Source organism: Eumetopias jubatus, unplaced genomic scaffold, assembly GCF_037043125.1.
Source record: "Eumetopias jubatus isolate StellerSeaLion01/CBP00866 unplaced genomic scaffold, mEumJub1_p1.0 scaffold_6, whole genome shotgun sequence".
NCBI lineage: Eukaryota > Metazoa > Chordata > Mammalia > Carnivora > Otariidae > Eumetopias > Eumetopias jubatus.
This window is the reverse complement of record NW_028274812.1, coordinates 72,096,972-72,169,060: the sequence shown is the minus strand read 5'-3', so window position 1 is coordinate 72,169,060 and position 72,089 is coordinate 72,096,972.

Genomic DNA, 72,089 nt, shown 5'->3' with positions numbered 1-72,089 from the left:
ATCTACCCAGGGTTCAGATAACTTCTTTGCTTCTTCCACACTAAATACTTGGAGATAAGTTCCAAACAGTATCCAGGACACATGGTCTGCTCCAGAATGAATCCTCTTCACTGTATTCCTCACTGCCTGAGTTGGAAGGTCTGTGTTTGCATTCCTGATCACGGACAATCCTTACTATTTTTTTTTTTTGTTAACCCCAGCAGTGATTTTGTAATGTTGTAGCTCTGTCTCTAATTTGCATACCCTGTTTCTGAGTCTCTTTGGCAGTTGCATTCTCTTTGCAGAATCAGGTGTTTTTTGTTTTTGTTTTTGTTTTTTATTGCACTGTGATGACAGAGGAGAAAATTTCAAGCCTGTTTGGTGAGTAAAGTCTCCTCCATCTTCAAGTCAAACTAAAAACAGATTCCTGCTTGCACAAGGCTTTATACTTCCTGTGTAATACCATTAAACATCCCCAAGTGCAGTAGCTTAGAACTTTGCTTCATGCCCAATATCTCCTACATTATATATAAAACATATACAGGGTATAAAAGAGAATTTTTATTTAAAAAAAAAGAAAATCAGTTTATGTTATTAGATAATATATATTCAGCACTTATCCTTCTCTGAAATTAATAGTAATTTTATTAATGGCATATTAACATAAAATTTTTAGTACCATTTGAAATAACATTAAATTGATTACAAGGGTGATAAAGAATGTGATAACAAAGGGCTCAATTAATTTTTAATAGAGATTGTAATATAAAAGTAGAAAATTAAGTTTAGGTTAAGATGTCAATGAAGAAAGAAAATGGAAGTCTGTAATTATGTGGAAGTTTAAACATGTGGAAAGTTATCAAAAAATGGGACCATTAGGAAAGGGAACTTCAACAAGCTTATATATCAAAGGGCATTCTTCCACAGAGAAGTGTGCTGAATTCTGCCAATAAGGCAAGTCAATGACAGGCTATGCCCTGAGCCTTACTGTACTGGAGTGTAAATAATATATTAGGTCACTTATCAAGACCAAAGGTGTTGGTGCTAAAGATCATCAAAACTTTTATAACAACAACAACAACAAAAATGTCAACATTGAATGCAAAGGTGGTTCTTTGATACTATAGTCAAAACTGTGTCCCATATCTCTGACCTGTCACAGGTGACCTGTCCAGTTAATTCACCTTGGTTGTGATAAACCAACTCTATAAAAGCATGAAGGTGCCTGTGAGTGAGTATATTTGTCTGGGGGAAAACTTTTGAATAATAAAACTGCTAAATGGGCTGGTAGAGAGGGAAATGTGGAATTACTAATCAATAGGCATAAAGTTTCAGTTAAACAAGATGAATACATTCTAGAGATCTGCTCTACAGCATTGTACCTATAGTCAATAGTAATGTGTTGTACACTTAGAATTTTATTAAGAGGGTAGATCCTATGCTAAGTATTAGTACAGTAAAATAGAATTATAAAAATAATAATAATATGTTGAAAACATAATTTTTTGCCTTTGAAGGAAATTCTTAAACTTTCTTCCCTGAGATCTTAAATTGCAAAGATAATCAGTTGTTATATTAGCCAATTTCCCAAATTATCCTAATTTCCAAACTTCCCCAATGTCCTCCAATGTTGTCTCTAATGGGATAGCAAATTTGTCACACTGCACTCATATGAGTCGAGAAAACATAACTTCTTTTTCTCTGTACAACTGCCTTAATTTTCCTTATATATGTCTACACACTAAATAATATAAAGAAACCTTAAACTCTGTTCAGTGCAATAATTTCAACAGTTCCTTTAGCTACATCCTTCATCACTTTAAATAATATGGTTAGTCTCTCAGATTCTACTCCCTCCCTCTGCTCCACAAAAGTGGAAGGTGGGTAAAAGAGATATCAGTAAATAAATATTAGAGTGACCAGTTGATGAAGGGGTCTACATGGCATGCTACAAAAGTTGGGCATTATTCTATGGGCAGCAGGCATTCATTTGAGAAGTTTTGGGCAGGAGATTAGTTGATAAGTTTGGACTTGAAACTGCTAGTTAGCCAATATAATGCCTATTCCCACTTTCTTTTCTCCTTGTCCACCTCCCACAGTGGAGGTTGGGAAAAAATGAGACATTCACTTTTAACCCACATTATAGCTAAGAGGGCCATGTGACCCAATTCTAACCAATGAATTGTGAAGGAAAATCTGTCAGGGATCTTCTATGAAAGTTTAGTCTTCCTAGAAAAAGGAGCAGGAGTTCACAAGGCTTTGAAATATGAAGGCTTTGAAGTAAGATGTGCTACATAGAGTTGTAGCTGCCAACTTACAACCATGTGGCATCAGGCATGAAGACAAAAATCAACAACAAATAATAGCAAAGCAGAAGGAAAGAACCAGGGTCCTTGATGGTATCATAGAACCACTGAATCAGCCCTGGACTCATGCCTCCAGACAAACTCTGATTTGTGAGAAAACTTATCTTGTACTATTTAAATCACCGCCACTTTTGTTTTCTCTTGTTTGCAGCAGAGCAAAGCATTCAAAATTGATATAGTGTTATACAGAGTGGGGATTTGAAAGGGGCAAAACTAAAATCAAAGAGGTTACTTAGGGGGCACCTGGGTGGCTCAGTCATTAAGCGTCTGCCTTCGGCTCAAGTCATGATCCCAGGGTCCTGGGATCGAGCCCCGCATAGGTCTCCCTGCTCCGCGGGAAGCCTGCTTCTCCCTTTCCCACTCCCCCTGCTTGTGTTCCTGTTCTCGCTATCTCTCTCTCTGTCAAATAGATAAATTTAAAAAATCTTAAAAAAAAAAAGAGGTTACTTAGGGAGCTATTGCAATAACACAAGCAAAAGAGGAGAATGGGACCTGAAAAGTGATGGCAGATACCTAGATATGCAGAAAGTAAAATTTCTTTAACTTTGCTGAAGGAAGCATGGAGGAGAGGTGATTTAGGTTTTGGCTTAGGTGACTGGACACAAGTCATGGCTCTAGAAGCAGCAAATTTGAATGTGAAGATGAATTTCAGTTTGAGAAATGTCAAATCTGAGGCTCCTATGCAATATCATGTGGAGATATCCAGCAGGCAGATGAATTTATAAGTAAAAACATTTCTATCTAGCCATATAGATTTGGAATTCGTTAAGGTCACAAATAAAATCACCTAGGGAGCACCAAGATTTAAGAAGGGCAAAGGAGAATGGGGGGCAAGCAAAGACTAAGTAGAAGCACCAGTTCTAAGCAGCTAGAGTGTCTGAACCAGTTTTTCCTGGCTGAGTCTTTAAAGTCTATTAAAAGATAAAATCATCAGGGAAAATCTGAAAACAAAAAATCTGAAACAGAAAAACAAAGCCGAATTTTTCCTTTCTTGAGTAAAGGAGAGCTCTACTGGTCAGGTAGAGTCTTACTGAGGAAAGCAAATCGATAATCTTACATACATTTTGGTGGGGATGAGTTTGTTTGGGTTTATGTTGATTGCAGAGGTAAGAGTGGGTTGACATCAGCCTTTGAAGAATGTTCCGTGGAACATCCAACTGTCTGACTTCCTAAGTGTCAGTCTGTCACTGACTGGTTGGCTTTCAGAGGCATATTCAATGAAGTGAGATGTCACTGGTCAACTAGAGATGTTTAAAACCAGTCATAGAACTATCATTGATTAATTTAAAAGTTTAAAACCTGTTCTGGTGGTTGTTGCCATGGCTAGAGACGAATAAGACTTTTCCTAGGAGGATGTGGACTTTTGCTACTCTCAAAGTTAAATGCTGCAAAGATCAAGTCAAATAGAGACTGACATGTGCCCATTAGGTTTAGGATTTTCACCTCAGGAGCAATTTCAATGGAGTGGATAAGGAACTAAACTACTACACTTCTTTCACTAACCTAGTCATGCTCACAATTTTCTCCAAGAGCAGGAAGCAGAAAGCAAAAAGTTGGATCAAGAAAAAATACAGGAGGGCACGTTCTGCATGGAGCACTGGGTGTTATGAACAAACAATGAATCATGGAACACTGCACCAAAAACTAATGATGTAATATATGGTGATTAACATAACAATAAAAAAAAGAAAAAAAAAAAGAAAAAATACAAAGAGGAATGGTAAAGTAAAGCTAGCATTTACTGAAGGCCTGCCAAATGCTAGCTGTTGGGCTAGGTACCTGACAAATATTATCTCATTTAATTCTCACAACTATGCCTAAAGGCAGCTATTAGGGGGAATAGTAGCATTCTCATTTTATGGAAGATAAAACTCATGCTCGGGACATTAAGTGACATTTAGTGTCCAAGGTTATGCCACCAGTGATTGCACGGAAATAGCCGGAGACCAGGCTTGTGTGAATTCAAAATCTCAGCTTATACCATTGTACCATGCTGTTGCTAAAAGGGAGATGGGTGAGCTATGAGAAGCACCTGCTCCAACTCATGCAATCTGCCTCTTCTCCTCTTAAGCTATTCCCCCAACCCCCTGCAAGGCAGTGATCAGGAATACAGATGCAGCTAGAGACTCTTAAGAATACAGACCCTAAGAAACAGAGCCCAGTAAAGCAATGGCACTGCTCACACAGGAACAATGACGGAATAGCAGGTATTTCTATTCACTCATCATTAATTTAAAAATTCTTCATTTTCTGATCATATAACATAGGTGGCTAATAAAACTGCAGAACTTGGCCAAATGTCAAGCAAGTTGTTTTCTTGACTGATAGCTACTCATGCATTTGTTTCCTTATAATTATAAAATGATACTTTCTATTAAGAGAAATACATAGATCAGAAAGTAATGTTAACAATCTTGAGATTGAAATGAGTCATTCAGTAAACAAAATGCATATTGGTAATTTGGTAATAGTTTTTTATTATTATTTATACTTCTTAGCCCATCCTGGGATGGTACCTTTTTCTTCCTGCGTGCTTATTTACAAATCAGAGAAATATAATATATAATGTTCTCGAGCTCCCAGAACTTTCAGGGGAAATTTCTGTCCCCTTTGGGGACACATGGGTTGATACTGCCTCTAAAAAGACTGACAGGCCAGTTCTAAATACAACTTATTTAGACTACTGTCCATGTAACCAATCACAGAAGAAAACCACCATGGACTGAGCTGGCTATCCCCTAAAGCCCCTCCGCGGGGATTTCTCATGTCTCCTTAGGAAGCACTGTTTGGTTATTTGCTTATTGAACCATTTACCTTCTGGCTGTGTCTTGGGATGATGGTAAGGCATTCAGCTACATGGTGGAACAGTCTATCTTCTCATCAATAATTACAGCTTCAAATACAAAAGACAACTTAAATTTTATAACGGCATGTGGGAAATACTTCTTTTGTGTTCCTTATCATGAAGTTCAAATGTCCACAAAATAGTGTGGAATATACATGCTGTTTTGTTATACAAAGAAATTAGCTATAACAATTTTTAATCATCATGGCATTTTACTTTGATTATGCATTCATAGCATGTTAGAAAGAGGCCAGAGGAAACAAAAATGTGAACATCTATAATAAATTCAGTAGGAATTATTCACTGAAATGTTCCATCTTCATAATTAAAAACTACCACTCAATTCCACCAAGTTCTATTTATGAATTAGCTGAGAATTTTCCAATTTAAATTAATACAGCCATCTTTCAATGTATGTCCTATGGGGATATAATCCTTCTATGGCTCAGTAGCTCCAGATGGACCCCTATAAGGCCCCCAAAATGATTAATTCTACCACTCGTGTGGAGAATAAAGTTTTTTTTTTAAATCATTAAAAGCAAATCCCTGTATCCAAAGGCAACACACGTCTTTGCAAGAGAACAAACAGCTTGTTCTGCACCTAAATGATAACCAAAGGAAGAAATCTCTTGCCATATAAGGTAGACAATGTGACACTGGCTGCTGGTAGCAGATGAGTCCATGGGATTCATGCAGCAGACAGTCACTTTGGGACAGCTGAGGGAAGGTTCTCCAGGATCATCACCAGGAAAAGATATACAGAGGGATGAGAGAGGCAGCACTCCTTAACCCAGAGAGAGGCCTTAATGGTGAAAAATCATTCCTAAGAAACAATGGGTATCAGTCAGGTTGATTCTTGTTTAGCAAGGCCAATCCCCAAATGGAAGAGAGCTCTCCCCTCAATGTGGTTCCAAATTAATTCCAGCAGGAGACGTGAAGGGATGAAATCTAGCCAGGACATCTGGTTCTCCCTCATGAAATGCAAAGTTTCAGCAAGGCTTTCTGCTCCTCCAAATAGAGATAGCAACAGATCAAAACCCCCCAGCCTCCTATTGGTCCCTCCACCAGTGAAAGCAAATGGAGTGTCTGAGATCCACAATTACTTGAAGATAATTCAGATAGCTACAATGCAACCTGTCCATACAAAATTTTCCCTGGGTTGACCTTTTTGAAAACCAGAGTTGTGGGGAGAAAAGAAGTCACTATTTTATATGTCACAGAGGGGATGGTAAGAAAAAACCATATAACTATTATCAGGCAGCAACTGAATAGAGACCCAGCTGAAGATTCCATTTGACAGTCTTTAAAGTTCAGTTGGGAAAGCAATTTTCCCTTAGACAAGAGAGCCTAAAAGCTTTTTTAAAAAAATTTATTGTTATTCCCAAATATTTCGCCTAACAAATGCAGCCATGTAGCCAGACAAGCAAAAAATGAAGCAAAACTAAAAAACCTGAGCTCCTCAAAAGACAAATAGGGTTAGAAGTACACTGAGCTAGGAGCTAAAAAGTCAAACTAAACTCCTTTAATTGATTTTTAGTCCTAACCCCCTCATCTCCAAACCGTGTAACATTTTAAGAGCTGAATAACTTAAAATTCACTGGTACCTGGTTCCAAATAAAGCTGTTCTCATCATATGTCTTTGGCTCTTAACTTTGCTTTTCTCTAGAAAAAACATATCTTTTCATATTTGTCTTTAAATGGATGCTATATAGAGAGTGGAATAGGAATGGATGTACTTCAAATCTGTGCCAAGACTGAGACAAAAAAGGAAATTAGGTTTTATTGTATTTGTACTACCCACTCATCTGTTTCATTCCTCACATGTCTGACATAAAATGGCATCATTTAATGTTCCCTTGAAAATTGTTTTCAGATTCTCCTGTGAAACTACTATCAATGTTAAAAGAAGGACCACAAAGCAACAGTTAATAAATTACCCAGCAGAGGTTTTCCCCAGTCTTTAGTGTCAAACACAATGGTCCCTTGGCCAGTCATTAACCCCCAGGAATGGTTTCGCAGTCTTCTTTGACTTCTGCTTTAGTTAAACCTTTATCTACTCCTTAAATGTCCCTGATGAACATTAGAGTAAATTGATATTGTTTCTGTAGGCATTTGCCATCTATGTACCAAGAAGAGTTAATTAGCCTCCCTTTTCTTGAAGCTGTATTGTCACAGCTAAAGATACCAAGACATTCCTAGTAGCCCTTGAACAAGGAATTCTATGTAGTTTCTCCATTAAAGTACAGCACAGAGGAGTGGATAATGCATAGGAGTGATGCCTGCACCACCCACCATGCTCTCCTCAGCCCTCACCAAGCTGTCAAGAATCTGACAACAATCTGACACCGTGTGACACCCTCCGGCCCCAGCCGACTTCACCCTACACCAGATTCAGGCTCTCCTTTTCTGTCCCAGTTCTTCCCTCCTCTTTTAAGCCCTCTCCTTCCATGTGTTCCTTCTGGTCCTCTTCTCCTCTCTTCAACGTTCTCCTTCCATTTGTCCCTTGAAGTGAGGGACTGTCACTCAGTTGGTGTTGAGGCTCACCACAGACCCATGATGTGAGTAGGAAAATGACTCTGAGCAATGCTGAGATTTCCTTAGATTTTGCTGGGACTTTGGGTTTTGCTTAGATTGTCTTACCACTTAACCACTCACTTGCCATTTAAATTCAAAGATGTTGTCTGCTTCAGGTAAGTATAAAATATCCTGAGTGACTACAAATGTAAATGGCAGAGTTAGTAACTCGTGGCTTCAAGGTATAACCCTTAATGACAAAACATGGATTTCCAACCCATAGATCTGAAACACAGGTGGATATGTGTGGATATCTAAATAGAAGCTTTAGGATCTCTTCTTTAAAATGAGAACTCATCTTACTGAAATTGAGATACTCTGTTTTTACTAACTTTGAAAATCCCCATTAGCCGAAGGAACCAAATCATTGGCGTTTATCATAGTCCTTGGTGTTTTAACAGTAAGGTATTGATGGCCACGACTGCCTCTGCATGGGGAGCTTCATCATCACATAAAGGTGAGGAAGTGAGAATTTCACCCTATTTATAAACAGGACTGTCATAATTTTTTATACCTTCTTCAGTACACTGCATATGAAAACTAGATTTATAAAAATAAAGAAAACTTTTAGATTATATCTCTCTGCAGTACTGCAAAGCGTGTCAGTCACATGAGGTGCTCTGGCCACACCACTGCCTAAAGTATCTGATGAGGATGATCTGTGATGGTCATTGGATTATTTACTTTTTGATGCTGCTGCTGCTGCTGCTGTTAGGATTTTATTCTGGTAAATCCTGGTTTTATAGTAAATCTTGGTTCATTCATCCTTTTTCTTTTTGCATATTCCAGGGTTGTTCTTGACCTGCCTTCATTGTCATTTTGGCCATGTCCACAGAGTTTGAGAACTGGTTTTCCTTGGTATGTAATTCTGTCAATGTGGATGGAAGTGTTGCCAGAACAGAGACATGACCATCGGCTTTGGCAACATGAAAATAATTTGTGACTTCGATAAGAGTAGTTGTAATGGAGTCAAAGGAACAGAAGTTCAATGAGAGTAGATAAAGCAGAAAAGAGGAAGTAGAAAAAGAAATACTATGAGAAATCACGCTGTGAATAAGGAGCAAATAAAAGAGACCATAGTTGGAAGGGGATATATAACAGGACTTTTTAAAGACAGGATATCCTGAAGTACATTTGTATATACAGATATTTGTGTATATTAAAATCCATAGAAATATCTATTTTATTGTTTTTTATAAGAAAAAGAAGGAAAAGGAGAAAAGAAGGAGGAGCGGGGTCAAAAACAAATGGGCCAAGGGCCCTTAAATGAGAATTAAAACCTCTACCTCTAAAGAAACAGAAAAAGAAAAACTTTAGAAATTCTTAAAATATTAAGTTGTTCCCACTTCCACCAAAATGAAATAAAACAAGTATTTGGAGTCTCATCTCAGCAAAAGGACCCCTTCCCCTTACACCAACAAGCCGATCTCTCTAGCTTAAAATCTTACTGTCAGATTTAAAACTAGCCATTCCTGAGAAACATTCATTCAAAAATAGTATTGAATTCCTACAGTTCTGAGCCCTCAAATAATTATTGTAGGACTAATAAGGGTCCCGAAGAACATTTGAATTAAATAGGGGAAGTAAGACTGAGACACATAAAATTAAATACCAACAGAGACAAAAATACAAGGTATGTCACGAGATGGTTTTGAGAAGTTGGTGTAATAAGCATTTGGAGGGCCTTTGCTCTGTTTACGGGAGGATCAGAAAAGGCTCCTAGCAGCTGGGAGCGACATTTGATCTGCGTACTGAGGGAGGGTAGAATTTGACTAGGTGGTAACAATTTAAATACAGGCATATTGAGTAAAGAGACTAACCGGAACAAGCACATTACAGGGAAACAGATGCACAGTATGGTAGAGAATGATAAATAAGCCAACCAGCCAAAACAGGAAGGACATTTGGCACGTAGTGGCAGGTTGAATCCAATAAAGAAACAGTAAAATGATTTCCTGAACATAACCATGGGGCAATTTATTTCATGTAATATTTTACAAAATTATATTCTAGTATAATAAAAGGAGATTTTAGTTCTAACAGTTCTAAGTGGTTGAATTTGACACAAATCTTGCACACTTAGTATATTTGAAAGTTACCTCACTAAATGGCTTATGTTTGTGTTCTTAAGAAGGTGGCTGTCTGACAAAGCTTTCGTTTCCCCTTCTCTGAAATGGTTCCTACAGTTGTAGGTTCCTATTCTTTGATTATTAATAATTTAAAAAATATTTCATTTGTTTCATAGCTCACCATTAGTAAGGTCACACAAATTTATTAGGAATGCTGGCAAATTTGGGAAAACTTTTAAGGTTTTTGCTTTTTTGCCACTGGCAGTTGTGATGGTAGTGGTCTGTGTGTATGTGTCCGTTGTTCTTCATATATAGGCTCTAATACCGGGAAGAGTCTCTCATATACTAGCTTCTGGTTCTTCTATACATTTCAAATCTTATTTCCCCTCAACTCTCAATGTACATCAAGAGTTGGGTGCAACAGGACATCACAACATGACTTCTAGCCCTGCTCTTTTGTAATTCAGCACGAGGAGTAGTGAGCATATTCCTGGAAGCTCTTTCTCTAGCAGGACAGCTAACAATAGCTAATCTAGAGTTTAAAATGAGTGCAAGTCATATAAATACATCCCACGAACACCAAACTAAATCAAATTCCCCTCAGCTGGATCCCAAAATGCCTGTAGCCACTCCAATATCACTCAGTGTGAAAGGAAGTATGACAGGGGTAAGTATAAGTGGGAGGAGACAACATTGTTAACTAATTAAGGTTAAAATGACAGCTATTAGAAATTATACAAAATTGTATGACCATGTGAACACATACCGAGGCCACTTCCATGCCTTAAAGGGGGCCCTGCAGAGAAGGGGCACTAAAGTTTAAGCTTAATAGCATCATATTAACTCCATCTCTGAGTATCTGATTTAAGCAGTAAAATGGGAAAAAAAGTTAAAGGCCTCTAGCTTTCTATTTTCCTCATTCAGAGAGTGATTTCCGTTTGATCAATAGATTATCTGATATTTAAAGAATACAAATTACTAGAACACATGATCCTTGACAAGGTGATCAGGACATACACACATATGAAACAACTAGAATAACTCCTGAAGAATTACTGCTTATTGTGGTCATATTAAAACATAGAAGTGATAAAAGGGTGGGGTGTCCTAAAGTTAGCTGGTGGTGGTGGGAAGGAAAGGGAGATCATCCATAAGGAGGTATTATCTGAGCCGACCCTGTGAGACATAAATGCAATCAACCACAATGGGACAGGTCTGAGGACAGCTCTGTTTTACATCTCAGCCCCTGCAGCTCTGAAAGAAGGGGGTGGGGAATCTATCAACATGTCTAAATACATTAAGAATATCTGCCATTTTATTCCAGGAGTTACTGTACCCAACTCCTTTTCGAAAGGACAATGTGTCCATTTAATAGTATTCTACTGACAGGGCAGCAGAGATTTGCAATCAACATCCATTTCTATTATATAAGTTTTTAGCATAATAGATTTCTTTGTAACGACATTAGAAAAGCAATGCTGGCATGGGCTGTAGGCCAGACCATGGAAAAAGGCCCCATTATGTTGAATTGGATGTTATAATGGTATTTGATAAATTGGTGATTCTATCTGTGGGGCTTGGCACTCTTGGAAACTAGCACTTTTCCATAACTTTTTTTATCCCTCCACTTTGGAACATTCTTGTCCCTTTTATCACTTGGCTGGTGTCAAGCAGATGTCAAAATTATTGTTTACAATACTGATATCTTCAGAGCAGTCTTTATAGATTTTTTTTCTAAGAGGATTTTGAAATAATACCAGTGCACAGTTAAAATCAAACAACCATCTCCCAAACTCCCAATAATCAAGTTTTAATATGATCTTCATTTCATTCCCTACATAACATCCTCTATGACTTATTTAAAGAATGTAACAAAAGAAACATAAGAGAAAAATGTGAAAGGATTCATGTTTACCATTTGAATATTTCTCCTTGAAAACAGAGTTGCCATCATCTCAGGTATATCTCTTTAATCAGATCTTGGCAAATATTTGTTGCCTGTGTCAAGGACCAATATAGTTTATAGAACCCACTCCTTTCTTTTCCCTTTCTCTTTTAGGATTACAAACTAAAGCTGAAATAAATTTAAAGTAATCCTAAAAAGTTAAAAATATATGTTAAGGCCAGAACTGCTTGGGATCCAATGTTGAAAGAAAAGCATGCCAGAGAAGGAAAGTTAAAAAAACAAAAAACCAAAAAACAGTCTTTAGTTAAATGGGCAAAAAAGCCAACCATTTACATGTTAATAACCTTCCAGGAAGAACTATTGAATTTATATGATAGAACTGTTGTCATGAAATGTATGGTTTGCTCACATATTGGAGAGAGGCAAAAAATAAGAACTCTTTAATTAACAGGCAAATTTCAGCCAAGCAGACATTTACCATAATCCCTCTTTATCCTTGAGGGTATGTTCTAAGACCCCCAATGGATTTCTGAAACTGTGGATAGTACCAAACCCTATATATACTATGTTTTTTGCTATACACACATACCTATGATAAAGTTTAATTTATAAATTGGGCACAGTAAGAGATTCACAATAACTAATAATGAAATAGAACAATTGTAGCAATATCTTATTGTACCCTACTCACCCTTCTTGTGATGATATGAGATGATAAAATGCCCGAGGTGAATGTGAGGTGACTAATGTAGGCATTGTGACCTAGCATTAGGTTACTATTGACCTTCAGACTATATGTCAGAAGGAGGATCATCTGCTTCTGGACCACAGTTAACCTCAGGTAACTGAAATATAGAAAGCAAAACCACAGATAAGGGAGGACTACTGTATTTTTATGTTCATTTTCATTTAACTAAAGTAAATTAGTGATAGAAGATGATGAATGCCAGAAAATTTCTGAAATATTTCATTTTGTTTTTTAAGAACTAATATTTATTTAGCCTGAAACAAAATGTAATCAAACGCCTATAGACTATAACTTGAACCTAGTTTTTCTTTTTCTTATTCTTATACTTATTCCCCAAACACACAGAGGTCTCCAGGAAAGAAGATTTCTAGAATTCCTCCCTACCATGGACCTGATGATCACAGATAATCCCAGTCAAAACTTTTAAGTAGGTTGTACTTGGAGTCCACATAAAATTTATCATCCAAATGAGAATAGTTTTGAAATTAAAAGGGAGTGTTATTATTAATAATTAGACCAGGGTAACAGGTTAACTGAGATCAGTAGTCTCTGATGGTACAGACCGAGCATAGCCTCTTAACTTAAACTCCCTGATTTGAAATTATTCCCCTCCCCCACTATTCCCTAAACCTCTCCTGAAGGGCAGGTCCAACTAAAGGCTTTGGCCTTGCACCTTTCCAGTTAATTGGACACCAAAGCTAGAGGCAATTGATCAATCCTAGGCGAGATTGAGCCAATCAGACTGTTCCTTTCCTGAATTTGAACAGAGACACCAGAGGATGATGTACACTTATTAGAAAGGTTATATTTTTCGTTAGTGCTAGATCAGCCCCACAAACCAGCCAAAATTACAAGACAGCAGCAGTACAGAAAAAGTCAGACTGGAGAGGAAAGTAAAATTATGAGAGAAAGAGAGATGAGGCAACATGAGCCCTGGAGAAACCTAATTTTGCATTCAATCCTCTATATATGGCTCGGTTGAACTTAAAATGTGTTCCTCAGTTATAAAACTAAATATACTCTTAACATATGACCCAGCAATCATGTTCCTTGGTACTACCTAAATGAACTGAAAACTTATGTCCACACAATAACCTGCACATGAATGTTTATAGCAGCTTTGTTCATTAATTACCAACATTTGGAAGCAACCAAGGTGTCCTTTAGTAAGTAAATAGATAAATACACTATGGTATATCTAGACAACAGAATATTACTCAGTGCCAAAAATAAATGAGCTATTAAGCCATAAAAAGACATAGAGGAAATTTAAATGCATATTACTAAGTGAAAGAAGCCAATCTGAAGAGGCCTCATATTCCATGATTCCAACCATATGGCATTCTGCAAAAGGCAAAACTATGGCGATAGTAAAAAGATCAGTGGTTGCCAAGGGTTAGGAGGAAGGTGGAATAAACAGGCAGAACAAGAGGATTTTTAGGTGAAACTAAAAAAACTATTTCAGCGAAACTATTCTGCATGATATTATAATGGTGGATACATGTCACTCTACATTTATCCAAACCCACAGAATGTACAACACCAAGAGTAAACCCTAATATAAACTACAGACTTTGGGTGATTATGATGTGTCAATGTAGGTTCACCAGTCATAACAAATGTACCACTCTGGTGGAGGATGTTGATAATGAGGGAGGCTATCCATGTGTGGGGGTGAAGGGTATATGGAAGCTCTATGGACTTTTTGCTCAATTTTGCTGTGAACTTAAAACTACACTAAAAAGTAAAGTTTGTTAATTTTTTAAAAGGTAAGAAGAAAAACACAGGAAAAGTTCTAGAATATACACATTTCTGCTAAGAAAGTTTATCTCTAAATGGTGGATTGTGGGTATCTTAATTCCTTTCTTCTTTTTACTTGACAACCCACCCCACCCCCCACCACAAAATTAAGTTTTGCCTTTTTTTAATTTTGCCCCTCAAATATTGTATTTTTAAAAATTTCATCCTTTAAATAACTTCTGTTTATACTGACTATCTTGATTGGGGTTTACTTTATGCCTCAACACCACTTCTGACTGGAACATAGAAAAAGCACAATGATGCTTTATCTTCTTCCTATAATCAAAGCCAGCTTCTTTCATCCTGAGGAATAAATGACTCAAATGGACTCTACATATTTACATCATATTATAGGCAAAATCATTAAAATAAAGAAACTCTAATGTTACCCACATAGGTTAAGTCACTTTTTTTTCTCTTTTCTTTTCTTTTCTTTTCTCTTTTCTTTTCTTTTCTTTTCTCTTTTCTTTTCTTTTCTCTTCTTTTCTTTAATTGAGGTAAAACACTGGTAAACCAGAGAAATATTTTGAAAATGGATTTTACCATTGTTGGACAAAACACTCAGTTGCATCCTTGAGATCAGATGACATAACTAGATGGCCCAAAGAGAAGACCCTTTAGTGGTTAAGAGCGTGGGCTCCGTTTCAGATTGTCTGGGTTAAAAATCTTAGCTCTATGGTTCTTTTGAAAGTGATCCTGAGAGGTTACTTTGATTTTAAGCTTTGATTTTTTTCAATTATAAGAATGAAATAATAATGTAGTACCATCTTTACAGGATATTATATTAAATAATGTATGCAATGCAATTATTGAATTGCACTCAATAAGCAATTACCATTAGAATGTAAATTAATGTATTATTGTCAAACTACTGAAAAGTCACAAGAGTTGTGTCCTAGAACTATGTTCTTTTCTATGACTTTCTATCATTTTTCCAGAGAAGGGATAAAGGCAAAGATGGCATACTAATGGTCACTAAGTATCTTTTGAACACAATTTAGAATACATTTAATCCAATAACTGGCTGAATAAGTATTCAGGTTTTTTCAAAATACTTAGATGATATCTAGAAACACAAGAATGGGGGCACCTGGGTGGCTCAATCAGTTAAGCATCCAACTCTTGATTTTGGCTCAGGTCATGATCTCAGGGTCCTGGGATCGAGCCCTACTGCATGGGGCTCTGTGCTCAGTGGGGAATCGGCTGGAGATTCTTTCTCTCCCTCTCTATCTGCTCCTCCCCCCCAAAATAAATAAATAAATACATAATAAAATCTAAAAAAATAGAAGCACAAGAATAAAATTTAAATAAAGATAACTGTAAAATCCTAAGCTCTTGTTCAACAAAATTCAACATAAACTCAGGCTAGAAGAAAATTTCCTTAATTTAAATGAAAATTAGGAGTTTTAGTTACTTACAGTTCCATATGAACCATAGCGTAAGCCTAGTTACTCTTAACTACTTTTAAGTTTTAGATATAGAGGACAATTAGAGCAGAAGAATGTGGCCAAATTGATGAGGTAATCTGACAAAGATTTTTTTATTAAAAAAAAATGAGGGAATGGAAAATGTTTGGCTTCAAAAAGGAACTACTTGTGAAGGCATTCAATTCAATTCACCATTTTGAAATATTTTAAAGGAAGGGGATGTGAATATTTTCTGTTAATTCAGAAGGCAAAAGTAGAACCAATATATGGAATTCAAAGAAAGCAAGTATCATATCAATATAAAATTCAATTTAAGAAAGAAGTAGTATTGTCTGCCTATGGGTCAGTCAGTGTGGGAGTGGTGGACCAGCCATAAATGAGCAGTATACTCATTGCAGAGTAGAGGGCTTTGTAGAAAAGAATCCTGACATGAGATAGAAATTTGGACAAGATGATATCTAGCTGTCCTTACACTTCCAAAACTCCGGGTTCTAAGTGTCAGTTCTTTATTCACTACTGAACTTGTCTGTTGACAATGGGTTTTCCAATATATGATACTAAAAGAAATATTTTAGAAGCAGAAGAGACCATCTAAAATTATCTGAAATTTCAGAAAGGCATTTTTAAAATTAGGTGCAGACAAAAATATCTACAATTTTCTCCTATATGAAAAGAACGGAAAAATCTATCATTTTAGGGTTTTTTTTTTAAAGATTGCTTTTAACATTACAGATTCTTGAGAGTGTTAATCAAATCGAAGAAATATCTGCTCAGAAGCTGGTCTACTACATTAGCAAGTATAATTCTATACACCCAGCTTCTCCATCTAAAATGGACAACCCTCCTGCAATGCCTTCTTCTGAGTGACAATCATTTTGTTTAGACCTTTTGCACAACTCCTCCTCATTTGTTTATTATTGGATTTAACAAGCTCCTCGGTCTTCTTCAACAGAACAACACAGCACCATGAAGCCTAAGTGTCTCTCACACTCTCGCTGTAAGCACTGCAAAGGCTGTCCATTGTAATCCAATCCCCAGTTCAAGTCATTTTCAAGACTTGGGAGACTCCACATAATTAGGCTCCTGCAAACCATTGTTGCTCACATGGCTCCTCCTGGGGCTCCCAGGGCTCCAGCCACACTGGCTCCATCCTTTGTCTTCCATATCCTTTGCCATTCCCAATTCCTGGACTCCACTTGCCCACTTTCTTTAGTTTGCAGCTTCAAAGCCACTTTGGAGTTGCCTTTTCTAAAAGAAGCATCAAAAACGAGCCTTACCTTTACCTCTGACTTATTTTCTTAGCCCCTTGTTTGTTTGTTATCTTCGTAAATCTTATCCCAATTGACAGGTTTTTCACCTATTAGTCTGCATGTGGTTTATCTACTCCCCCCTCCTGCAATCTAAGCTCTAAATGGAAAAGAACCTTGCCTTTCTTGCTTACTAGTGTATCCCTGCACTGAGACAGCACCTGGCACATGGTAAGAGCTCAATAATTACTAGTTCAATAGCTGAAAGAAATATCCAGTCAAGTACTACATATACCAAGCCAATGCATTTCCACTAGCTAACTCAGGTTCCCCCCCTCTTTCAGCCAGATTATTGCAACTTCCTCCTAATTTCACTATTTTGCCTGTTCTTTCCTCTGACTTCAATCCATTCTCTACACTACAGCCAGGGAAATTTTTTAAAATGCAAATTGGATCATTCATATCTTCTGTTTAATACTCTTTAAGGGTCTACCTTTGCTAATAAGACGACAATGCTAATAGTACTTAAAATACAAAACATTTACTGAGCAATTACTGGGTGCCATGCACTTGTATTATTCATTTAGTCTTCATAAAAACCTTTTAAGGTATGTATTAGTAGTCCTATTTTATAGATGAGGAAACTGAGGCACAGGAAAGCTTAAAACCATAACATCGCTCACAAACACCTCTAGCCCACACCCATATCTTCAATCTCATTCTATACAAGTCTCAAACTAGACCGGTCTACTCCCTTATCTTCAAAAGGCCGTACCCTCTGCACGGGCCTTTCCCCCACCTAACTATGCTGCTACCCTGTGATCCTCCTGTGTAGATCTAAATGCTGTCCATCTTCTGGAATCCTGCTGCAGTCACCGCTCTATGATTTTGTCCCATTCACCTTAATCCAAAACCTTCCACTAAAATCCTATTAATCTCATTGTTGATAATAGCCTCTTGATAAATGCACAGTCTCTTATTAGTTATTTGTCTGGCTCCTTGAATTAACTGCCTTTTTATGTGCATTGACTCATCTCTCGGCAATAATATAAGCACTTCAAGAGCAGGGATCACATTTTATTCTTCATTCTTCTCTTGCATAGTCCCTAGCATACTGCCTTGTAGGTGTGTCTTATAGGTGCCTAATAGGTGTCCATTGTTTGATTTGTCAATTAGTTTTCTTCCCACTTTCTGTGATCATTGTCAGGAGAGAGTTAGGAAATATCTGGCATTGAGCTCCTAAATATTTAACTATCCAAAATGAATCATGGTATTTCCATCTCATACCTAGAAGTAGTATTCTACTAATTATAGAGTACAGCTGAGAAAATCTTTCTCACAATTTTTTTTTTTTTACTTGGAATTATCTCCATACAAGTTCTGTCATCAGGGAAGGTAGAGAAACACTGAGCACAGCTCCCAAAAGCTATGTTTTCCTCGTGTTTGACACATCATCACACACACATCTGCTCTGCCTCTGATAGCATAGCTTTGCAGAGTCTGTTTCTATGGTAATTTTAAGCTTATATAACACCAGCTCTTCATCGTCTTTATGAACATTTCTTAAGTTTGTGAAAATTACATACATTTCAACTTCAAAATGACTCAATTCATTGTGTAGACATTAAGGTGATAATTATGGAATAAAACTATGTAACAATATGAAAATACATTATAACATTAAGAGAGGAAAAGAATATAAATTCGGATCTGTGCTGAGATTATAACCATGGAACATATGAGGAAGGTGCTCTTGGTGGCCTTCCCAACAGCCATCATCATTCCCAACAAGACCATGGTTCCTTCTTCTCAAGACCCTATGTTCTGGGAAGTCTGGGCCCAGGCTATTCCCTGTCCAGAGGATAGGTCACAATTAGATGAAGCCAAAGATTCTTAGCCTGAGGAAGCTTTTGAGGTGCCAATGCCTAGCTCCCTCCCTAACTTCTTCCTCCCCTTTTTGCACCCTTCCCTTCCAATTTTGACAGTTCTGGAGTGGGGCCTGAGTTTTTCATTTCTAACAATCCCCCCAGGTGATTGTAATGAAGCCAGTCTAGACCACATTTTGAGAATTCTTTGCTCTTGAGAATAAGCTCTTCTCTGGAAATTTGTTTTATATGTGATGCTCTGAACTGCGATAATTTTGGTACCAGCCTACAGATGGTACCAACACGCAAGAGGGTGGAGCCAAGAGCCTCTCAGAGGAAGGTGGAGGTAACCTGAAGTGACTCCTCCAGCCCACCTACACAGGCACTTAATATGTGAGTTAAATAAATCTCCTTATTTTTAAGTCATCAGAGATGATGCATTTGTTGTTTGCTACTGAAAACATTCTACCTGATGTCTTTCTAAGGTAAAAATAGGTGTTTCAAATGATGAAAATATAACAATTTTTCTTTCACAATATGCTTCTTATGCAATAAATATCACAAAAAAATAATTTGTTCGATTAGGAAACATTTTATATCCTCTAATATAAAATGAAAGAGAAAGATGAGACTATTTTACATCCTTACTCCATTACATAACAATTCTACCACTTTTTCTTGTGGTATGTTTTTATTTTCCAAAATATTTTCTATTGAAAACCTCATTCAGAGACAGGATACCAAATCTGAAGCCTTGCTTCTCAATTTTCAGAAAAGGGCCATAGCAATGCCTCCAGATGAAAAAGTTCTTCAGAAAGATATATTGGCCTGATATCAAGAAGTGCACAGCAACCTGCTACATTAACAGACAGAAGACTGAGGACTTTCTCTATTAGGACCATTGCCTTGAACCTCCACCTGTCTTTGTTTTAACTCTGTTGAATGAGTTCCTTGCATGCTCCCTATCCATTTGTTAATGCAAACATCTAAATTTAAGGATATGGGAATGAATACCTAAAACCTACTTCTACCACCACCTTTCTTATCATGGCATAGAGCACTGCTGTAAAACATTGTCTGTTGGTAACTAAACACCGATTCCTACTATTCCTGGTGTGCCTTCCACTCTAGAGGCTGGAAAAGCTAGATGTTCACCTTGCCAATCTCCACCACAACTATGAGTGGTCATGTGACACAGTTCTGGCTAATGTACATAAGCAAAAGTCTTCTATAGAGCCTCTAGAAAAGTTTTACCTTCCTGATAAAAAGGATTCACAGTGTCTCAAAGAGAATAACTCATTATGAAAGGTAGAGAAGTGGGGAGATGAAATTTCAATAATATTTTAAGCTATATAGGAGAAAAAGTGCTGTTAGAAATAGTTTGACTGAATACTCAGTAAAACAGTATTAATGGAATCAATTACAACTTGAAAGTAAAATATGGTAAGAAAGTGTGCCATTATCTAATTACTGCCAGAAAGACTGGTGATATGTCAATTATTCAAAAGCCAATTTTTTCATTTTTAAATGGACTCACCCAAAATTTAACTGGTTTACATCTTATAGCCGTTTAGGAGCAGGTAAAATCACTGGGACTTTTGGGATACATTTTGCAATCTGTTTTCTTTGGAAAGTTCACCAAGAAATTACATGTTTAAATCTACATATTTCATAGATGTTTACCGAATTAGTTTTTATGGTTGAGTTAACTTTTTTCCCACATCCACTTCAAAAAATGTCTAAGCCAAAATTACTGCGTGTAGGTCCTTAGGAATAGAACTTTGTTGCTTGCATCATTAATTTTTCACTGTGCTTGACAAAGCAAAACTACTATCTTATACATGTGAATTACCTGGGCTCCCTTTTAGAAGTGGGATCCTCATTAGGATCTCCAAATTTGAAAAGAGAATGTCAATCCTACTTTCTAGCCCACCTGACTGTAAAGGACTAAGATTCTAAATTTAACCAGTAATATGGACTGTCTGCACTCCAGGAACTTCTAAAGGAATCATAACCTCATATCTACTGTTTCCCAGTAGCTATCAAAGAATTCCATTGAGAGACCCACCCAAACTTAATAACTTAGTACCCAAAGACACACACATGCACACTCCAGCATGAAATTCAAAGCAGACACTAGGTTGTGGATCCCGGTTATCAGACTAAGCTAAAGGGCAGAGCAGTATTTGCAGATCAGCACCCAACAGATCAAGAACCCAGGGCACCTAACCAGACCAAACAATTTGCAGCTTAGGCAAAAGAGAAAACCTTGGCAAGAGCACTAGCATCAGTGTGACAACTGAAGCCAAGAGTCTAGGCAGGAGATAGGAGCTAACATATTTTCCCCAGTCAATGGTTGCTGGTCTATTTTAATAGCAAAAACCAGTCCCCATGGGTGGAAGTCAGAGTAATCCCCTAAATAGGATGAAGCTAAAAGCCTGGAAAAAAGATAACAATAAATTCTAGTGAATGGACAACTAAGAAGAACAAAAGCAAGATGGTTTAATGAGCACAAACAAAACAAATGGAGTTTTTTGCTTTTGAAGGGTATTTATATTAAATTCTTATGTTTCCTCAGAAGTTTTCCCTCATATTTTTGTGCCAATAAATGTAACCAGTCATGTAGAGTCTGAGCATCCCCTTTCCTGGAGAAATACTCACAAGGTTATGATTGTCAACTGCTCTTTTGACATTTTTCCTGCTATTCCCCATCCCATGTGATTCATGTCATTCTGCCTCCAAGAAGTACAGGGGCTGAGGACTGGGGCCGATCAGGTTGCATCTGTGACCCAGAGTCTGTGTCTACAGTTCCAGCCTTTGACAAAGGTCAGGAGAATTGGGGTTTTTTCAGAGTGATAATCTTACCCCTACAGGTTCTGAACAAAATAAGAAATAAACAGAGTATCAAATGGGCACCAAAATACTATATTTTTTTCTGGTAAAATTATATTGAAGAGCATGACTTTGACCTACAGCCTAAATCAGCCTTCTCTTTCACATAAAAATGAATCTAATCGCTCTAAGGTTGAGTGGCTGAGTAAAGGCAGCCCACCCTGCACAGACACAGAGCCAGGTGTGGCTTCCCTTACAGAAATGGGAGTGAGTCTCTCCCTAAGGAAGAAGCAGTCAAAGAGGATGTAAAGGGGGACAGAAACTACTCCCTGATATTTCCTACAGGGTGAAAATTCCCATTTTATAGGCTAAAAGGAACATGGGGAACAGGAGAAAATGGCCCCTCCCTTACATTTTCTGTTTGTTCTCTGGAGCCACCTGGCTTACCAGCCCAGCTGTGGCCAGCCAGGGGTGTGGCAGATCCCTGCAGGAGGAGAAGAGTAGTTTCTCAGGGCAGGCTTGCCTACTCCTTCCCTCCTAGACTTGCTCTTTTGTTTATTCTTTTTTTTTAAATTTTTATTGTTTTGTTGATCACCATACATTACATTATTAGTTTTTGATGTAGTGTTCCATGATTCATTGTTTGCATATAACACCCAGTGCTCCATGCAGAACGTGCCCTCTTTAATACCCATCACCAGGCTAACCCACCCTCCCACTCCCTCCCCTCTAGAACCCTCAGTTTGTTTTTCTTCTTGGAAAGATGGTGGCATTTCCAGTTTCTGTCCCCAGAGAGCTCTAAAACATGTTAAGACCTTTAAACTAACTCCACGACTACGTTTTACCTGAAGCTAGAAGTTTACCCTCCATTCTATTTCCCACCTCAAATTATGCCCGGTCATCCTGTCCAATAGCATAATGAAGCTTGAAAAAAACCTACATAACATGGAAAAAAATCAACATATATTTTAATATGCCTCAAAGTCAAACAATATCAACCCTTCTATTATTAAATTTCTAGACGAAAATTAAAGTCCAAAATTACAGACCCTTGTGAGTTAAAGACCAAAGAAATAGAAGTCCCAAAGTCTTCCATCCAAAATGTCTTATTCAGCTCACTTTCAGCCAAGAGTTTCTCTTGGTAGACTTGCATTAGTAGAATTGGAGTTCCTTCGACCGTGGAACCTAGGCTTTCTCTTAGAATGCATGGAGCTCCTGCAACACCATCTAGAGGTAGTTACCATGAAGCAGAGAGCAGATGGGATGTGGGGGAGGGAGGTCATCAGAGGAGACATTAGAGGAGTGTTTCCAGACTGAGAGATGACACATCTCTGCCAGTTATCCCAAGTCCAGGACCTGTGACCCCAGCTGGGTCAGGAGAAATCTCACCTCAGGGGTTGCTGATGGCCCCTGTGGGTATGAGCCATGGTGGGTTGGAGAGGTGGTGGAATTCCACCAGTCTCTTCTCCTATAAAATGGCACTTGAGATATTCTGGTCTTCTTGCAAAATTTAGAAAATTGTTCTGGGGTGACATCCCCAGCCATCACGGCTTACTCGAGGCTGTCTTATTCACCATCTCATACATTTAAAAACTTACATTTCCATTTCCCTTTGAAGCCTTACCTTCCTGGTAGACAAATGCTGCACTGAGCCTGAGATTGTTTAGAAACAGGTTCTAGAGGCCCTGATTTCCTGCCTTCAAAAATCAGAGCATCCTGCATTGTAAGGGCCTTGCCTTCTCCCACAGTCTTGTCTCCTGCTTCTGTCTCTGCATTTTCTCATCTGTGGCAGGGTCTCAAGACATTTTCCCTGAGTCACAGGGGCTGCCGCCAGTGCCTCTTGCTCCTTCATGTCTGAAGCCTTCAAAACCTGCTTCTTGGAGCAGTTGCTCCCTCATCAGCACACCTGTCTCAGCAGGATAATCGCCCCTGGCAGTCTCCCGCACTGAAGCTCCTCCTGATGCTTTTGGAGACTATGCCTTTGAGGATAACTATGAACCAGTAGGTTTCCTGGCATGGATTGTACAAAAATCTTAAAATCCTCAGCTCTTGAATTTTCCATGATTCCAGGACATCAATTCCATTGCCTCTTTCTTGGTAGTTGTGGAAACTACATCTAGTGCTCAGGTTTCCTCTAATGTGCCCCTACTCCTTTGAGGTCAGCTTAGCTGATTTTTAACATTCTAACCTTCTTAAATTGGTCCCTTTCCTTTTCTGCTTGTATGTCTACATTACTTGCTGGATTTCAGCACCTTCTTATCTTTTATTTTCCCTTTGTTTGGGGATCTAAACATTTATTTTTCTTACACACATTTGAGGTTCTTTCTGTTAGTCCCCCTGCCCCTATCCTGCCCATAGTGGGAGAAATAAGGACATGGGATTTGGGCCCCCCTCAAATGAAAATGTAACAGAATGTTAAATTTGGCTTTTCCTGGTGCTGAGGAATTTTGGTGGAGACCTCAAAGGTCCATAAATACAATGTCCGTCAAGGACTCCTGGAAGAGATGCTCTACACTACCTATGCCGAGCAAGCTAAGAGAGTGGGAGCCGAGGTCTGCCAGCATTAATGCTCACCCACCTGCAGCCTAATGGGGGTGATATTGGAGATGCCAGGGAAGAAGGACTGTCCTGGAGGGTTGTCAGTGGACTGCACAGAACCTCACACCCCCACAGAGCATGCAAGAAAGATCTTTCCCAGGGCACCTGGGTGGCTCAGTCAGTTAAGCTTCTGCCTTCAGCTCAGGTCATGGTCCCAGGGTCCCTGGGATGGAGCCCCACATGAAGCTTCAACACAGTGGGGAGCCTGCTTCTCCCTCTGCCTCTTGTTCTGCCTGCTGTTCTGCCTATTTGCGTTCACGCTCTCTCTCTCTGTCAAATAAATAAATAAAATCTTTTTTAAAAAGAGAGAGAGAGAGATCTTTCTCCATTATTTCAGGCCAAGTGAAAGTGGGTTTTGAGATAACTACAGGGAGAACTTGTCCCATGTTTCCCTGGCACTTAAGAGGGTGGAAACAGACTCTTTCCTGTAGGAAACAGAGGTTGTAGCTAGAACCACCTCCTAGCACTAAGGAGAAAGGAACCTCCTATGGGAGTGATGCTCACTTCTTCTGATGATAGGGAAAGGACGCCTGAGATTTCTCATGTCCAAAGGAACCTTTTAAAAAGTTCCTCCCTCAGCCTAAAGGGGTGAGGGACCCAACAGAGATCATTTGTTTGGGATGGTCCATAAGAAATCCAGTGGTTGAGCTAGATATGATATATAAAATAGGCATTGACTACAGCAATGTCACTATAATTAAGAGGTCCCTACGAAGTAGATCACACACACACACACACACACACACACACACATTTGAGGGACCTAGGGCAAGAATACAATTAGAGGCCTACCTATGATCACCTAAATACTTAAAAGTATAAATGAAGCTAATAAATTATTGAATAAAATATGTTTCATCTTCCTACTTTAAAAATATAATTTCAGAATGATCTAGAAGACCAGGTTCAGATGAACAATTTTCAGACTCTTCAGAGTTCCATGGTAGAACAGGGCAGCAGGGGCATGTAGGGGGAGAGAGTTGCCAGCCCCCAGTCTCCAGTCCTGACTCCCTTTCCAGTGCAAGTGCTTGCATATGAACCCCCAAACCCAAACCACCAAGCTCTGCCCACTTACCACCACCAATAAAAAGTCACTGTTGCCCATCCCTTGGGTGTAGGAGTGCACACAGTGGGTGTGGCCTGTTCTTGGAAAATTGTCCTGGCTAAGAGGCATGAGCAGGGACTGGAAAGCAGGGTCAGAGCCACTTGTAAAGGTATTCCAGGGTCCTAGTATAGAGAAGGGGTCTGGAAGGGTAGGCGTCTAGTCTCGTAGAGCTTTTGGAGTCTTCACTCCATGGGGAGGTGCATACTACAGAATGGAGGCCAGGGCAGGGGCCCCTGGCTGAGTTTAAAGGTGATGCCATGCACCCACTCTGGACACACACACACATACACACACACACACACACACACACACCACTGGAAAAAGAGCTAGCAAAGTGCCTCAACCACGTCCAGAAGGAACAAGGCATTAGAACCTTATAACCTCACCTAGAATGTATAAACCATGCCTCTTGTAAATTCCCTCTCCTCCTTTGGCTTGAGCCCAAAGTGTTCAGAAACTTCATCTTACACCTGAGGAAGGGAAGCATGGTGTGGGGAGAGAAGTCAATCACATGGCCTCCCCCTTACGGTCTACCAGCCCGAATCAGGCCCAACCGAGGGGAGGGAAGAAAAGATACCAATCAAATGAAGTTTGAAGTTTTGACTATTACACTCAACTGGACCTCTTAATTTCTAAAATGAGCCTGTTCTTTGCTTCAGATTCCCCAAAACTCTAGGACTTGCCTTGGATTTTTTTTTAATCTAGGCACATGAAAGAATAGAATTTGAGACCAAGTTTTAAAAGGAACAATTAAAAAAAATTTTTTTCTTTCCTCTAGCATCTCAGTGTCCTGCTCCCAGCTCATTCAGTTCGCCAGTTACACATGCAGAGCTCAAAGAGATAATAATGTGGTAGGAGTAAAGAACTTTAGTAAGAGTAGATAACTTGGTTCTAATTATCCAAGGATGAGGTAGGGCTATGGCACAGGGGCACAGCAGCTCAGTATTAAACATGCCATATAATAAATGATCCAGAGTCCTTGCTCAGAGGTGAATCACTGCCTTATACATGATTATATAAATATAACTTCATAGGTTAGTGCACTCTTCCTGCTGTTACTATAACCCAGAGGGTCCTTCTTAAGATGTCCTCAGGCAACACCCTGTTTAGGACAAGATGCAGGGAGCTGAAAACAGACCTCATGAGAAGCCCCAGATATGCCTCAGTAGTATTGTATGTTTTTTTCTGTCAAAAAATCCACACTCTGCTGAGATCTTTGGAATTGTGTTTTTAATCTTATATTTTTAGCATAGCACACAGGTTCCAAATTGATTTTGCAATATGGCTTACTAAGTGGAAGAAATTTTTATGTGCAGCGTTTTGCATATAATCAATGAAGCAATCTTTGATGTATGCTTTAAAATATTTGTATGGGGTGCCTGGGTGGCTTAGTCGTTAAGCATCTGCTTTTGGCTCAAGTCATGATCAACCTCACGCTCCCTGCTTGGCGGGAAGCCTTCTTCTCCCTCTCCCATTCCCCGTTTGTGTTCCCTCTCTCTCTGTGTCTCTCTCTGTCAAATAAATAAATAAAATTTTTAAAAAATAAATAAAATAAAGTATTTGTATAATTTTGACAGTCAATGTATCTAAAAATGAATGTAATTTAAATTACTGTTACTCAGCATTTGCTAGTAAACATCGTGCAAATTCATTTAAATCCCTTCTGTTTGAATTATCACCCCTCATTGTATCAAGTAGAAGTGGCCAAAAGAGCCTACTAACACCAGTGGGATTCTTTAGTGTTCGTAAACCTTTTTCCTATAACAACTGGCTGGATGGCACAGGATGGTGCCCTTCTGCTAAAGCTATCTGGAGAGCACAATTTATACTGTTCTGCTATTGCATGTTACTGTATAAAATGAGAAGCCTACACTTCCAGTATTACTTTACCTAAAGACATTCTTTTTCTCTTGTGGGAGTTACTCCTATACCTACGCCCCAGGTTGGCTTATTTGTTTTTTAGCATAGTGTGCCATATACTCTGTTTCTTTTCTGTACCACTGAATCATATTCCTAAGTTTTTGCCTTGCTCATGAGGAACTGATTTCAGGAACTGACATATACTAGAGATAGGATGATATAGACTATATTTTAGTTAAGACTGAGTCACATTTATTAATACTTTCAACATGTGTGGTATCTACATCTAAACTGATTAATTCCAAACAAGGGAAGTAGAATTCTTAATATTAAATGAACTATAAAACCATATAATAACAACTACACATCTATTTGGACATAAATGGTTAGATTGGTGATTCAACTTGGGTTAATAATTGGTGTAGGCATATTGGCCTTTGTACTTATTCATATATATTGTTATTTGTGGTATCACTGGACTACCCTGATTTAGAATGAGACAAGTGCATTTGAGGGGAGTGCCATGAGGACCAGCGCTATGGAGTGTTGCATGTTCTCATTCTCATTTTGTTCCTCTAAGAATATTAAGTCTAAAATATGTCTTAAGCTACTCTAGGTCCTTTAAGCTTTAAGTTCTAAACAAAGTTAATTCCTGGAAAGGATTCTAAGCCCAAGCATTGGTTTCTTATTCCTTTTCAGCTTTTGTATTCATAATAAATTCATTGAGTTTATTCTCTACCATAACCCAAGGGTATAGTACATCTTTATAATATGGACAACCATTCACTACCACCCCACCTCACTCCTCTTTATCTGTTTATTGGCAAAATCTGCCAGTCTTCTGTGGTTGGACTGAATTCCTAGCCTTGGTTTCTAAAATCCCAACACCATGATGAAGATGTATATAATCAATAATCCAGAGCTAACTTGTGGTAGGTGTGAGCTACCGATCCCTGTGAACAAGCTACAACATTATAAGAGATTAGTCTCTCCAGTTTCATTTTTGCCCCTAGATTCAGTTCAAAATAGCATACAAAACAGAACTGAAAGCAACGCATGCAAAGCATAGCTGCCTTCACAGTTACATTCCAGTGTTCTGCCTCTGTTGGAAAACATAGTTAAAAGAGCAAAATCATTTCATTATCCAGTTAGGGGATTGATCTTTAGAAGAGGTAAGCTGTGCCCAAAGCATCAAAGGCGCCATCTGAAGACCAAGATAAGGGACCATGAGGCAGAAGCTCAACTCAGAGACAGAGGAAGCCATGGAAAGTATGAGTAGAACAGGCAAGAGACCCATGAACCAGGACGTGAGAACAAAGAAGAAAGTCTGAGCTGTCAGCTATCAAAACAAGTCACCAGCTTACAGAAGTGAGTGCTAATGTAAGGAAAGGCAAACTGGGTTTCTGGGAATAAAGCAAGCAAACATCTGGACTATAGGAATTCGGAGAGGGTAAGGCAACAGCCATAATAGCCGATAGAAGGAATAAGCTGGATCCAGAGCCAGGAGAGAGCCTCCTCCTCATCTTTTACTCTTTCTTACAGAGTGTTGAGCAGAAAAGAACTGAAATGTGGATGCAGCAACTGCAGTATGGGGAGGAAAGTGTTCTGTGGCATTAGGTGTGTCCACATTACAGCTAGGTAAGGGAGGAGAGCTGGAATGACAGCAGGCAATGTAAGGCTTCATTTATCACAAGTCATACAACAGGAGACTCTCATCCAGTATAACAGGACTGAACCAACAAATTCGTTGGTTAGCTGAAAAAGATGGATGGTTAAACCGAAAGATCATTTGAAAATGATACATGACGAGGGTGCCTGTGTGGCTCAGTCAGTTGAGCGACCAACTCTTGATTTTGGCTCAGGTCATGATCAGATCGAGCCCTTTATCCGGCTCCTCACTGCACTGGGCGTGGAGCCTGCTTGGTATTCTCTCTCTCTGTCTTTCTCCCCCACTCTATCCCTCTGCCAGCCCTCTCCAGCTTGTGCATGCACATGTGCACTTTCTCACTGTCTCAAAACAAAAAGAAAAAAGATACATGACACGTAATCATACATAATTCACTTTGACTAAAAACACATTAATCTGCCAAGATCTTGGTTTAGAACCAAACTTTTCATTAGCATATGGATTCGCCAATTGGAATTCTGCACTGCCTTTTCATAACTGATGATACATTATCTATTGCTGTCCAGTGTTAAGTATTTTAAGTAAACCAAGAATTTAAGGGCACTTCCAGATTTTTATGGCTCCCCCTTCCCTGACTTTTACAACATTTTGTCCACACATACTTTTATAGCAACATTTTGTTTCAGTTTGGAAGGCTTACTTTTTTTTTTTTTTTACTAACATATAATGTATTATTTGTTACAGGGGTGAAGGTCTGTGATTCATCAGTCTTACACAATTCACAGCGCTCACCATAGCACATACCTCCCCCACCCTGTCCATCACCCAGCCACCCCATCACTCCCACTCCCCTCCACTACAGCAACCCTCAGTTTGTTTCCTGAGATTAAGAGTCTCTAATGGTTTGTCTCCCTCTCTGGTTTCATCTTGTTTCATTTTTCCCTCCCTTCCCCTATGATCTTCTGTCTTGTTTCTCAAATTCCTCATATCACTGAGATCATATGATAATTGTTTTTCTCTCACTGACTCATTTTGCTTAGCATAATACCTTCTAGTTCCATCCACATCATTGCAAATGGCAAGATTTCAGGGTTTTTTTGATGGCTGCGTAATATTCCATTACACACACACACACACACACACACACACACACACACACACACACACCCCACATCTTCTTTATCCATTCATTTGTTGATGGACATCTAGGCTCTTTCCATAGTTTGGCTAATGTGGACATTGCTACTATAAACATTGGGATGCAAGTGCCCCTTCGGATCACTACATTTGTATCTTTGGGGTAAATACCCAGTAGTGCAATTGCTGGGTTGTAGGGTAGTTCTATTTTCAACTTTTTGAGGAACCTCCATACTGTTTTCCAGAGGGGTTGCACCAGCTTCCATTCCCACCAAAGTGTAGGAGGGCTCCCTTCTCTCCACATCCCCGCCAACATCTTGTTAATTTTAGCCATTCTGACTGCTGTGAGGTGGTATCTCATTGAGGTTTTGATTTGGATTTCCCTGATGCTGTGCAATGTTGAGCACTTTTTCATGTGTCTGTTGGACATCTGGATGTCTTCTTTGCAGAAATGTCTGTTCATGTCTTCTGCCCATTTCTTGAATGCATTATTTGTTCTTTGGGTGTTGAGGTTGATAAGTTCTTTATAGATTTTGGATACTAGCCCTTTATCTGATATGTCATTTGCAAATATTTTCTCCCATTCTGTCGGTTGTCTTTTGGTTTTGTTGACTGTTTCCTTTGCTGTGCAAAAGTTTTTATCTTGATGAAGTCCCAATAGTTCATTTTTGCCCTTGCTTCCCTTGCCTTTGGCGATGTTTCTAAGAAGTTGCTGCAGCTGAGGTCGAAGAGGTTGCTGCCTGTGTTCTCCTTTAGGATTTTGATGGATTCCCGTCTTACATTGAAGTCTTTCATCCATTTTGAGTATATTTTTGTGTGTGTTGTAAGGAAATGGTCCAGTTTTATTCTTCTGCATGTGGCTGTCCAATTTTCCCAACAGCATTTGTTGAAGAGACTGTCTTTTATCCATTGGACATTCTTTCTTGCTTTGTTGAAGATTAGTTGACCATAGAGTTGAGGGTCCCTTTCTGGACTCTCTATTCTGTTCCATTGATCTTTGTGTCTGTTTTTGTGCCAGTACCATCTGTCTTGATGATGACAGCTTTGTAATAGAGCTTGAAGTCTGGAATCGTGAGGCCACCAGCTTTGCTTTTCTTTTTCAACATTCCTCTGGCTATTCAGGGTCTTTTCTGGTTCCATGCAAATTTTAGGATTATTTGTTCCATTTCTTTGAAATAAAGCTGATGGTATTTTGATAGGGATTGCATTAAATGTGTAAATTGCTCTAGGTAATATAGACATTTTCACAATATTTGTTCTTCCAGTCCATGAGCATGGAACGTTTTTCCATTTCTTTGTGTCTTCCTCAATTTCTTTCATGAGTATTCTATAGTTTTCTGAGTACAGATTCTTTGCCTCTTTGGTTAGATTTATTCCTAGATATCTTATGGTTTTGGGTGCAACTGTACATGGGATCAACTCCTTAATTTCTCTTTCTTCTGTCTTGTTGTTGGTGTATAGAAATGCAACTGATTTCTGTGCATTGATTTTATATCCTGCCACTTTACTGAATTCCTGTATGAGTTCTAGCAGTTTTGGGGTGGAGACTTTTGGGTTTTCCACAAAAGGTATCATATCATCTGCAAGGAGTGAGTTTTGACTTCTTCTTTGCTGATTCCAATGCCTTTGATTTCTTTTTGTTGTCTGATTCCTGAGGCTAGGACTTCTAGTACTATGTTGAAGAGCAGTGGTGATAGTGGACATCCCTGATGTGTTCCTGACCTTATGGGAAAAGTTCTCAGTTTTTCCCCATTGAGAATGATATTCGCTGTGTGTTTTTCATAGATGGCTTTCATGATATTGAGGTATGTACCCTCTATCCATAAACTGTGAAGAGTTTTAATCATGAAAGGATGCTGTACTTTGTCAAATGCTTTTTCTGCATCTATTGAGAGGATCATATGGCTCTTGTTCTTTCTTTTAATAATATATTGAATCACATTGATTTGCAGATGTTGAACTAAACTTGCAGCCCAGGAATAAATCCCACTTTGTCATGGTGAATAATCCTTTTAATGTACTGTTAGATCCTATTGGCCTGTATTTTGGTGAGAATTTTTGCATCCATGTTCATCAGGGATATTGGCCTGTAGTTCTCTTTTCTGATGGGGTCTTTGTCTGGTTTTGGGATCAATGTAATGCTGGCCTCATAAAGTGAGTTTGGAAGTTTTCCTTCCATTTCTGTTTTTTGGAACAGTTTCAGAAAAATAGGTATTAATTCTTTAAATGTTTGGTAGAATTCCCCCGAGAAGCCATCTGGCCCTGGGCTTTTGTTTGTTGGGAGATTTTTGATGACTGCTTCAATTTCCTTAGTGGTTATGGGTCTGTTCAGGTTTTCTACTTCTTCCTGGTTCAATTTTGGTAGTTGATACTTCTCTAGGAATGCATCCATTTCTTCCAGATTGTCTAATTTGCTGGCATATAGTTGCTCATAAATATGTTCTTGTAATTGTTTGTATTTCTTTGGTGTTGGTTGTGATCTCTCCTCTTTCATTCATGATTTTATTTATTTGGGTCATTCTCTTTTCTTTTTGATAAGTCTGGCCAGGGGTTTATCAATCTTATTAATTCTTTCAAAGAATCAGCTCCTAGTTTTGTTGATCTGTTCTACTGTTCTTTTGGTTTCTATTTCATTGATTTCTGCTCTGATGTTTATTATTTCTCTTCTCCTGCTGGGTTTAGGCTTTATTTGCTGTTCTTTCTCCATCTCCTTTAGGTGTAGGGTTAGGTTGTATTTGAGACCTTTCTTGTTTCTTGAGAAAGGCTTGTATTGCTATATACTTTCCTCTTAGGACCACCTTTGCTGTATCCCAAAGATTTTGAATAGTTGTGTTTTCATTTTTATTTGTTTCAATGATCTTTTTTAAATTCTTTTTAATTTCCTGGTTGACTCATTCATTCTTTTTTTAATAATTTTTTTACTGTTATGTTAATCACCATATATTACATCATTAGTTTTTGATGTAGTGTTCCATGAGTCATTGTTTGTGCATAACACCCAGTGCTCCATGCAGAATGTGCCCTCTTTAATACCCATCACCAGTCTAACCCATCCCCCCACCCCCCTCCCCTCTAGAACCCTCAGGTTGTTTTTCAGTTGACTCATTCATTCTTTAGTAGGATGCTCTTTAGCTTCCATGTGTTTGAGTTCTTTCCAACTTCCTCTTGTGATTGAGTTCTAATTTCAAAGCATTGTGGTCCAAAAATATGCAGGGAATGATCCCAGTATTTTGGTACTGGTTGAGACCTGATTTGTGACCTAGGATATGATCTATTCTGGGGAACGTTCCGCGGGCCCTAGAGAAGAAGGTGTATTCTGTTGCTTTGGGATGGAATGTTCTGAATAGATCTGTGAAGTGCATCTGGTCCAGGGTGTCATTTAAAGTCTTTATTTCCTTGTTGATCTTTTGCTTAGATGATCTGTCCATTTCAGTGAGGGGGGTGTTAAAGTCCCCCACTATTATTGTATTGTTGTCAATGTGTTTCTTTGCTTTTGTTATTAATTGGCTTATATAATTGGCTGTTCCCATGTTAGGGGCATAGATATTTACAATTGTTAGACCTTCTTGTTGGATAGACCCTTTAAGTATGATGTGGTGTCCTTCCTCATCTCTTATTATAGCCTTTGGTTTAAAACCTAATTTGTCTGATATAAGGATTGCCACCCCAGCTTTCTTTTGGTGTCCATTAGCATGGTAAATGGTTTTCCACCCCCTCACTTTCAATCTGGAGGTGTCTTTGGGTCTAAAATGAGTCTCTTGCAGGCAGCATATTGACGGGTCTTGGTTTTTTTATCCAATCTGATACCCTGTGTCTTTTCATTGAGGCATTGAGCCCATTTACATTCAGGGTAACTATTGAAAGATATGAATTTAGTGCCATTGTATTGTCTGTATGGTGACTGTTACTCTATATTGTCTCTGTTCCTTTCTGGTCTATGTTACTTTTAGGCTCTCTCTTTGCTTAGAGGACCCCTTTCAATATTTCTTGTAGGGCTGGTTTGGTGTTTGCCAATTCTTTTAGTTTTTGTTTGTCCTGGAAGCTTTTTATTTCTCCTTCTATTTTCTTTTTTTTTTAAGATTTTATTTATTTATTCATGAGAGACAGAGAGAGAGAGAGAGAGAGAGAGGCAGAGGGAGAAGCAGGCTCCCAAAGAGCAGGGAGCCTGATGCGGGACTCGATCCCAGGACTCTGGGATCATGACCTGAGCTGAAGGCAGACGCTTAATCATCTGAGCCACCCAGGCGCCCTCTCCTTCTATTTTCAATGGCAGCCTAGCTGGATATGGTATTCTTGGCTGCATATTTTTCTCATTTAGTGCCATGAATATACCATGCCAGTACTTTTTGGCAGCAGCTTACTTTTTATGTAGTTTTTTATACAAAGTATTTAATTTCTTTTCTGCATTGTTGTCATCAAATATGTAATATCTAAATAAATTATGAAAGTGTAATAAATAGTATAGCATAAACAGGTGTGTGATCAAGCACAACCTACTTTTGGTAAGCATACAACTCAATAGAGAGCACAATTAATCTGGCAAATTAGTTTAATGACAATTAATTAAAAGACTGTAATCTTGGGGTGCGTGGGTGGCTCAGTCATTAAGCGTCTGCCTTTGGCTCAGGTCATGATCCCAAGGTCCTGGGATCAAGTCCCGCACTGGGTTCCCTGCTTGGCGGGAAGCCTGCTTCTCCCTCTCCCTCTCCCCCTACTTGTGTTCCCTCTCTTGCTGTCTCTCTTTCTGTCAAATAAATAAATAAAATCTTTAAAAAAATAAATGAAAAATAGGGGCGCCTGGGTGGCTCAGTCGTTAAGCATCTGCCTTCGGCTCAGGTCATGATCCCAGGGTTCTAAACTGTGGGTTTTTTTATCTGTTACATTTGACAACAATAGCTTCTTGAAAATATAGAAAGAGGATTAGGTTATTCGTGGGGAAATACTTCTGGTATTTACTAGATTGTATGACCTTGATACTGACAAATGCCAAGAACTAATTTAGAGTGATAAAAAGATCAGTCACAGACATCACAAACAAGTTTTACTTATCTAAAGGATAGAGAAGAAAGTTGGTAAGGAGATGCATTTGAGATATCAGCAATATTTTCCTAATCAGATGGACGTATCAACTCATAGAAAGCCATTCCTCACCATCTGAGTGTACAGTGAGTGAGGCTCAATTGTCCTCCTCCAAACTGAGCTTAAATGCAAGGCTTTTTTAAAATGTTTTATTTATTTATGAGAGTCAGAGAGAGAGAGGCAGAGGAAGAGGGAGAAGCAGGCTCCCCGCCTAGCAGGGAGCCCGATGCGGGACTCGATCCCAGGACCCTGGGATCATGACCTGAACCGAAGGCAGACCCTTAACCATCTGAGCCACCCAGGTGCCCCATATGCAAGCCTTTTTTACACATTCATATATACATGGCTGGAACAGTTCTCTTAATGGACCAGTTTGTATGTGTGCAGGGGACTGCCTTTTGTGAGGCTGGTGAAACTCATCACAACAGAATATCAAAGAGGAAGGTATAGAATAATCTATGGAGACACAGACACACCCCTGCTCTTTCTGAGTTGGTACAGCCTAGACTAGCACTTTGTTGAACATGGAACAAACATCAGTTAGACCATCTCTGAAGGTCATGCTGATGGTTCTCACACCAGTCAGAGGTCTATAGAAGTTAGTAGAAAAAAAAGTTTCAGTCAAAACATTTGGAAAACACTTGGCTAACCTAAGTTTAGTAGGTTTCTTTTCAGTGAAGAGAATACTTAATATTCTGTAATATTTAATATTCATCATTAGTCAGGAGGAGTCTATATCTAGCAAGGTTTCCTGAACTAATTTCAACTCAAGCTTTTCTTTTTCCTGTTTATGAATTTCCCAAGATCTGGATCCCATAGAGCATCACTTGGGATATGCCCCTGCAACTGGTATCCTGTGTTTCATGTCTGTGTCTGTGTCGGCTCCTATCTCTGAGGGCAGAACTTCTTTAGCTTATTCTTGGGTTTCACAGTTGATGTTCAAGTGGGACTTTTAGACCTTTGTCGAAAGACCTGTACCATTTTGAGAACTGAAGGGAATTAAAAACAGATTCAAATATTATCTCCATCTTTGTTTATAAGGTAGTCAGAAACTTATACATATTGAGCAGTTAGATAAATACATGATAGTCATAGTGCTTATAATAACAAAACCTGTGAATTATTAGGTGATTTCATATGCTGTGGTTGCTGTGTTTCATATGCTGTGGTAGCTCCCTTATATATGTGATCTCATATGAGTCTCCAAACACTAGTAGATATTTATTTATTATTATTTTTTTTTTTTAGAGAGAGAGAGAACATGATGCATGCAGGATGGGGAGGAGAGAGGGAGAGGGAGAGAGAGAGAATTCCAAGCAGCCTCCATACCCAGTGCAGAGCCTGATGTGAGGCTCAATCTCACCACCCTGAGATCATGACCTGAGCTGAAATCAAGAGTCAGATGCTTAACTGACTGAGTCACCCAGGCGCCCCTAGTAGATATTATTATTCCCATTTTCATATGGAGAAACTGAGGCTTACAGATGTTAAATCCCTTGCCCAAAGCACACAACTAGTAAGTCGCAGAGATGGAATTGAAATCCAGATCTCTTGACTCTCACACATGTTCTCTCTCTTATTACCTCACCCATACACTTCCCTGTTTATAAATGTTAGTGCCATAGTAGCTAAGGAAGAGAGATGGGGCATCCAAGAGAAGCTCATGAGTGATTGAGACTGAGACTAACAGTGAATGATGTGCAAATTTTAGGTGAATAAAGGAAGGAGAAAAGCCATTCCAAGAAAAGGGAACTGTATAAGCAATGTAGATTGGGAACTGAACACAGTTAAGAGACACATCATTAATCTAAAATGATTTTCTTCATAACCAAAAAATTATTAGTTCAAAATACATTACAATGCATGGGAGGCTACATGGGGTGGTCAGGAATAAGACTGCGGAGTTTAAAATAGTCAGCGATGCTCATGAAGCTGCCCTGAGGGAGGTAGGACCCATCCAGAGAATGATCAGTGGCCTCCAGACATGTTGACTTCTGGTTGGTTAGCCTGGCCTGAGGCCTCTGGGAAAGGCTCTACATTCAGGAAAACATGGTGAGAAAGCTAGAGCGGCCCTGCTCTTTCTAAGAAGCTGAGAACAATGGTGGGGAGAGTGGCTGGCTGATTCCCCTTCAAGGTGGGAGAAAGTGTTTTAACTCTGGATTCTTCTTGTCTTCTCAACTTCTCCCCCTTTCCTGGAGAGCCACCACAAAACAAAGAAAGCAGCAAACAAGAAATGATGACTGAATTGCACATAGATTAACAAGAGACTGGTCTCAGGGTAAACATGCTAGGCTAGTCACATCATTATTTTAGAGTAGCTAATAATTTCTGGTAACTTTAGCCCTGCCCTACCCCACTGGTATCACTTCTCTCACATGAACGCATGGCTAATCTTCCTGCTTTATTTCTCCTTCTGGTAACAGAGCTTCTGACCACGGAATAATCACTGGAAGGAGTCCTCTGTGTTCAAAGCAATATTACTAGGCTGAATATTTGTCCAGCATCTATTTATCTATTGCCATTACACTATTTGTTTACACCAATTTGGCAACCAAAAGATGGGTGGTTAGTCCTGAATCGGTTACTACAATAGTTTCTGAACTATTTAAATCATTCAGCTTCTTTATTAAGGATATGTTTGTTCTGCCAAATCTTCCAAATAAGCCTCCACTTGGGGCAGTATTAGATGTCAAAAAATAAGCCATCCTTTCTATAACCTATATGTTAGCCAGTTTTAACAAATGGCCTTAAAATTTTTATTTAAAATAAAGTGTTATCCACTTAAAATGATACTCTACAGTTATCAGAGAATAAGAACTGAGTTATACATATCCTAAAATCTACATTTTAGTATCAAGTGATTCACTCTGAAGACTAGTTGTCATTTTAGCCTTGAATTCATAATCCTTATTTAACTGAAACACAAAGCACCCAAAATAAAATTGTAGTGTTATAAATGCATGAAAAACAAAAATAAAACAAATGGTATTTCTGACTGCAAATATTTGGGCATTTAAACAAGGTAAGAATATGTATCTCACAAGTGAAAACCCTTCCACATTGAATGAAAATAAGATATCAAAGCATATATAAATATGATTCCCACTGGGTAAAAAATGAGCCCAGTAAAAAATTGAAGACTTCTGGGGGCGCCTGGGTGGCTCAGTCATTAAGCGTCTGCCTTCGGCTCAGGTCATGATCTCAGGGTCCTGGGATGGAGCCCCACATCGGGCTCTCTGCTCAGTGGGAAGCCTGCTTCTCCCTCTCCCACTCCCCCTGCTTGTATTCCTTCTCTTGCTGTGTCTCTCTCTGTCAAATAAATAAATAAAAATCTTAAAAAAAAAATTGAAGACTTCTGGCATTTCATTTCTTTGATGGACGTTATGCTAAGATCTGACACTTCTACTGAGATACATATTTTTTGCTAATAACACATCTGTGCATCTTAACAATAGATGTGCACTATTTGGTCTAAAATTTGTTGAGTGTAATTCAAAAACTTAGGGGCAAAATTTCAACAAGAAACATTGAATCACGTAGAATATCCCCACAATTCCTCTCTTAAACTTGTAGCAATTAAACGTCTGATAATCCCCTAAATCTGTTATTACTGCTCTTAAATGACTCCAGTTCTAAAGCTATAGGTGAGCCTGATTCCACGGTTTCTCTATTTTAATAATCATTTTAGTTGTGACATGCATAGACCATTAAAATAGTGAAAAATGACTGAAGTTTATGTAAGGATTCTATATTAGTTTGCTAGGGATGCCATAATAAAATACCATAGACTCAGGTGGCTTAACAACAGAAATTTATTTTCTTAAAGGTCTGGAGGCTAGAAGTCCAAGACTGAGGTCTGGCAGGGTTGGTTTCTCATGAAGTCTTTCTCCTTGGCTTGCAGATGGCTGCCTTCTTGCTGTTGTGTCCTCACATAACATTTCCCTTGTGCATAAACACTCCTCGTGTCTTATCCTCTTCTTAAGAGGACATCACTCCTATTGGATCACTGGGCACCATCCTTATGATCTCATTTAACCTTAACTAGCTCTTTAAAGGTCCTATATCCTAATGTAGTCCCATTAGGGTTAGAGCTTCAACTTACAAATTTTGGGGGACACAATTTCGTCCAGAACAGACCTACCCATTTCCAATGATCACTTGTTGGGTATATTAATAATATTCAACATCAACAAGTGTTTACCATCAATTTCATGATCATCATCAAGTATTTTGCAAACATCTAGTAGTACCTGCTTTGCTAAGCAAGTTGCTAACCAAGAAAACATTACATTTTTATATGCTTCACAGTTTATGAGGGCTTTCAAGTACACTTTCTCACTCAATCCTCACAACTACCCACTCTAATACTATCAAGTAAAGATTATTATCCTCATCTTAAAGGTGCAGAACAGACAGGGAGAGATTGACTTGCCCAAGATAGAGATGATAATAAATGATGAGTCCAGGACTAGATATTTGTCTCCTGTTGTTTCTTTTAACCCCAAATTGTGATATCAATTAGATTTAGAATGGCCCGGGACACCTGGGTGGCTCAGTCAGTTAAGTGTCTGCCTTTGGCTCAGGTCATGATTCAGGGTCCTGGGATCGAGTCACGCTTCGGGCTCCTTGCTCAGTGGAGAGCCTGCTTCTCCCTCTGCCTGTAGCTCCCCCTGCTTGTGCTCTCTCTCTCTCTGACAAGTAAATAAATATAATCTTTTTAAAAAATAATAAATAAATTTAGAATGGCCCTGCCTTGGAAAAACTGCGGTCATGAAGAGTAAGGTGAACAATGTTGGGTTAGTTGTGAATTAGAGAATAAAAAAGTTTGAATTGGACTCCATGGCCATAAGCATTTTCCCATGGCTAACCATCTTCAGAACCTGCCAAGATTATAGTCCTAGGGAGAGAATATGGTAAGGAGTCTAGAACAGTAATGGGCATATGGTAGGCACTCTATTAATGTATATTAAATGAATAAATATTGAATAAATTCAGGACAGCCTAGTAACTGGCCCACAGAGAGTCTTCAATGTTGTTGAATGAATAAATGAATGATTAAATGGTAGAGTTAACTTATTTCTAAGGATATGTGATACTTAATGGAAATGGAAAGCATTTCAGAATGTATCTTGCCACACACAACCTTTCCGGCTCAGCTCAAGAAGCTCTTCAAGATTCCCTAGTCCCTCTCCATGTGTCCAAATCCCCTCCTGCCTATCCCTAAGGTATCACTTCTCATGGTCTTCTTAATCTAAGTCATGTGCATAAATCTCAGTCTCTCCTATTAGACTGTGAACTCCCAAAAGACCGGGTCTTTGTCTTATGCTTATCTCCCACAATGCTTTGCACATAATAGGTATATATTAAATATTACGGAACTGAACCAAAGTTTGCTTATAACCCACACTCAAAAGTGGGAGCCCCCTCTGGGGTCTTTGGAAGATTAGTGCTTTCTCTCACATTTGTACGCTCTGATCTCATCCTCACTAGTAGATATGTATTGATTTTTTTTTTATTTCAGAAAAGAAATCTGGAATGGTGAAGCAATTTTCTCATGCTTCTATGGTTTGAAGCTAAAAGGCATTTAGACTTTACTCTCTTAAAACCGTCTGTTTTTTCCATTCAAAGTTTCACCAAACTTTTCTTTTTCTCTTTCAAATGTTCAATGATATCAGAAACACGGGGAGGTCTTAGAGAATGTTGAGAAAATTAGGTGATTTAGAGCTTCAGTTACATCTGCAATAGCAAATGTAAACAAGAATTTGCAAAAGATTCCTCAAACTAGAAAGTTTTCCTATCCAAACGCCTTGCAAAACAGGAGCCAGCTTTAGCAGGTATAAAAACACTCTGAAAAGCTTTTTTGGGCAGGTGCTGATTGAAATGGAAATTTTATACAACAAAATTGATTATACTTGAAAAATGTAAAACTATAAGGAGAAAAATGAAATACAAATAAGACTAGGTTTCAAAGATTTCTATTGAATGTTTCTCTTTACACTGTTTTTTTTCCCTCAAGTTGTAGAAAATTCCCTGGCTGCAACTGCAGAGAACAAGGACCTCAGAGAATAGGTATCTATCTAATGCAAAGGAAGGGACATGAAGTGAGCCAGAATCATGGTCACCACCTAAGCGAACAAATCAATTCCCACCATCAAGGAAGTCAAAATCCACTTTGGACTTTCCAGGCACCAAAACTTAGTAGATGCTAAGGTTAAGTATTCCATGACCCAGTGCTCACGCCCCATCTTGTTTGTGAATTTGCCTCCCCCTTTTCTCTATTTGGTGGGCAGTAAAGAGAGTTGAAGCAGACCAGACAAGACACAGAATAAAACATTTATTCAAAATTTTACACTCAAAACCTAAGATTTAGGGGCGCCTGGGTGGCTCAGGCGTTAAGCATCTGCCTTCAGCTCAGGTCATGATCCCAGGGTCCTGGGATCAAGCCCCGCATCGGGCTCCCTGCTCAGCGGGAAGCCTGCTTCTCCCTCTCCCACTCCCCCTGCTTGTGCTCCCTCTCTCACTGTGTCTCTCTGTCAAATAAATAAATAAAAAATCTTAAAAAAAAAAACAAACCTAGGATTTGTTGTGATTTTTCACTGGGATTTGATTATAACATATTTCAAAGAGATAGTGCCTTCTAAAATATAAATAGAATTTCACTCAAGTAGAATACAAGGAAATTCAAGTGACTTTAATTTTATTATAGTGTAATTTTTTAGAGAGACTTGTGATATTAAAATGCCACTTGATACAGAAGTTTTAAGGATTGGGGAGATGTAGTTGCACAGAGCTGTGAACAGAATCATTTTCAGAGCAGTGACATTCGTAACAATCCCAACTGGGGAGAATAAATGGTACATGGTCGTAGTCATCACTTTGTCCAAAGAAGGAAAACCTGTTATGTTTGGCTCATATACAGGCAGTGATGTTAAGCATCTCTTCTTTCCTATCTTTTAAAGCAATAGTTCTCAATAAGACAAACAGCAGGCGATCAGTGGAAGATGCCAGGAGGAGGAGATTTGATTTAGCTGGGAAGGTTTTTAAACTACAACAACCCCTCCCCATCTGTGCCAGAATCAGATACAAAAGAAGAGGGAAAGTATCTGTAATTTGAAAAAGCTTCCTAAATGATTTCCATTAGCCTCCAACTCTTATTAAAACAAACAAACAACAAGGGGCACCTGGGTGGCTCAGTTGGTTAAGCATCTGACTTTTGATTTTGGCTCAGGTCATGAGCTCAGGTCAGGTTGAGCCCCCCTGTTGAGCCCTGAGTCCAGGCTCTGTGCTCAGCAGGGAGTCTGCTTCCTCCTTCACCCTCTCCCTGTCCCTCTGCCCCTCTCCTCACTCACCCTCTCTCTCTCAAATAAATAAATAAATAAATAAACCTTTAAAAAACAAAGACCTCACTGTGTTTTAAGTAATTGAGGATGACTACTTTTATGACAAGGCAAAGGAGGAAAACAAAACCTATTTTACAGTGTAATTTAAAAAAAAAGCAAAAAAAAATTCTGTAGTCATACGATAGAAGATTCTAGAACCAGAAAAAAAGCATAGAGATCACAATACCCAACTTCCTCATTTTATAGTTGAAGAAACTGAACATCAGAGAGGTTTGATTACTTAATGTTAGAGACAATATGGTTTTGCAACTAAAAGAGCTTTTTCTATGACAAATCTACACACAATAGAAAGTTGAATCAATGAATGTGTATTTACAGCACCCTTTAGCAAACAATTATTGAGCACTTACTCTGTGGTAGATATTCTAGTTGCATATATTATTTCTAACCCTCACATCTGCCTTATAAGACAAGTACCCTTTCTCTATTTTACATATTGGATAGGGAAGGACAAAGGCAGAGAGAAGGTAATCTTCCCAAGATCGCATAAATAATATTGGTAGACCTGGGATTTGAACTCAGGATATCTAACATCAGAGCCTGCACACCTAACCATGACGTGGTGCTCCTCTGTGGAGCTGCCTACCATGTACCTAGCACTCTGCCATCTTCTGTAGATTCAATTCCTCCTTTCATGGAGCTACCACAAATAATAAAAAAATAAATTGATGATTAAATATATACTTTCAAGTATTGATAAGTACCACAAAGAACAAAGCATTATAAGAAGGAACACCTTAATTTATGAGGTCAGGGAAGAGAAATGGTATCTAAACTGAGGCTGAGAAGGGACCATTCATATGAAAGAGTAAAGCACAGGAAATACCATATGCCAGGGCCCTGAGAGAGGAGTTCCTCAAGGAACTGAAAGAAGGCCATTATGTTTAGAATGTGGGTAATGTTCTAAAATGTATTAAAAAGATGGGAGAGATAAATGAAGAAAGCCAGATCACATAGAGCCTGGTAGCCATTACAAGAGCTAAGGAGTTTGAATTTATTTCTCAGTGGGCAGTGCAGATGTCCTCCTTGTGGGTGTGGGGGAAGTTGAAAGGTAAAGGGGGAGAATGCATCCTGCTCCCCTGATGTGTAGGGCACCTGAATATACCACCTCATTTCTCTCCTGTTTGCTCTCATCTGTTGGAGTGCTTTGTCATCCCCCCACTCCCTTTCTTTATGTATGGTTTTCCTTCTCATGAAACTACTGTTATCATTCATAATGACTCCAACATTCATAAGATTCTCCACCTGGGATTCTGGTTTGCTTAATGACACTATCTGCAATATGTTTTCCTCCACTCCACCCCAGGCACCCACACTGATTATATCCTAGGCTCTCCCATTTTATCAGCAGAAATTGCCCCACCTTCAAAAAATCTCAATTTCAAGCATTTAATTCTTTAATCACTGCTTTCAGTCCCTCTAGCTCACTTGTTCAATACCCTCCCTGACAAATTCTTGAACCTTTTCAATACCTCCATTCCATGGACCCCATCATTTTCAGCTCATCTTCTCTATGCCTCTCTCTCTAAATATAAGTACCAGTAGAAAATAAAAACCCTAGGTGATGCCAATATTTGACATGGTTAACCAAACAGCTGAACATTGGTGAAGAAAATCACATAGGTGAGTTGACTGACTTCATATAACGTTCATGACCACAAACCCTAATAGACCATCAAAATGCCAGCAGTCTGACTGCATTTCCCCATTGTTTTGCCACTCTCTGAGATGGTTATTTACACCATTTTCTCACCCCTTAATTATTTCCCATTCCCTCATTTGGTCCCCTCACTCCCTGTTTCATTAAGCAAACAAGAGGCATCAAGCAGAAACTCACTCACCTCCTATCTCCAAATCATAAACCTTCCTGCATCAACACCCACTTTCTACACTTTCCTGCTTCTTAAAATGGGGAATATGTCTTTCCTGCTATTTTGAGCTCAAATCTTACTTTTGTGAATCCTGTTTCTCTGGTCTCAAGATCTTCACCCTGGCCTTATCTCCTCTCTCTCTGCCATATTAATTCTCTGTCTCTACTGGGCTGTGTCCATCAACCTCCAAACACACTCTAGAGTTTGTTCTTTTTTTTTTTTTTTGAACTTTTCCCTTTTTTTTAAATTTTTTATTGTTATGTTAATCACCATATATTACATCATTTGTTTTGGTGTACTGTTCCATGATTCATTGTTTGTTCATAACACCCAGTGCTCCATGCAGAATGTGCCCTCTTTAATACCCATCACCAGGCTAACCCATCCCCCTACCCTCCTCCCCTCTAGAACCCTCAGTTTGTTTTTCAGAGTCCATCATCTCTCCTGGTTCGTCTCCCCCTCTGACATACTCCCCTTCATTCTTCCTCTCCTGCTATCTTCTTCTTTTTCTTTTTTCTTAAAATATGTTGCGTTATTTGTTTCAGAAGTACAGATCTGTGATTCAACGCCTGGATGGCTCAGCTGGTTAAGCGACTGCCTTCGGCTCAGGTCATGATCCTGGAGTCTAGAGTTTGTTCTTAAAAGAAAGGAAACAAACCTCTATCCATTGGCCCCACATTGCACTTCCTCTCTATTTCTCTACTCTTCATACTAGAATCTCTCAGAAGTTTCCACATCCTCAGTTTCTGTTCACTCCTCCATCCCCAACCTTTTATCTTCTGACCCTATGAACCCACGGGCTTTCTGTCAGTCATCAACACCACCATGCTGCCAAGTCTACTAGCCAATTCCCTATTCATCCTCTCAGTAGCAGCTAACCTAATTAAGCACACCTGACCTGACATACTCTCTCCCTTGTTTTTGTGACACTCTACTGCTCTCGTTTTCCTCTTACCTCACTGAAAGTTCCTTGTCAGTCCTCTGCTGGGATCCTCCTTCTCCATCTGACCTCTGATTCTTCTTCCTCTATCCTTCCTACTATAAATGTAAGGTATCTCCACTGCTTTGTCCAGAGTTGTTTCTTATCTCATAACTCTCTCTTTCTCTTCCCACCTCCCAGGTGAATAAATAACATGCATGCACTGATGACTTCCAAACTTTCATGTCTGGCCCCCAAACTATTCTCTGAGCTTTTGACTTATATATTAAACACTCACTTGACATCTTTACTTGATATCTAAAAACATCTCAGAATTAATCTGGTCAAAATGCACCTCTCATTCTTTTCCCAAAATGTGAATCTCCTCTAGCTTGCCCCACACTGCCCTCTCTGTTGCTTTGTCTTTGCCTCATGCCTTGTCCTTCCTCCCATCCCAGCATGACAATTAACTAATAAATCTGGCCTTTAATCAATCTAGTTGTTCTCCTCCTCTCTACTGCTATCACCTGGTGCAAGACAACATCATTTCTCTCCTGGTGAGCTCAAGTCTTGTATAGGTCCAGCACTGATCCCAGGTATGGCTGGGTCCTATCTAAGGGGGATTACAAATCAGCAAGCACAGTGATTTATATTTTCAGGGTAAAAGCTAGTTCATTTGGGTTCAAACATGAACTGTTTTCCCAACCTATGGCATTTCACTTTCCTCCTACAGTTTCCCTGCGTCCTAGCTAGTAATACCTGTTCTTCTACCCTTCTTTCATACTATATTGTAAAAGACAATTGTAAGAGAAAATGTTGCTTCATGCAGTTGTTAATAGGAATGAATACCTCTGTCAAAAATACAGAAATAAGAAAATGTGAGATTCAGGCATCAATTAGCCAAGGAGAACTGCAAAAGGCAGTGTCAGGGTATACACTCCAATAGTTTTTCTGTATCCACTGAATCTAAAAATGGCATTATTGTGCACAAGACCTCGGAAGGAGAAAGATGTCTCCGTACCTAATTAAGCGTTAATGATCGATGTGCTGGCCCAGCTAAACACCATTTGGCAGCTGTGTGTGATAATTTAATATTGTCTTCCAAGTGTGATGGGATTTCCTCTTCTATAACTCTGGAATCTGTCTTATAAACACCAATGGCCACAAATAAGTGCATAGTCTACAGTGCACATTTAATGCATGATTCGAAAAGCACATTATTTCAAAAAGTTAAGGAAAACCAGGAGAGCTTTCCATGTGAGTAAATCCCCACAACACATTGATTGTTAATGAATAATAAAGTTAATCATCATTCACATAATCTTTGCATTTATGAATTCTAATTCCTACAATGAACAACAATTCTTCAAACTCACTTCAGACAACTGACTCAGTTGGAAGACTTCATATAAACACTAAAAATATAAAATGGCTTTTCACTGAATTGATGGAGTTTTAAGACTGTCAGAATAACTAATTGAGATTTTATAGATATAGAACTGTAAGGAGAGGTATATTGGAAATTCAAACAGAAATTCTTTGATTAAAATATAGATTTCTTATTGTGGCTGGTTTCTTATTTATGACACTACAGTAGTCCTCCCTTATCTATGGGGGATACGTCCCAAGACCCCCAGTGGATTCCTGAAGCCTTAGATAGTACCTAGCGCTATATATACTATGTTCTTTCTCATATATACAAACCTATGGTAAAGGTTAATTTATAAATAAGGCACAGTAAGAGATTAAGAACAATAACTAATGAAGTAGAACAATTATAAAAATATACTATAATAAAAGTTATGTGAATGTGGTCTCTCTTTCTTAAAATATCTCATTGTGCTGCACTCACCCTTCTTGTGAACATGTGAGATGATAAAATGCCTACGTGATGAGACAAAGTGAGGTGAATGACACAGGCCTTGTGACACAGTGTTAGGCTACTATGGACTTTCTGACAACACATCAGGAGGATCATCTGCTTCCAGACTGTGGAAACCATGAATGAGAAGGGATGACTATACATTGAAATACTTGAAGATCAAGCAGCATTTCAATCTGACGGCATTTGTTGACATGTCTCTGTTCGAGTGGCTAAAACTTAGCAAAATGAAAACAAAATCAATTTTTTAGTTCACATTTTCAAAATAAATATTCTAGGTCACTTTTATGTTACTTCCATATAAATTTAAATCCTTTAACTTAATATCAGAATCTTTAAAAATATTAACTTTCTAGCTCAAAGAATGGAAATGATAAAAGCAAGCACTCTGCATGATTTGTAAGCATAGCTAATTCTTCTCTAGACACTTATTTTTCAATTTATGGATTTAGCACACTTTCAATTTCTTCTCTAACTTGTTTTCTGCTGCCTTGAACTATTTCACTGTTTATCAGCAGTTAATTCAGAATAACCAAGGATAACTAAGGAAGTAGAAGGCAAGTTCAGCAGACATTTCTGCAAAGAGGACATCCAAATGGCCAACAGACACATGAAAAAGCGCTCAACATCACTCGGCATCAGGGAAATCCAAATCAAAACCTCAATGAGATACCACCTCACAGCAGTCAGAATGGCTAAAATTAACAAGTCAGGAAATGACAGATGTTGGAGAGGATGTGGAGAACGGGGAACCCTCCTACACTGTTGGTGGGAATGCAAGCTGGTGCAGCCACTCTGGAAAACAGTATAGGAGTTTCCTCAAAAAGTTGAAAATAGAGCCACCCTATGACCCAGCAACTGCACTACTGGGTATTTACCCCAAAGATACAAATGTAGTGATCTGAAGGGGTACACGCACCCCAATGTTTATAGCAGCAATGTCCACAGTAGGCAAACTATGGAAAGAGCCAAGATGTCCATCAACAGATTAATGGATAAAGAAGATGTGGTATATATATACAATGGAATATTACGCAGCCATCAAAAAAACCGAAATCTTGCCATTTGCAACGAGGTGGATGGAACTAGAAGGTGTTATACTAAATGAAATAAGTCAATCAGAGAAAGGCAAGTATCATATGATCTCACCAATATGAGGAATTCTTAATCTCAGGAACAAACTGAGGGTTGCTGGAGTGGTAGGGGGTGGGAGGGATGGGGTGGCGGGGTGATAGACATTGGGGAGGGTATGTGCTATGGTGAGCGCTGTGAATTGTGTAAGACTGTTGAATCACAGACCTGTACCTCTGAAACAAATAATACATTATATGTTAAAAAAAAAAAGATAGTAGGAAGGGAAAAATGACGGGGAGGAAATCAGAAGGGGAGACGAAAAATGAGAGACTATGGACTCTGAGATATAAACTGAGGGTTTTAGGGGGGAGGTGGGGTGGGAGGATGGTTTAGCCCAGTGATGGGTATTAAGGAGGGCATGTACTGCGTGGAGCACTCGGTGTTATACGCAAACAATGAATCGTGGCACACTACATCAAAAACTAATGATGTAATGTATGATGAATAACATAACATAATAAAATAAAATTAAAAAAAAGAAGGCAAGTTCAGTCAATTTTTCTATGTTTTCTGGTAATAATTTCATTGGGATTAATGCTGATTGGTGTTTTTTCACTTAAATGTACCCAATTTGTTCCATATCAGCAATGATCTTTGGCCGAAAATGATTGAGGAATGATTATAGCCAAGAAGAGCTTGCTCTAATGAAGTTGAATATACATCTGCCGTATGACCTAGTAATCCCTCAATGAAACATTTGCCCAAGAGAAATGAAGACATGTCAACATAAACACCAGTACATAAATGTTTATGGTAGCTTTAACTAAAGCTACTAAAGTTTAGTAGTTTTTACTACTAAAAACTGAAAAAACACAATATCCTTCAACTGTCAAATAGATAAATAGTTGTATATGGAATTCAGCTCTGCATCGAAAAGGAAGGCACTGCTGAAATATGCAGCAACAAGGATGAATCTCAAAGCATTACAGTAGGTGGAAGACAGACTCAAAACACTACAAATTATATGATTCCATTTAAGTGACATCTGAAGGAGGCAAAACTATAATATGGACCCAAACAGACCACTGGTTGCAGAGACCTGGGAGCAGCGAAAGAGAAATGACATGAAAGGGACATGCGGAAAACTTCTTGTGGTGATGGGAAAGTTCTCTTCCTTGATTTGTAAGGTGGTCACGGAACACAGTATGCATTTGTCAAAATACATTAGAACTGTGCACACAAAAGGAGTGAATTACATGAAAGTAAATTCTACATCAGTAAACTCACTCTCTTTTTAAAAGTACATAACACTGTCACTGACCTCAGGGAGCCTACAGACGATGGATAAGGCAGGGCCAGCAAAAAGACAATTCACGGTAAGTATATCTTTTTAAATAAAAAAAGATGACTCCATAAGCCATGTTGTTCTAACCTCCCCTTACACAATTCTTCTTGGGTTTAATTATGGGGCAAATGGAATGTAGGGATTGTCATGTTTGAAGTCATGTTTTCTGAGAAATTTTCTAAAGGTCATTTTTTTTTTTTATTTGAGAGAGAGTGAGAGGGAGACAGAGCACATGTGCATGCATGCTCATGAGAGCATGAGGGGGTGAGGAGCAGAGAAAGAGGGAGAAGCAGGCTCCCCACTGAGCAGGGAGCCTGACACAGGGCTCGATCCCAGGACCTGGAGATCATGACCTGAGCCAAAGGCACTTAACCAACTGAGCCAGGTGCCCCTGAGAAATTTTCTAATTGCAGTGCTTCAACACACAAGGAAACACCCTTGAAGCTTGTGAGAACAGTCTGAATCTTTGAATTGTAGTCAATTCTACATTAGATTGATTGAAATCTAATCAAATTCTAGATTTGAAAAAGTCTTTAGCATGAGGAGACTTACCTTGTGGAAACCAAGGGTATTTTTTATAGGTTAAACTCTTACTGTAAATGATGTGACTTTTTCATAATTACATAGTCAACTTATTACTTATCACAGGACCTACACTATATTGCCTGCAAAAAGAACTAAAACTATTCTTTTGGATGGGTGACTTCCAACTTTTAACTAGGTTATAGCTGAGGCTCCATACTAAACTACACATTTAGTTACGTAGGCTTTCCTTTTGCTTCCAGAAAGCTTCTTGGCCCACCTGGTGTGTACTGTCTTTGGTTCACCATCATGCAGCAGTGTGGAGGACTTAGCAGTGACTTCCATTTTTCCGAGTATATTTCAACATTCTTCTCTCTACACCCCCTCCTCTGTGCCCCCACTCCCAACCCCCAGCTGATGACTGAACTCAGAATTGCAGCTCTCAAGGTGCTTGCCAAGGGATATAATTTTAGAGTTACTGCCGAGCAATACCTTCCACAAAATTAGGCATGAAAGATAATCTGTGAGAATTGCCTCAATACAGGGTTTTCCAAACCTTTTAACTAGACTCACAGTAAGAAATACATTTTGTATCATGATGCAGTACACATATTTGAAAGGAATCATGAAGTTTCTTAAAACACTCTGATTTTTCTTTTTCACCATCCTCTAGTCTATTTTTTTTGTACTTTTTAAAAGTTGGTTGCAACCCACTGAATTAATTTTACTACCTACTACCAGATGCAACCTGTACTTTGAAAATCAGTGACCTGTAGGATATGAAACCTGCCATTAATCTAAACATTACATCATCCAGTAAGAGTGATCATCAGGGAGTATTTTACCTTGACCACATTATGCCATAAGCACACCTTCCACTCCCCGACACCCATGGACCTGAATTTCTTTTACTGAGTTGTACTTTGGTTTAATACCCTAAGGCCATATGAGAATGATCCCTGTGTTAATTGTTAAGAAAGCTGTAGAAGACTGTTCATTACACACATAGTATACCCTCTATGAGGGCCAAAGGTAGAAAAAAGTCTTTCTGGTGTCACTGTCAGGAAAAATGATGATTATCCTAAGTGACTGACTTATTTCTCCTTTTGGAAAAATGTATTGCATTCCCTTCCTCATATTGCCAATTAGAAGGCTTAGTTTCACATTCACTGCCCACCTCTAACAAGCACATGGGAATTTGTGGCTGGAATTTGGATACTTAACCTTACTCCTAATTCCCTTTTATTTTCCTATCTTTTACTTTTTCCTTTGCCCCATGTTTCTTATTGGCCTTAGAGTTATTTTCACTTATTCTTTATAATTTTGTATGTATATTTTTTATGTATTATCGTTATTTTTACTTATTCTTTATATATTTTGTATTTTTGTATGTATATTATATATATGTATATATTTTATATTCCACTTTAAATCTTTATGAAACAGAAGAGAAAGAGGAGAGAAAGAAAAAAGTAAGGAAGAAGGGAGGAGAAATCAGTTTCCAAGTATGATAAGACTCAGGTTTTCAAGCCTTCCATTTCTTACATTTCAAACTGAAATTAACATGAAGGTACAAATTCAGAACACTTTGTCTTACCTGTATCAGAAACAATAATTATAAGAGAAACCATTTTGCTGATATCTTAAAGCTAATAAAAACTGGCTTTAGGATTTTATCTGAAACTAATGTATTTCATACGCAACAATAGACACTGCCTGGACCAGTTAAGAAATAACTTCAAGCAAAAGCTACCCCTTGTAATTGTATATGATTTGCCATAATGTCAGAGAATGCAGTATTTTCTTTGTGGCCCAAGAGAACAGTGCTGAAACACTATGTGGTATCTAAATTGAAAGAACAATTTCTTCTGAGAGAAGCAAATAACATGTATTTTACCAGTGGCCAAGGTGATGGACTTCAAATGCATTTCTAAATACTGAAATAAGTCAGGATATTAGAGGACAGATAAAATCACCTATGAAAATACATGTTTGGTTTTATTTATTTAAGACCTCCCTGAAGTAGTTCAAAACTAAGGAAATTATTTTGCAACATCAACAATGAAAGAAAATTAATTTTCTGATGATATTTTAGAAAATCAAATCAGCCTTGTTTAGATAGTACCCAACCTAAAAAGTTGATTTATTAAATCTATATTAGTTGAATAGATCAAATATTAATATCCAGCCTACCATTTTTCAAGCAACTTTTATCATCTCTTCATACTGTTTTTGCCATCTTTAGGATACTGGTATGTAAGTAATCAATGACAAATCATACTATTTCCTTTAATAGCCCTGCTACTCTGGTGCTACTTTGATTTCACTAGTCCACCCGTCCCACCTCCAATCCAGCTGTGATTTAAACTATATAGTTATATCTGCACAAAGACAAAAGAACAGGTAGTGGGAACAAAAATAATCTTATGAAGAAATTTAAGGCTGGAGATAAATCTAAGTATTTGGTAAATAGATATCTTAATAAACAGTGTTAAAAAGAAACAACAGGCTCAAATGGAATCACTTTTGCTAAGCCCCACTACAACCTAATACCTAACCTATTGTTTCAGCCTCTCCCAGGAGTGGAATTTTAAATCAATCAGTCTGGAAATTCTTGATCAGCACTAGTGAGGCAATCTGAATGATAAGACCTCCAGTGTTTCCCTAAGGGAAGGTGGCTTGCCTGAAATAATCCACTCTTTTAACTTCCTTGTTCAACCCTCCTTCTCCCTATAAAAACCTTTCATTTTGTATAACTCCCTGGAGTCCCTTTCTACTTGCTAGATGGGATGCTGCCTGAATTATGGATCACTGAATAAAGCCAATTAGATTTTCAAATTTACTCAGTTAAATTTTGTTTTTTTGCAACAGTAATGGGAAAGGAAGTTGATAAAAGGATTATAATTATGATATGCAAAAGCAGATTGAGTACTTTCAATTTATAATGAATAATCTCAACGTGGCTAAGTTTTAGTTATATAGAGAAATTAACTTTGACCAATAATGTGAAAGCTGAAAATCAACTTTGTTGGAGAACACATCAAAAAGAAGGGAACTTCTGCCTTCTAATGGAACTCACGTTTTGGAATCCTATCTTTATGCTCTTCTGCTTTCCTTCCAGTCTTCTGTGATTATCACCCCCTTGGTCTCCTTTGGCTTTGGCCTGCCCCCAAACTCCTCAGTTCAACCTCTCAATTTGGGAGTGTCTTAGCACTAAGTCTTGGCCCTCTTCTTTGCACTCTCCATACTCTCCCTTGGATCATCGCAGTCCCTCCTGGAGCTTTACACACCATCTATTCTAGGGGCTCCCAAATATATGCTCTAGTCTAAATGGTTCCCTTGATTTTTGACTCAAAGAGTCATTAATTCAGTAAATATTGAGTTGTTGAGTGCCCATGAAGTACGAGTCTAAGTGTGGAGATACAGTGGTGAGCTTAACAAAGTCCCTGCTTTCATTAAACTTATTTTCTAGTGGGGAAATGGGTCATAAAAACAAATGAGTAGAATATTTATGTGTTAGAAGCAATAATTGCTAAAAAGAAAAAGTAGTCAAGATACTTGGATAGAGTACTGAAGTTAAAGGTAGAGTAGTCAGGGAAGAATCTCTGAAGAGGGGAAATTTGATCAGAGACCTGAAAGGAGTAGAATTAAGCCAAGAGGCAAAAGATCTATGGGAAGAGATTTTCCAGGTAGAAAGTAAGGTGAGTGCAAAGGCCCTGAGACATGAATAGCATGATGAGTTTCTACAAAGAGAAAGAAGACAAATTGCCTAGAGCAGTGAGTAAGGGGAAGAAAGGTGGACGATGGGACCAGAGAAGTAAGCAGAAGGCATCATCATTATAAGAATTTTAGATTTTATTCTAACTCAGATGGGAAGCCAGTGGAGGGTTTTGGGCAAGTATATGATACAGTTCAATCTAGTTATCTACTTGATATCTCTACTTGAATATCTCACAAATATTTCAAACTTAACCTGCTCCAAACAGAACTCTTAACCTCCCTCCCACCAAAATTAAACAAACGAATGAAGCATCCTGCTCCTTCTCCATTTTTTCCCCATTTTAGTAAATGTTACCACAAGTTATCCAATTAACGAAGGCAGAATCTTGCAAATCATCATAGGTTCATCTATCTCTTTTATCTCTCACATCCATTCCATGCTTAAAAACCTGCACTTTGTATCAGAACAGATGACTAATTTATTTGCTTCTCTTTGTCTCTTCTCTGCCAACCTAGTCTGTGACCATCTCTAACCTAAATTATAACAGTAGGGCCAGATCTTTCATAATTCTGACTTTCCATCAATGGCTTTCCTGTGATCTAAAAGTAGAATCCATACACCCTACCATGATCTATAAAACCTTGCACAACTGAGCCTCTGACCAGCATTTTTATATTTCATACCAGTCTTCCTAAACTTCTGATGCTCCAGCCACACTGACCTCTATCACTTCCTTGTATACACCTTTCCTATCATAGGGCATTTTGCTTACTATTCTTCACTCTTCTCTCATAGCTGCTTCTCTCTCTCTTCACTCTTAACTGACACATCCTCTCCTCAGGGAGGACTTCCCCGCCCACCCACTATAAAGTTGGGTGTTCCCTGTTCCCTGTTATCCTTCCCTTGTATTTAATGGCATTTATCAGACTTTAAGGTTCATGAGAACAGGGACCATGTCTGCCTTATTCACTACTGTGTACACTGTCCCAGAATTGCTCAGGAACAGAGCGGGTACTCGTTAAATATTTGATGAAGGAAGGATCAGTTGTCCTTATCTTGCTCATTCAATCCTCATGCCATTTTGTCTTAGAAACATTCATAGATGAGAAAACTGAATCTCAGAATGATTCAATGACCTGTCTAAGATTATACAACTAATTAGGACAAAAATGGGATTCAAACTCAGCTGATTGTTATGTTGCAGATACCATCTGAAAGTATTTTTTTCTAATCACAATATTAAAAATGAATCAATAAATATCAACACCATTTAAACCTTAAAACACTGAACCAGAAAATGTCTTTACTTTGACCGACATCATGGAAGAAGGAGAAATATAATCTTTGGGCCTGTACCAAGCACAATGCAGAACTCACAACAGATCAATAGAGGTTGATCATTTAAAGGATTCTTTACATTTCTTATAGGTTTCTCTAACCCAAACATTCTTTTCATAAAAGCATATGATCTTATTGTATTCTTCCTTGTGTGATTCTCTTATTAGTTTCTTCAATAATAGCATAGGGCTTTTAATGACAGTTAATACCTATTCTTAGCATCTTTTGTAAGATTTTCAATGGCAAATATTCTACTTATCTCTATAAATTAGTCTACCAGATGGCACTGAATATATGATAGGCATAATGTATTATTTTCCTGAAGCTAAGTCTCTGTGCCCTGATCCATTTCAAGTGAGTTCATATATGCACATAGAGTATACACATCTGGCTACCTAAAAAGGGGAAAGGGGTTCTTCTTGGTATTTCCACATTGTGATGAAAACATAAGTCACCGATAACCAGTTATGAATTAAGAACTTCATCTTTTTATCTCTTCACAGTTCATAAAACATAGTGAGCACTTAAATATTATTTGCTAAATGAATGAATAAATGTATAAATGAGTAAATAAGTTCAGTTGAGTAGAAAAAAGAGATAGATGGAGTTTTGCTTTAAACATCAAACACTTCTGTTAACCTAAAGGCTATTGATTTTTTAGGAAGCAGTTCCTTTTTCAAATTCTTGATATTTTATCATTTAGTGCTTAAACCAATAACTTGGGTCATTTAACTTTATAGTGGCTATAACTTCATATTCACTATAAAAGCACAATTTGTTTATTATGGAAAATAAGGAAATACATATATGTAAAATGAAAAAAAAACTAAAATAATCAATAATGTCCCTCTCCTCCCCCACACCCAAATATTCTATTAATTAAAAGGTAGCACACCAGTACCAAAAAGAAAAATGACAAATTATTTCTTATCTCAAAGCACAAGGCTAAACATACAATAAAAAATTAAAATGTTCATCTTATTTCCAATGTACTATTTGTTAACCCTTATTGGTAATAATAATTTGCAGTGACATATTTAGAACTTAGAATATACAATGTACTTGGTACATATTTTATGTAAACATTGTGCTATGTGATCTTCATAAGGCCCTCTAAAGTAGGTAGCACTGTCAACCTTTTTTAAAGATGACAAAACAAAAGCTTAGGGAAGTTCATAGAGATAACATCCCTAGAGATAACATTTCTGACATGCGGCAAATGTGAGGTTCTAGCCTAGACTAGTGTGACTCCAAAGCTTACATTATCTCCACACAGGACTTGGCTAGAGCCACATGATATTGTCAATAGTCAACCATTTTAGACATAGAAAGATGGAAATTGTATATTATTCCAACTAATATACATAAAATTAGTTTCCTAATTATTACTCATGAATCAAGTCCCGTGATAAATAGGCATCCAAATATCAGGTTAAAGGGTTAAAAGCAGATGACATAGAATGTGGTTTCAAATCCTTGCTTTCATGCCTACTAGCAGAGAGATCTTGGACAAGTCATCTTCACTGCAGGTTTATTTTCTTGTTGAAAAAGTACCATTGCCTTGCCCTGCACACTTCGTAGTGATTTGTGATGAACAAATAGAATGTATGAAACTGTAAGGGATATAATCATAAAGTGATTTTTATTTTTAAAAACAATCTTTTTTTTTTTAAAGATTTTATTTATTTATTTGAGAGAGAGAGCACATTAGAGAGGGGAGGGTCAGAGGGAGAAGCAGACTCCCTGCCAAGCAGTGAACCCGATGTGGGACTCGATCCCAGGACTCCAGGATCATGACCTGGGCTGAAGGCAGTTGCTTAACCAACTGAGCCACCCAGGTGCCCTCATAAAGTGATTATTATAAACAACACATTTACATATGGAATATCCAACAAGCCACATTCCCAAGTTTCTAATGTACAAGAATAGCATTAGAAACTAGTAAAGAGGGATGCCTGGGTGGCTCAGTCCGTTAAGCATCTGCCTTTGGCTCAAGTCATGATCCCAGGGTCTTGGGATCAAGTCCCGCATCGGGCTCCTTGCTCAGCAGGGAGCCTGCTTCTCCCTCTTCCTGTTGATCCCCCTGCTTGTGCACGCTCTCTCTCTCTCTGCAAATAAATAAATAAAATCTTAAAAAAAAAAGAAAGAAAGAAACTAGTAAAGGCAGCCCTCAAGGGTCTCCCACAGTGATGTTAACTCAGTTTTTGATAATCATGTCTAAACCAAAGCCAACCCTTCATACCCCGATGAGCGAGTGATGAGCAGTTCTGACTCACCCTAATAACCAACAGCCTACCCTAAATGTCAAACAGATGTTTCAGAATGCTTACACAGAAATTTAGCCAAATCTACAAAAAACTCATCATCATTCTTAGAATATAGCTCAATACTGTTTAAGAAATAACTATTGATGGACTACCAAAAGCCCTAATTGAATTTTCAAGAAGCTCAAAATCTTCTGGGCAGCTTACATAAATTTAAGGAGAAGGAAATATTATATCTATTGGCCAAGTATCGAACCCCAATAATATGTGCCTAACCCGAAGAAGCTTTCTTTTACAAAGTCTTAAAAGAACTTGGAGCCGCCCTTGAGTATTAATGCTCTTTCCTACATACCTTTTCTGGAAATAGTGGCTACTCAGCAAGATACTCTTCCCCTTCTTTGGAAATATTTTTCCAGTGATTTACATTTAAGATTTTTATCCCTTCCAGTCATTTTGGCATGTGAGATAATTTGAGTGAACATATTTTCTAAACTGAAAAGCACTGAACAAATGAAAGGACTCTTTACGATCGCTTCCTGAGACAGAGAAGCTACTCTTCTTTCTGTGCCCATCATCCAAGCAAGAGTCTTAAGAAGAATTAATTAATACATAACTTTAATGAAGATTTATATTTCTGTAGCTGCTGCAATGAAAGATGTCTTCAACAACCAACAGGTTTATATAACTAAGGCATTTGTATAACATATTAGTTCAATTTTAAATCTGGTTCAAAATTAGCATATGTGTTCTAATTAAATAAGATAAGCCTCAAGGCTCTTTTTTTTTTTTTTTTGGTGGTGGGGAGGTGGATTCTTAACCTCATTTCATCTTTTCCCTGCAGTTATTCAGAATCTTTTCCATTCTATGAAAATCTCCAATCCCACACTTGCCTTCTACTCTTGGCCAATGACTTGATTCTCCCTCATTTCCTTCCATGGCAGTATCTCTCCAACCACCCCCCTTCACTTCCTCCTCCATTTTATCCTCCTCCCTCCTCTCAGAAGACAGTGGGATCCCTTCCTTTCCAACATAGATTCTTCCACCTGCGGTTCCATTCCTTTCCCTATTCCCTATCTTTTCTTTCTCCTTCATCTTCATGTGTTCCCTTCCCATGGGATAGAAATATTCCTTATCCCCAAGAAAAAAATAAATAAAAACAAACCAGAAGCAGGGAGCCTGGGTGGCTCAGTTGATTAAGCATCTGCCTTCAGCTCAAATCATGATCCCAGAGTCCTGGGATCAAGCCCTGCATCGGGCTCCCTGCTCAGTGGGGAGTCTGCTTCTCCCTCTGCCCCCCCTTCTGTTCTCTCTCTCTCTCTCTCTCTCTCAAATAAATGAATAAAATCTTAAAAAAAAAACAGAAGCAAACAAAAGACTTATCTCCATTTTATTCTTCCTTTACATTAACATTCCATGTTACATCTTGAACATCAAGCCCTTCAAAGAGTTGTCTATGCCCATTTCCTGAACTTATTAGTCTCGTGCTGTTAACCCTATAATCTGGTTTTTATTTACTGATTTCATTAATCTTCTAAAAGTTTTCTCTCAAAAGTCTGAATAATACAATATCCTCTCAGTCTTACTTTCGAGAATTTTCAGAGCCATCTTTTTTTTCCTTAGAGCCATCTTTTTCTCTTCCCTCTTCCTCCAACAGCCCCTTATCTAATCAGTTAGTATATTGTGTCAATTCTTTCTCCATGCTCCCTCTCATATCCATAGTTTCCTCTTTATTCCAATGGGAATAGATTCAGACCCAATTCTAATCCTTCACCTCTTTTGCCCTGGATTATTACAAATGACTCCTAACTGATCTCCTTAAACCTGCCTCCACCCCAACCCTCTATTAGTGCCAAAGAGTAAACACTCTTGTTCCTCAGTAATCAGACCCAAGTTCTCCTTTAGCCTCTCTACCTCCTGAGCCTTCCTGCCCCACATTGCTGTCCTCACCACTTCTTCCTGGACTTCCTACCTAATGCTTTTGTTTATATTGTACCCCTAGGCTAGAAACTCCTTTCAAATCTGACTGTGGAAAGGCAAATACATTTACCAGTCTCACCTCCTCCATGAAGTACTTCCCAAAAGTGCTCATAAACTAATATTAACTGAAAAAAAAAAAAACTAGAACACTAAGAAGTAATGACAATGTAATCCCAATTTATATGTCTATTTGTATATGGTATATAAACATACTGGATAGAAAAAGGCCATAATGTTAATAGTGCCCATTTTAAGGTATAATGGTCTAGAGATATGCTACAGGACTTTGGGCAACTCATTTTCTTTTGTATTTTCTTAATTATTCATAATAGCTAATATTTATCGAGTGCTTCCTATATACTAACCTCTTTACATGCATTAATTTATTTAATCTATCAACAACAGTAAACAACAAAACCCTCTGAAGTATTACTATTATCTTCCTATTACTGAGGTAATTAAGAGTGAAGCAACTTGCCCAGTCACAAAGCTGGCAAGAGTCATCTGGCTCTAGAACCTGCTCTCTTAAGCACTCCAGTGAACTGCATGAAGGATTTTCATAATTGGAAAAGCGTGTTTTTAATTGCTTTTTTCCCTCCTATCTCTACCTCTGCCCAGCTCCACCCCCTAACACCACCAAGTTCCAAATTCTCCTTCCATTTCCTTCAAAGACATTAATTTCAGCTAGGTGTTAAAGAGAAAAGCAATCTGATTAAGAAAATTTGCATGAACTTGTGAATTAGCAATTGCCATCCAAAGGTAATTGAATCTTAAAAAGGATTCTTGTTAACATAAATGAATCCTAATTAGTGGAATTTCCATTGCTATGACTAAGTGAATGTGTCTACTACTGTGTGTGGGGGGGGAAGTGGGGACATAGAGGAGTATCTTGGGAAAGGATTTTCTCTATACACCTTAAAGCACAAAGGCTGTCTTATGTCCAAAGTCTCCCTCTGTCTCTCAAATCCACCCTCCTTCCCACACAAGTTTGGTTCAGAACACCAATAATCCCCACCCTGAGGCCTGCATAAAATCCCATTAGACCATTTTGATGCTGAAGAGGCCACCAAAACCAGGTTAAGAACCAAAGGTCACAGGTGTTTATCCGGTTGGAATGCTCATTTTAGCCAGACAAGAGCACCACAGTGTTAACAAATCCATAACTGAAGCAATAGGCATGTTTATATTATAGCATTTATTCTAGCTATGTGTAAATTTCACAGGAAAAGTTTTCCAGTATAAGTGTCTGGTCTAACCTTTTTTGTACCTATCATATTTCAGGAGGTCAGTTTTATGGCTGTGATTTTTCCTTGTCCTACTTTGGTTGCATAATGATGAGATTTCAAATCAAGGATTCTGCCTCATGTTTGCTACCTCAAAAGAATGCTGGGGATTCACATGACATTTTCTCCTCTCTGCATTTCTAGGGACTGAATGTCCTTCATTTATCATGGTCAAGTTCTTGAGGAAAATCCAAAGGACTGAGCACAGGGGTGTCAACTGCAGAGCAAGCTGTTTGCTCCCTGGGGGAGTGGCTGGGTCTGAAACAACACTGTAAGCTCATTTCCAGAAAAAAGTTTTTAAGAAAATTAAGGATCAAAAAGTGATGTAAAGGAGAGTCATTGACAGAAGGATACTTAGTAATAACTTTCTAAATATTTTTTGAATGGATGGCTGAATCAACGGGTGGATACAAGCACTTTCGGAAGGACCAATGGTCATAGAACATAATGGGGGGGGATGTAATCATGGGGAGGAAATAAGAAGTAAATAACATTCCTGGGGATGCCTGGGTGGCTCAGCCGTTAAGCATATGCCTTCAGCTCAGATCAGGATGCTGGGGTCCTGGGATCGAAACACTCATCGGGCTCACTCACTTCTCCCTCTCCCTCTGCCTCTCTCTCTAATCAATCAATCAATCTTAAAAAAATAACATTCCTTATTCCCTCTGTCAATTTTGGAGATTTTTTTGTTGTTGTATATATTCAGGAAATTGGGCAAAAAGGCAAACACTTTACCATGACAGTCAGTCTTCTGCAAGGCAGTACCAAATCTCAGTGGGAAGAGAAGGACCCCTGGAGAAGGGAAGCTGAGAGAATCTCAGCCATTCTAAGATTCCACATACACAGTGGAGTCCAGGAAGTACCAGAAAACTGAATCATGAAGTAAATGTAACTCTCAGTCTTATATACCTACCCAGAGAAGGAACCACCATACCAGGGGGAAAAGGTAAGGTGAAGAGTTTGGGCCAGGTGAGGTTACCCAGAAATTCTGAGTATTTAATATAGGTTCTCTCCTGGCTTAATATTTGAAACTCATATTATTCAATGGTTTTCTGTTATTTGAAACTTTTAAGGAAGTTTTTAATGAGACTATCTGTGGCAGAGATGTGCTACTCATCAAATACTCTTGGCTCCCCCACATTTCCCACCCTTCACAGTTAAGAGGGACCACACGACTAGCTCTGGATAATAGGTTGCAAGCAGACATGGCTTTTGTCACTGCCAGAAAGAAGCACTTAAGAGCCAGCATGTGATCCTCTGACTCTCTTCCCCTGATGCACAGACTGAATAGTCTACATGTTCTGGAGAGTGCAGCTACAAGATGGCAGAGCCTCAATTAGCCTGTGATCCTAGAGCTCAAATTTCCATTCTTTTGCATACTAGCTGAGTGATCTTGGGCATGTAGCTTAGTATCTCTGGGCTCAGTTTCCTCAACCGTAAAATGAGTATAATAATAGTATCTACCTTAGGATGCCTGGGTGACTCAGTTGGTAAAGCGTCTGCCTTTGGCCCAGGCAGTGATTCCCAGGGTCCTGGGATAGAGCCCTGCATCTGGCTCCCTGCTCATCGGGGAGTCTGCTACCCCCTCCCCCCACCACTTGTGCTCTCTCTCATTCTCTAATAAATAAATAAATCTTAAAAAAAATAATAGTACCTACCTCAGAAATTTGTTTAGGCTAGCACAGAGTAAGCACCCAGTAAATGCTATCTATTATTAATAATCTTAGAAATAATAAGAAAGGACACATAATAAATACATTCCTTTGATTTCTCTCTCATTTTTTAAGAAATGAAAGCAAGGCTGAACATTTTTTAAATAACTAATAAGTACTATAATTTATACTATCCCTTATGTGTCTTTTTTCCCTTGTAACGGCATTCACTTCCAAACTTAGAACCAACCCTCTATATAAAAAAAAAATCTACCACAACCACATTTTCAGATTACAAGTATTTTAGCAGGTATTGGTTTTTTTTTTTTTAAAGGAGTATATCTTTCCAGAAGAAAATAAGTGATATTAATTTACTGTGCCACTTAATGACTATTTGCAGAAAGGATTACCATGTGAAAAAAATTGCAAGAGAGGAAAGGAAGAGTGTAGTTTTGAATGAAGTTTTGACTCTGAAATGAGACTTGCAAACCTTCATAAAATCTGGTTCTCCAGTTTAATGTCACAGCTAGTACATCATATTTATCAAACACTTCAGCACTGCTAAAGCAATCAGAAATGAAAAAAATAATGGTGGTGCCCAAAATTATGTATTATCTAGATGTTATCCTAACCATAATTTCAGTCCTTAAATTTTCATGGCTATTCAATACCTGTGTAGCTCCATTTTCACGCTAGAAGGAGAGTGCAGTAATTTTACTTCCACAGTTATAGAAAATTGAGAAATTGAATCAAGACTGCATTTTCTGAGGAAACTCAAAATGTAAACTGATGCTGATTAACTTTTAAGCACCCATTTAAGGTAAGCATAACATGGGAGTACCTCAGTGGCTTGGCGGGTTGAGCATCTGACTCTTGGTTTTAGCTTGGGTGGTGATCTTCAGGTTGTAATCTCGGGGTCCTGGGATCGAGCCCCGAGTAGGGCTCCACACTCAGCATGGGGTCTGCTTGGGATTCTCTCCCTTCCCCTCTGCCCCTCCCCTCTCCAGCACTCTCTCTCTCTCTCTCAAAATAAATAAATAAATAAAATCTTAATAAAAAAAGGTAAGCATCGCATGGTGCACACAAGCCATTCCCTCCACCCAGCATGTCTCTCTATTCCTCACCTACTGGTGAGCTCTTCTTACATCATCCAGAGCCTTCCTTTTCCTTCTTACTTCTCTCTCCTGCCTAGAAGTAGCTGGCCACTCCTTCCACTGTGTCCCTCCATAGCTGCACAGCCTCCATTGTTGCCCTTCCCATTTGTGCTTATTTGCATCTCTCCCTACCATGAGAGTAGGGCTTGTGTCTTATATACCCAGAAGTCCCCCAAACCGATACAGGCTCTTAAACTCCATTTGAACATTATGGAAACTCTTGTCCAAATAGTTGAATATGTAGACAACAAATGAGACTGTATAAACACATAATATATATTCATTTTGCTTATGTAGCTATTTTATACAACACTCAGAGTCTTCTATTTTAATAGATTTTATGAGTCCTGTTCTTCTACTTAATAATGAAGTGCTAGAGGACAGCAATTTTGTGTCATTTACACTTGTAAGCACTTATATTATCCAAAAAAGAGCTTTAAAGGCACTAAGAGCTGTTTGCTGAAATTAATTTAAATTATTACAGCAGACATAAGTGCTGACTCACTCAGTAACAAGTGAAGTTAGGTCCTCATTTTGTCATGTGATTCTAATATTTATTACTGATACAACCGATACATGTATCATTAATTGACCCAGTCTTTCATTTACTATGATTCTGAGGCTAAGCACAAGAGGTGTTCAGTTAAGTCCAACAGATCACCAAAGTGTCAGCAAAACTGCAGCAGCCTTTTTGGAAAGTCAGTTTACAGTGATACTATAGACTGTGTCAAAAGTATGTAAATTTCCTTTTTAAATTCCCACTATAATCATAGTCTTCATAATTCAAGTATCAACATCAATTTCTTACCACCAATATTTCCTTCAAACCCAATAACTGGATATCTATCTCTTCAGAAACCTAAAATATTAAACTTCCCCACAATTTTCAAATGATTCATGCCCCTTTATTGTGTGCAATAGTTCCCCCCAACACACACTGAGATACTTTGCAAAATACTGAAAAGTTACCTAGTGATTCATCCTCAGTGTAATATGAGATAGAAGCATAACGAAAAGGCAGAAATCAGGTTCTGTTTCCAGAGATTCTAAAATAATATTCAGACACTATTCACACAGAAATGTAAGGCACCCAGAGTTTTCTTTTTTTCTTTTTTCATTTTTTTGTCCTCTTAGTATCAAATGAGGAAAGACAGACCAACAAAAGTCTTATCCAACCTCTCATGCTACAGCTGAGTAAAGCTAGTCACTAAACTCAGAAACAATATTGTTGCTACTTATCAGCCATGAGACTTGGGTAGCTCACTTTATACTGGGGAGACTCAATTTCCCCATCTGTGAAATGGGACAAATACCCTCCCTCTTTATTGAACAAAGAGGTCTCCCAAGAATTTACTATAGTAATATATGTGAAACATGCCTTAAAAATCACTTAGGAAAATATAAAAATAAATTATATAATAATGCAAAGAGGCAAAGAATATACCAAACGTTTTCCTTATTTATAATAAGTTTTTCATTTTTAAGTGGATTTTAAAGATGCATATTGATGAATGAATGGATAAATGACTCATAGTGGGAAGAGTCATACCACAAACATGAAGCTGGAGAGTGTCTTTAATAATTGCTAAAGGGCCAGAGTAGGAGGATAATTGACAACGAAATTGCAAAGCAGAAAGGAGATCTTGAGCTATAGACAGAGGACCATGGCTCACCGATGAAGAGAAAACCTGTTTCACGGATGAAGAGAAAACCTGTTTCACGCTGGGTGAAGACACTAGTTTATGTAACACCTATGAGGCCAGAACCACACAGCTGAGTCTCAGTGATGCAACAAAGAAATACAGTGTGACAGCCAAACGCCATTTCAAAAATAGCTCAAGTTCTTCACTGGCCTTTATTGAACACTGTGAGGGGTATATGTAAACCAAAGCAAACCTTGGTTAAAATGTCTCCTCTCTGTTAACCCCTTCCCCCAACCCTTTCCTCAGGCACAACAGCAGTCCTGGTCATCTGGGAATTACCCACTCTGGCTAGAAGATATGTCACCCCTCTCTCCCACCACAAAGTCAGAGGTCCGAGCATCTGGGAGCACAAGCCCCGCCATGCCCCCCCCCCCCCCACACACACCAGTAATAGCCTCCTGTGCGTGATCTCTGGGAGGGGTTGTTTGTCTTCTGCTCCCAGTGTTTTTTCTGGTGATAATTATGACAAACACCACCCCTGTCCTCTTCATTTCTGTAGAGGTGGGAGAAGGCTGCAGACTCCATGTTAATAATTTTTATCCCATCACTTTTGTTAAGGTTAAAGTTAGTACAGTGAGTGGGAAGTTAGTTCCAAATTTAAGGGGGACAGAGAAGGCTGGCTTGACATTTGATGGGGGGGATCAGAGAAGGCAGCTGGGGCAGGGTTGATGCAGACCCATGATCCACAATGAACACAGTGACCGGGACTCTGAGGCTTATCTGATCACAAATGTTCTGATGGGGAAGTGATTAAAAAGACCCATGGTATCAAATGCGTGTGTAAGTTATGTTTCCTGTGTCTCTTAACCATGGATCTTGAGACCTTGTTCAGGAGTTCCAGCAGGGATATACAAACATTCAAATATCCCTAACCAAAGAATGATCTGTGTCTCTGTGTCTCTCTCTCATAATAAAGACTGACAAAAAACTTATCATTTGCCAGGCATTACTCCTAGCACTTTTTTTTTATATTAAATAATTTAATTTTCACAGCAACAATGTGAGCTAGTACTAGTAATATCCCCATTTTTCAGATGACAAAGCTGAGACCCCAAGAAATTAGGTGATGATCCAAGTGACACAGCTAGGGTTCAAACCCAAGCAATGTAGCTCCAGAATCCAAGCTTTTAGGTACTACATTATCCTGCCTCCCAATTAATGGTACAGAGGTCTTCCTCAGATGGAACAGGAATAAAGGAGGAAGAAATGATATGTCCTCCTGAGATGGAAAGCTGTCATTGCAAGATAGTTTTTCCTTCCCTTCTCCATTCTTAATACATTTCTAAGGAAGGAAGGATAGAAATTAAAATGATGGTGCAGGTGGCAATGCAGTCTTTGGTGGTGTGGACATTAAGCATGTGAAAATTGTAAGGGAAGAGCTCTGTTTGCAAGACTTTTCATTAAGGATGGCCTGAAGACAGGTGTGCATCAATGAGGAGGTAGAGGCCACAGACTGATGACACACAGATGCCAGGAGAGAGAACAGGGCCTGAACTTTTAAAGTAGCACAATCAGATTTTGATGTTTGCATTGCTCTATGTTTTTAACCTCAGAGACTAAAAACACTGCCAGCAGGCTGTGACATGGGCTCAGCTTAACCCATCCTAAAAAGGGAGACATTTAATCATCTCAAAGATCTCTTGCATTTTTTTAAATCTATGACCGTGTAAGTATTAACCTAAGCATAGCATTGGCCAAAATAGCCCCAGTGCTCTGTCACTTAAGTCCCCTTGTCTCACATCAATTTCCACAGTTACAGGTAGATAAAATTAGCTCACTACCAAAGCCAAGGCAGCTCCTGACACCAAATGTGTCGAGGGACAGAAAACATCAAGTTCAACATCTCTGGCACTCTGTCTGGCTCATTCTGACACATTCTGGTAGAAAAAAAGCTCACACTGTCACAGTTTAGTTATTCAGAATGTCAGCCTGTAGAACTCAAAGCCTAAAAGTTTTATTATGACCATTTTCTGCTCCAAATAAACAATAATAAAAACATCATGCAGAAAAAACCCTCTATTTGTAGTTGAGTTATATTTAATGATGTGACATAAGAAAAGCATTGTAGATTGCAAAACTACCAACTGACTCTGCCCCCTGAGATACCTGTCCATAAAACCACACCAGCTTGCCTCAGATACAGGCTGAGCAGTTGACCAAAAGTTATAAGGAAGTAGAAAGAAAAATTGGAGTAAGGAGAGAAGGTTTTATTCTCTGTTTTTACAAGAGCACTGAGAATATTTGACTGCTAACAACCTATAATAAAGAGAATGAAAGAGGCTCTTCTACTCACTGTTGAATCGACCTTTCTGAATTTCAGGCCATTAGCATAAATAATGTATATGCTACCCACCACAGGAAAATGTTTAAAGTAAAAGTTTACTTTTTGTGTCTTTAAATTGCTTTGGAAAGTATCAAGGCGGAACTATAAATGAAGTAATATATTCCTATTATGTTTGATTTCCAAGATTAACTTGATTTTTATACATAAAAACAATGTGTGCCAGATTCAAATGCATAGTAGTTACTTAGCATCGGGATTGATGTGCTAACTTGGTGCAGTGCATTAGAATCTGAGTTTATAAGCCTAACACTAAAACCAGTCAGTTTCCCTTTAGCTCCTACAGCTGTCTTGTAAATTTGTACCCCTCATTATCAGAGCAATACAAGCAATGCACTCACTGCCAATTGCAGTTTGATGGGCACTCTATACAAGCAATGATTCAGACACCGCCATGATATCTGAACAGAAAAGCAGATCATGGTAATATTTTAAATCATCATCAATATTCAAAGCTCCCTTATTGATCATGATTATAAATCTGAGCTCTTGGAGATCAGTTATTCAGGATGGAGAAATTTCTTGATACCAAGAACAGTATCTTTATTTCGATATTTTGTACCTCCTCCACAGGCACATATAATTATTGGCCTATCCCAAAACATCTTGGGGTGCCAATTTTATATCTTTTGGGGTTCATACTTATAAATATTATCAATCCATTTGTTAGTGTACCTATGACAACTGAATACTACAGTATAGTCTTGGGACTATCAATGTGTTTGTGGGGATAAGAATGTGTACATCCCAGCCATGTATCATACTTATACAAACAAGTTTCCTTATATGTGTGATATATTTTGATGCAAAACACCTCAAATCAGTTAATAATTAATAACTATGACAGACTCTTGCCTCACTAAAACTACAATACTAATTAGATTGTCACAATTTTGGCTAAGCTAAAATGGTAGATTATAATGTCACTCTCAAGTCCCCCTCTCTCTCTGCCAATATGAATGTGGCAATGGGTCATCTTACAGGTGTCCAAGGGAGCTGGGTTCTACTTTCAGCCTCACTTCTATAAAACTATAATTTACTCAAAAAATAACATTAATGTACATTTTCCATTTATCTCAAATGGAAAACTGTAGGTAAAACTACTTTCTATAACCTCCTCTGCATGGTGTTACTGTAGTATCTCATATTGTAGAATCCACATAGCATCCATTATTTGGTGGATCTCATCCCATTTTTGTTTTGTGTTCATTAAAGATCATCTCATACCAACATGTTAATTTATCCTTTTATAGTAAGTTTCTCCAAGAATGCTGGGGGTTGGACTAATTATATAAATACACATTGGGATTGCACAGGATATCCTCCAGCCCTATAAAAATGTAATCAGTTACATAAACTCATGTAATGAAAGTCTCACCAGAAAAAAAGTAATCAAGCTAACACCAAATTCAGAAAAAATAAAACATATCACTGTCTTTCTAGCACTGCACAAGACAGACCCAAGCAACCCCAGCACTAGAGAGATGTTCCGCAATGAAGTCTGGTAACATGTTATCATACTTTCTCAATGCTTAGCAGCAGTATCCCAACAAAACATTCTGTTATTGCCACCAGCAATATACCAGGGTGACTTGAGTAACATGAGAAGAAATAAGTTCATCTACTCTAACAAAGTACCTCAAACAACCACAGAATATAGTGGCTTGAATAAGACTGAGGTTTCTTACTCTCTCACAGAGCCATCTGGATGTGAACCAACCTGGGAAGGCCAACTCTGCCATCCCCTATATTCAGCTCTCAGGATTGCCCCACTTCTCACCATACCCCAGTCAATATCAGGGAAAATATGGCTGGGGGTGTCTAGGTCAAGTGAATTAATTTTGAAGGCGATAACCCAGGAATCACACATATCCTTTCTGCTCACGTCCAACTGATTCATAATTAGCTGCAAGGGAGATAGGTAATGCGACTTCTAGCTAAGTGAGAGAGCTTACCTAAAAAGAAGAGGAGAAAAGAAAGATACTAGGAAGAAGTTACTAGTCCCTGTCACAGTCCAACCCTCTGGTCATCCCAGTATTCAAGCATAGCCTTTTTTGCATATACAGAGCACACTCACATCCTCTCCAAGTCCCCTCCAATTAGCTCAAAGCCCTGGGTCGTTAAGTGATGCACAGTCCTTTCCACAAGGACCAAATGTGAGGCTTCTCACATTTGAGTGACCTATAGACTGATACACAACTGTTCTCTCTCTCTCTGCCTCTGTTTCTCTGTCTCTCTCTGTCTCTCTCTCTTTCTCTCTCACACACACACACATTTGCGATGGTAGAGAAGGATTGGGATAGCTGTCATAAAATTTCCAATTTATAAAAGACAAGAATGGCACACACATAGAACTGAATGGTCTGCAGGAATGATGAATTCTGCTGGACAGGACTTATGAAGATCCACGGCCTTAAAAGTACAGGCGCTCTCTCGGTTGGAATGTGGTTCTGTTCATCATCTGGCAACTCGTTGTCAATTATTCTCTGTGGTCACCGGCATTGCTCTTTGGCTGGTTTTCTCTTGTTCACCATTGTGGTGGTCCTATAACCAAAGAAATGGTCCTTGACACATATGCCACCTACCTGCTGGTACATGTTCAGAGGGAGGGAGGATGCTTTAGAACAGTCAAGTTTTTGTAGGCCTGACTTGTTTCTTTGGCAAAACAATTCTCTAAAAATTGTGGTAAGCTCTTTGTGTTCTTGCTTCTGCCACGTTCCAAGTGCAATAACCATTCTTAAAGTTCCTTCAGGCATAGTTCTTAAACTGAGTGTCTCTTCCCTTTATTTACTGATCTCTGTATTTCCTCAAAATCATGAATGCTACCCTAAGGCCATTCTAAACAATAAGCTTGGGAAGAAAAGCAATGCCCTTAATCAGATCCTTGCCCTGGAGTTTCTCCCCGGTCTTCCCAGTTGGGGGAAAAACTGTGGTGTCTTAACAGGTTTGTGAGAAAAGCTCTCAATGGTAGTTTTATCTTCAGAATTTTGCACCAGAAGAGTCGACTTTTCCAACCCTGTGAATCCTCAGATTTAACCTATAGGTCACAGGAAGAGACTTTAGCAGATCTATATTCCTTTCCTTCTCTGCTTCCAAAACTGGCTAATCCCATCTGCCTGCATCTCTCTTTTATAAAAACCAGGAAGAAGGAGCCAATAAACATCAAATGTTTGAGTTTTTCCATGTAGTCACCCTAGATCAACAGACCCAGTAAGCCCGTAGTCTGTCTTCCAGGTTACTGTACACTAAATTTTACCAAATATCTTTAACAGTCTATACTCAGCAGCATGAGAACTTGTAGGCTATACCGCCTTGCAACCCATGGTCAGACTGCTAAGTATAGTTTTAACTATTGTTATGTAGGACCTCACTTCTGGGTACCATTTCCTGTATTCATCAGCTGCTATAACAAAAGATCTCAAAACAGAGTGGCTTATAATAAGAATAAAGCTCATTATTTCCTCCCAAGGCAGTCTAGAGCCCCTAAGGTGGTTTTACTATTGGTGACTAACTACATTCAAGACTGCTCCAGTTGTTACCATTCTCCAACCAGTAAACAAGGGAGAAGAGACAACCAAGGCAAACAGGTGCTAGAAATTACACATATTTCTGCTCACATCCCACTGGCTTAAATTTATTTACATGGACACATCTTGATTCAAATGTGTTTTCTAGCGGGACAACCACCTGCTCCACTAAAAGTGACTTGAAAGGAATTCTATTATTAAAAAGAAAGAGGGAAATGGTTAGTGAAGAGCAATCATAGTCTCTGCCACATGGAGATTTCAGAATCTCAACCATTATTTTGATTCCCTGTTTTAACATGGGTTCCTAAGAGTCTGCAAAGCAGAGTATGGAATGCAGCATCTCAAATAAAGACCCAGAGACTCACCCTGGATGAGTTTACATAGATTACAACCCCTATACATTACACCATCCACTTCCACTTCCCATTTCCCATAACAGTTTATATCCCACAAAAAGGAGTAAAGAAGGAGGCAAATTTAGCATGTAAGTCTATTGCTTCCTTTTGGAATATTTGTACTTGAACATGGCCTTTATTGTCTTTTCCACATGTTGAAGTTCTGTGTCACACAGCACCCACCCATTAGCTGTAGTACAGTCTCCAGATAGATCTGGGTATTGCCAAACTTTTCAGCCCAGATACTATCATCCTTAAGTTCCATAAATACAAAAATTATGACTCACGGGAATATCATTTAATCAAAACACAGTCACATAAATGTGCTATACAACATTCTAAGATAAAGTGAAAAACAAGTCCCCTACTAATTATAGTGCATTGTCCCTTAAGCATGGTGTCCAGCATACAATTTGAACCTTTTTAATGGTAATTTAACATAAGTTACTTCCAGTATGATAATTCCGTGTTCATCTTCTGATGATAATAAGCTCACTTCCCAGATACTTTAATACTAGGAAGTACAAATCTTGGGTAAGGGATTCATAAAAGGTCTTGCCACCTAGCATAAATTGAATATAATGTTATTATTTATGAGATATATGAGAATTTAATAGCAGTGAGTTTGTCATCAAGAAAGGGTAATCGCTGGTTGAA